Consider the following 72,089-nt stretch of genomic DNA (forward strand, 5'->3'; position numbering starts at 1 on the left):
GTTAGAGAGATGCAGTCCTAATGGCTTAGTTATATGGGGGCGCATCTCGGGAGTTCTCAATGGTTTGGGCAACGACTTGAGTCGGCTGGTTGCTATGGGCATAAGGAATATGTTGTACATTGTGGATTTCTCCAGAATATGTATCAGAAATTAATAGGGTGTTGGCATTGTTGGCTTTCATATGTGAAGAGTGTGCATTTTTTGAAAGGACCTTTAGTTTTGGCTTGCGGGTGGCTAGTAGCATGGTGACTACTGGGTTTTAAGACTTTCGAGGTTCATGTTTTGTTACACGGCCAGAAACTCTATATGAGTGCTTCAGCAGAATGATTGGGTGCGAGTAATGTATCAGTCATTTGATTTGCGTAGTTGAGTTTGGGTATGAAAATTTTAGTATTCTCGAGGTTTTAGGGTTGGATGCCCTCATATGTGGACTTTTCCAGTTTGCGGATTGTGAAGAAATGTTGAGGATGGGGTAATTAATAGCACGCATTATCGATAGGTTGTTGTGGATTTTTTGAAGGATATTTACCTAATCGGGAAGGATCGGGATTTGGTTGGGGGCTATTTGGAAGCTCAATGAGAATATGTATTTTGTATCAGGTCAAGTTTGTGTGCTCCTGTGAGATTGTCATCATGGTTATGTTACCGGGCAGAATGGACATTATTTGTGCCTGTGGACTATGTTATGTTCTACTCTTTTATGTTGTGTTACATGGTGGGGTTTTATGATTATTCCCCACGCATGTTGTAATTCTGTTCAGGCCTTATGGCAATGCGGGCGAGATAGCCCTCATGATGTTGATATTCTCGTTGCACCTTAGTCGTGCTTTCTTTCTTCCAAGTCTATTTATGTATTTCTATTCATTTTCTCACAGTTATAATTGTGCACTCTGCTATGCTTGATATCAGTATTCATATGATCGGTGAACCCGAACATTTTTGGATTGATGAGTAGTTGGGAGCGGGTTGCACACCGCAACAGATGTTATGTGGGATACCCTTTCCTTGTGTTTATTTGGTGTTGTGTTTTCTCTCTGTGGGACGATTTGATGGAAACTATACCTTTGTTGTTACATATGTTGTACTTGTTAGATAATTCTTATACTTTGCTTTCCTTTATTTGTGCTGCATAATTAAGTTATTGTTGGTTTGGTGTACGAGCTGTGTGGTGTGAGAATCTGTATGGTTCCGTGAGGAGTTGTTAGTTTGGGTTGCTTGTATTGGCTGAGATGAAGTTCTTAGACCTTAGATTAGTACTACGGTATAGAGTGTGAGAGGTGTTTTGGGAGTATGAGGATGTTTCTGCTAAGATATGGGTAATGTCCCTTGGCGGACGGGAGAGCTTCTTGACTTGTTGACTTCATGGGCGGCTATGAGTTTCCTCATGTTTCTTCATTATGGGAAGTATTGTGGAGGTCCGAAATAAGGTTATATTCTATGTGAAGTGCATTGCCAGCATCCAGGATGTTATTTGAGCAGCTATGGTGGTTAGAGATTATTGTTTCGGGCATTTGAGTGGTGTGGAGAAGCATGTGATTATATTCTGGATTGGGATTTTGGCTCGATTCATCTTGTTAAGGTTCATTTAGTGTGATGATGTGGGATTCGGGTCCTATGATGGATTTCAGATATTGAGGTTTGGGTTCCGTTCTAAGGGTATGGACTAAGGATGAGATGAGACCATCAGTTAAGTTGCATTATCAGTCCTACCTAGGTTTGGGTGATGGGAAATCACCCCCGAGTGTATGTATGAGGAGCTTATGTAGTGGTTCGATGGCTTTGGAATGACTCCGGGCACGTTCGAGGACGAACGTATGTTTAAGAGGGGGAGGATATAACGACCTGACTGGTCGTTTTGAGAAATTGTGTCGGGTTCGACACTTTAAGGTCACGAGCAGCTTCATATTATGTGTATTGACTTGCGTGCATGGTTGGATTCTATTTTCGAATGAATCAGAGTCGAATTGGAATAAGGAATTTAGTTTTGGAAGCTCAAGCGGTGAGAATTTGACCACAAAGTGACTTTTGAGTAAACAGCTCTGGAATGAGTTTTGGATGATCTCAGTAGCTTCGTATAGTGATTTTGGGCTTAGGCGTGCGTTCGGATTTGGATTTGGAGGCCCGTGAGGTAATTTGAGGCATTTCAGCGAAAGTTAGAAAAGTTGAAGTTTGGAAAATGGAGAGGTTTGACCAATGGTTGACTTTTGTGTTATCGAGGTCGGAATGTGATTCCGAAATGTCATTTGGGACTTGCCTGCAAAATTTGGCATCGATTGGATTTGATTTGATATGGTTCGGACGCTTGGTTGCAATTCTAGAAGTTCTTGAAGTTCATGGTGGTTTTCATGTGTTTTGGCATCCGATTCGTGGTTCTAGAGGTTATTTTGATGTTCCCATCGTGCAAGCGAGTTCGCGTTATGTGTTCAGACTTGAGTGGGTGTTTGGTTTGGAGCCTCCGGGGCTCGGGTGAGTTTCGAATAAGCTTCATATTGTTTTGTTAATCTGTATGTGTTCTGGTTCTGGTTTTCTCGCATTTGCAAGGTTTTGGTCGCAATTGAGACTACCGCAATTGCGAGGTAGTCATTGCAATTGCGAACCTGGGATGCTGGGGACTGGGTCGCATTTGCAAAGAAAATACCGCATTTGCGAAGCCTTCAGAGTTCGCATTTGCGAACTCCCTATCGCATTTGCGATGAAGACAGTGATGTTCCAGGCTCACATTTGCGAAGGTTTCTTCAGTTTTGCAAGCTCGCATTTGCAAACCCAGTGTCTTAAATGCGACATCTGCAGCTTGCTAAATGCTGGGTATTCCGAGTTTTTGCTTCATTTTTCATATTTTTGAACCCTAGAGTCGAGGTGAGGCGATTTTGTGACGAGATTTTCATAACAAGTCATTGGGTAAGTACCTTTAATCAATTCCCAACTATATTTTGTGATTATATCTTAGATTTAATATCAAATTCATGAGAATCTAAAGGAAAATTTGGGGAAAATTGTAAAATCTTTCAAAAATGTAAAATGATGATTTGAAGGACCAAATGGTATCACAATTTGATAAATTTTGTATGGGTGAACTCGTATCGGAATGGGTATTCGATTTTGGTAAATTTTGCCGGGTTTCGAGGTGTGGGCCCGGGGAGTTGACTTTTGTTGACTTTTTGCAAATTGAATAAGAATCATAGCTTTGTTAATTGAAATTATTTTATCTTGCATTGTTTGATGTATTCAAGTTGTTTTTGGCTAGATTGAGTCGAGCGTTGATGAATTGGTAAAGGAAAAGCTAAATTGAGTATTGAATTGGCCGGATTGAGGTAAGTATCTTGCCTAACCTTGTGTGGGGGACTCCCCCTTAGGATTTGAGTCTTCTATACTAATTGTAGTTCGTGCACGCGAGGTGACGAGTGTGTGCTCGGACTTATTTGTGGGGAATTTGCCTTTAGGGTTCTTAGGTCTTTACGTTAATTAATTGGGAAGTATTCCTGTTAGTTTATATGAGTCCACCAAACTATAGAGTACCTGGTCCTCTATGAGTTTTTACTGAGAATGCTAATGAAACAGTAAGTAAATAAGACACTGGATTTTTACGTGGAAAAATCTCAACTCAAGGGGACAAAAACCACGACCTACACTTGTAGGCTTTCAACTTCACTAACTTGTAAACACACTATTACAAGCCACTTTGTAATGACTCCATTACAAAGATTTCAACTCAACTAACGTGTGATACTCTTACCACAAGCTATTTTGTCACTCACTAGTTACAAAGACTTTAACTTATGACTAACTCTAGTCATAACACAAACTCAGAAAGTTTACGGTTTTACAAAGGGGTTCCTAATCAACGCTTCTAGCTAAGAAATTTAGGAATTACAATAAGAACAATCACAAAGTTACAACTCAACTAAGGACAATAAAATACTAGATTTAGGAACTGGTCTGTAGTAGCATTTAACTTTGTTTTTCAAGCTCTTGAGAATTAAGTTCACTATTTTGCAGAAATCTTGAATGCTTGAAGTAAAAATTTCAAGTGTTCAAGTGATCTTTTAGTATAATGCTTTTGTTAATACACCTTGATGACATCACTTGAATGATGTAAGTACTTGGTTGGTCAAAGGACAAGTGACCGCTAGAAACAGTGCAGTGCAGGCAAAAACAGTGCAGGCAGTTGCATCGCTTTCCAACTGTGCCCAATTGACTTTGTACTGTTGTAAGGGAACCACAAGGGTATCAGGTCCTTTGTTTGGTTCTCTATCTCCTGAAGCTATAGCAGTTCACATTTAGCTAGAGTCCATTGATTTGCAATGTAGAACAAGTGTGTCAGGTTCCTATCTGGTTCTTGAGAGTAAGTTTGTTAGATCATCAAAACATAAGACTAAAACATTGAAAACCCATCAATTTCACCCTTTTTGATGATGACAAACTTAGACACTTATAACACAATTTTTAGAACAAAAATAACCAGTTGAAGCAATAGGAACTTTACAAGTTCCCCCTTGACTTTATGCTTCCCCCTTAATCAGATCCCTAATTCAATTAAACTTCCTCCTTTTGGTATTATTGAAAAGGTACAAGCAGGCAATCAGCATAAAGAAGTCTAGCCTAGCTAACTCATGCCACATATGTGCATACAACATGATAGAGAAGAGAAACAGAAAATACAAGCAATAAGATAATAAAAGAGATGAGATTATATATATATATATATATATATATATATATATATATATATATATATATATAACATATACCTTTGCTTAAAAAGCAAATGCATAATTGGACTGTTGAAAATAGGAGCAGTACTAATGCATTCCAACCACATTAAAAAAAGAAACAAAAAACATCTGCCAAGTCATAAAAACTAAAAGAGACAATCCAAAAACTGGTCACTGAAGGGTTACTTAGGGGGCACTAGGAGTAGAGGGCTTGGAAGCTGCAGCAAGAGTTTGGAGAATTGGGTCTATTCGGGCATTGGCCAATTTTTGCTCATTGAGCAGTTCTATTTTTAGGTTCTCCACTTGTGCCTTGAGATCATCATTCTCTTTATGTACTACCTAACCCCCCCCCCCAATTCTTCTCTATGCACTCACATTCTTCCAACGTTGTCTATAAGAAAGTCTACTTCTTAGTTCCTACCTTGCTTTGTCCTAGTGGCATATTGAAAAATTTGAACACTTGAGTAAGTAGAAACCCGTATGGAAGACCATGATTGCCATATTTGAAGGTTGCTACCTTCTGCATATGTTCGATCATGCTAGCAGGCAAGTTCACAGGGTTAAAGCCATCCAGTTGCTCCATTAGAAACATATCAGATTTAGAAGTCATGGACCTCCTCTCAACACGAGGCAACAAAACTTTGTTCACAATCTCGAAGAGCAACTGATAAACAGGGAGCAATGCCTTCTTGTGAATCCGGTTCCCTTTTTGGTTTGCATTATCCTTTACCACAACATTCCTGAAGTTAGATTCACATACATCTTTCACACTAGACACACCAACTGTAGGGACTTTAAGAATATCCTCAAGCAGACTCACATCGAACACGATATCTACTCCATTTACCAAGGAACAAACATGGTCGGTATCAACAGGAAAGAGGCTGGCAAAGAACTTTTGAACCTTATCCTCATACACCTTAGGTGCATCCATTTGGAATAGATGCCCCCATCGTTGAAACTCAACCATCTCCAGAACTTGCCACATACCAGCCATATCAGAGATTGTTGGGTCAAAAGTACGACCCAGCAGAACCTTTTGGTGCTTTAGGCGTTCTGAAGCAGAACTACTTTCACTCCTCAGCTTTTTCACAGAACCAGGTTCCTGAACAGTTTCAGAATTTCGTTTGCCAGACTTCACACTACTTGATTTTGCTTTTCCCTTAGACTTGACTAACACATCCTCATCAGAAATTAAGGGCTCACTCACAACATCCTTCAACTTTGAACTTGGGGTTGAAACTTTCTCCATTGAAGTAGGGTGCTTCTTTTTCTAGGACTGTCTCACCAAGGAACTAGGTTCCTCTGGTGTTTCCTCTTCCACTTCTACCACAGGTACATCTTTGTCACACACTACAACATTGTTTTTCACAAGTCTCCTCCTTTTCTTTTGACTACTCATCATAAGCTACCTTCGCATGTAACCTTGTAGTTGGTCGCTTAGTAGAAGACTCAGGGGTGATCACATCCCTTCGCTTGACTAGGAAATCCTCCTCTTCACTAGACCTTGTCTCAGGCTCTAGGATGTCCAAGGGCTCACCAACAAATGCAGGAGACAAACTGGCCTGGGAGTGAGAACCCTGACCAGTTTACTCCGGAGAGGGAACAGGTTCCTCACGAGAGGGCCTAGTAGTTTCTGCTAGTGCAGAGCCTTCAACAGCCACCATGGCTCCTTCTTCTCCCATACCCTGCGTCTCGTTCCTTTAAGACATGGAAGCGCCAGAAATTACCTCATGTAAGACTCCATCAACAGATACCACAAAGATGGTCACGATATTTTCTTCCTCAATAAGCTCCATAGCCACCACATAATCTGAAACAACAATGGCGGAAGCCTCTGCGACCTCAGGAGTTTTACCCTGTTCTCCACTTTTCCCTTGATCAATGGAAACTTCAGAGGATAGAGAAGAGGGATCAACAATTTTAGGGGTTTTTGAGATAGTCGGCTTAGAACTAGAGGGAGATGAGAAGGCTGGTTAGGAGTGATTTCAGTGATGATAAAAGGAATGGTTACAGAAAACTCATTGGGGATGGAGGACTCACTAGGTTTTTCAGTGTTAGGGACGATTGAGCCAGGAATTGTGGAGTTTGTGTCAGTCATTGGAGAGATAGAGAAAAAATTCTTTGGAGAGGTGCTAGTGGAGGACTATAGTCTGTGAAGAAAGAGGAGGGTTTTTAATGTGAGAGGATAATTATGGAGAGAGATATAGGAACCAGTTGTGAAATGGCGGTTGTGCTTGGAGAGTTGCAACATTTCATAGGGAAAGGAACAATTTGAAGTGAAAAGACGTGACAACAGGGTCTGAAAAGGTGGATGACAGGGTAGTTAATATTTGTACCTTTTCAAGACGTGTATTAAAGAATGCACAGAACTACTAACCTTTGGTACAAGAACCAGGTTCTTGACCCATCATTGAAAATTTCAATCCTCATTTATCATCCATGCAATGTATCTACAGCTTCTATAATCATCATGCGTGTTTACCTGCAACAGTATTGAAGTAAGTTAGACTTGGATAGAAAACACTTCAGCTAAATTTACCTGAAGGTGATTTTCATAGCCAACTGATGAGGAATCAAGTGCTCAATTGGGCTTCAAAAGCCCCAGCTTCACCCTGTTTCTTTCAAAATGTTCCATACTCAATGCCTTGGTGAAGATATTTGCAATTTGGTCTTCTGTGCTACAGAACTTCATATAGATCAACCTTTTCTCCACATTGTCCCTCAGAAAATGATGTCTCACATCAATGTGCTTGGTCTTTTTAGGTTGAACTGGATTCTTGGCCATATTGAGTGCACTGGTGTTATCACATAGAAGAGGCACACACTCAGTAAATACCCCCAAAATCCTCCAATTGTTGCTTAATCCATACGAGTTGAGCACAGCAGGATGCTACAGCTACATATTCTGCTTCAGCTGTTGAAAGAGCCACTAAGTTTTGCTTCCTTATGGTGTTTCCATGTTCATCAAGCTTGTTCCTGAATACCCACTTTGTTCCTATAATTGTTCGATCTGAGGGTCTAGGTACCAGGTGCCAGACATTGTTCCTTTCAAGCTGATGCAGCTCATCTTGCATTGTTGTAATCCAATCTGCATCTTTCAGAGCTTCCTTGATATTTTTGGGTTCTATTTGGGAGAGAAAGGTTGAGAAGGCAAGTGAATTTCTGGTTTTTGATCAGGTTTGTACTCCATAATCTAGGGGAGTAATTATGTTGTCAAGAGGATGAGAACTTTTGTGTTTCCAGTTAGACAGCTGAGGTTCATTTGTAGAGGAGGTGGGTATATTTAACTGGTTCTCTTGTGTTCTTCTCTCAGGTACTAGTGGAGTACCCTGGACAACATCAACCACTCTTTCTTCAGATTCAGTGGTTGTAATTGAGGTACCTGGTTCTATTGAAGAAGAGGCATCATTTTCTTCACTCGGCTCTTTCACTTAGCTCATCATATCTGCCTTTCCATTTGTCATGTCAATAACTTCACCAGGAACTAGTAAGGGTTCTCCATCTTGATCCTCTTCAGCACTCTTCTCATATGAGGGATAGGACTAATCAAAAATAATATGAACACTTTCTTCAATACATTGATTCCACTTGTTGTATATCTTATAAGCTTTGCTTTGATAAGAGTAGCCCAAAAATATTTCTTCATCACTCTTGGCATCAAATTTACCAAGCTGCTCTTTTCTATTGTTGAGAACATAGCATTTGCACCCAAATGTTCTTAGGTGAGTCAGTTTGGGTTTCCTTTCATTCAGCAACTCATAGGGGGTTTTGTTCAAGAGCGATCTGATCATGCACCTATTCACCAAGTAGCAGGCAGTGTTGGCCGCTTTAGCCCAGAAGTTCTTTGCAATTCCACTGTCGATCAGCATTATTCTTGCCATTTCTTCAAGAGTTCTATTCTTCCTTTCCAGTACTTCATTTTGCTGGGGGGGTTCTTGGAGCTGAGAAGTTGTGAGTAATGCCATTTTTATTACAAAACTCATCAAATTTGGCGTTGTCAAATTCTGTTCCAAGATCTAATCTAATACATGCGACTCTAGACTCCATCTTCACTTGGATTTTCTTCACAAAAGCCACAAACACCTCAAAGGTTTCATCTTTAGTTCTAAGAAATAGAGTCTATGTGAATATGGAGTAGTCATCCACTATTACAAAAATGTATCTTTTTTCTCCCCTACTTTGCACTCTCATAGGGCTACATAAATCCATATGCAGAAGATCAAGTGGATTTGAGGTGCTTACTTCCTTTTTAGACTTAAAAGAGGACTTCTCATGCTTTCCTCTAGCACATGCATCACAAACTTTCTATACTTTGAACATTGACATTGGCAGACCATGGACCAGGTCCTTCTGAATTAGTTTGTTCAGAAGAGAGAAGCTTGCGTGCCCCAATTTTCTGTGCCAAACTTCAACATCATCATCAACAGCTTTCAGACAACTCAGATCACCACTTTGTAAGGACCCAAAATCAGCAACATAAATGTTCTTGTATCTCTTAGCCACAAGTATCACTTCACCAGTTACCAGATTAGTAATTGTACATATCTTGGACAAGAACTCCACTTTGTTTCCTTTATCACAGATCTGAGAGACACTCAAGAGATTATATTTAAGGCCATTGACATAGTACACATTCTCAATAGAGTAAGTGAGTGATTTCCCGACTTTTCCAACTCCAATAATGTACACTTTTTCCAATTGCCAAAGGATACACTCCCTCCTTGCAGGGCTTTTAGTGAAAGAAAGTTCATGGTGTTCCCAGTCATGTTCTTTGAACATCCACTATCCATGAATCATTGTTGCCTGCTTCCTTTTATTGTTCCCTGTACAAGGAGATCAAGAGTTAGTTTTAGGAACCCAAGCAAGTTTGGGTCCCTTGTAGTAGGCAAGAAGATGAATAAGAGCTCTCTTAGTCCATGCAGGTAATATGCATTTTTTGTGGGTGGAACCTGTTCCCTTTTTAGTAGTTACATTTTCAGCAAACACTTTGTTTTTCTGAATGGACTGGACCCTGGCTTGGCAATTTTCCTTAAAATGTCCATTGTTCCCATAGTGGGTACACAGCCAGTTGTCTGGTAGAGTCACATACTTGCTATGTGGGTTGTATGGGATTTTCTCCCTTTGGAACCCTATTCCATGCATGTTTCCACCATTATTTGCGTACATGGCAGTGATAGCTTCTGAGGACCAGGTCCACTTTAGGGACTTTTCAAGATCATTTTTTACTCTTTTCAGTTCAGTTTGGAGGTGCTTGTTTTTCTCAGTTTCAACACACAACCTAGTTCTCACAGCTTTCAACTCGTTTTCAAGCCTAATGTGTTCCTCACTGGCTACCTCTTTTCCTTTTCCAGTTTTTTCGGGTTTAGACTTAGTTCCTAGTCCGTCTATTGTTTCCTTCAGGTCTGCAACTACTACTAAGAGATCACCTCTTTCTTCCTCAATCTCAGTCACTCTTTTCACTAATGCCTCATTTTCTTTACTGAAGTTCTCAATAGTTTCCTTATGGTCAACAACTACAACCACTAAGTCATCTCTTTCGTGCTCTATGTTGGCAATTTGTTCGGTTAAGATACGTTTTTCTTTCTCCAACTCACAAATGATTTCCTTCAGATCAACTACACACACTACCAAATCATCTCTAGTTTGTTCAGCTTCCCCTAGTTCTAAAGTCAAGGCATCCTTATCCTTCACAAGACTATGATAGGCATCAATCAATACATTAGCTAAAGACATAAGTTTCTTAGGAGAGTAGGATTTCATATTTCTCTGAACATCCCTGAAATTTACCTCACTGTTGTTAGCGTCTGCATCATCATCTGATTGGACCATCAAAGCAAAAATTGAATCATATTCATTTTACTCGCTTTCAACTGCCATCATCGAGTTGTCACCAGCATTAGTTTCATCTTCAGACTCACTAGAGGAGTCTCCTCATGCTGCAAGAGCCTGTTTCCTTTTGAAGTCCTTATTAGGAACCGGGTTCCTCTTAGCTGATTTCTCAGGGTTGTGCTTGGAGAACTCTTGCTTCAGGAGAGGATAGTCTTTGATGAAGTGCCCAAGCTTTCCACACTTATGGCAGAGATCATAGTTCTTTGGTTTGCTAGAGCTGCCCCTTTTCAGCATTCCTCCATTTCTTCTAACCATTTTCTGAAATCTTTTGGTTAAGTAAGTCATGTCACTGTCCTCCTCACTTGAGTCATTGCTATCAGCTTTGAGTACCAGGTTCTTTTCTTTCTTTGGTTCTCTTCTTTCACTGTCTATCTTCCTCTTCATCTCGTAGGTCTTCAGATTTCCAACTAGCTCATCTATGGTCAGCTCCTACAGGTCCTTAGTTTCAGTAATAGTATTCACCTTGCTTTCCCAAGAACTAGGCAGGATACTAAGGATTTTTCTCACTAGCTTGTTCCTAGTAATGGTTTCACCAAGTAAGTGTAACTCATTTATGATGAAGGTGAATCTTGTGTGCTTATCTTGAATAGATTCATCGTAATTCATCCTAAAGAGTTCATACTCGGTAGTAAGCATATCAATCTTAGATTGTGTTACTTGAGTAGTTCCCTCATGAGCCATTTGCAAAGCTTCCCATATCTCCTTAGCAGTTTCACAAGCAGAGATTCTATTGTATTCATCATGTCCCATTCCACAAACCAAAATCTTCTTGGCACAAAAATTCTTCTCTACAGTTTTCCTGTCTGCGCCGGTGTATTCTTTTCTGGTTTTTGGCATTGAGAATGGAAGTTCTTCAAGTACCTTTGTTGGGACTTAAGGACCATCACATATGACATCCCATAACTCAGAATCCTCAGCCATGATAAAATCATGCATTCTTGTCTTCCACTACCCATAGTATTGCACATTGAACCTGAGTGGTCTATATGCAGATTGTCCTTCTTCAAAATTTGGTGGAGCAGTCATACGGATCCTTCCTAGGTGTTAGCCTGATAGGAGGAACCTGCTTTGATACCAAATATTAGTTTATATGAGTCCACCAAACTATAGAGTACGTGGTCCTCTATGAGTTTTTACTGAGAATGCTAATGAAATTATAAGTAAATAAGACACGGGATTTTAACGTGGAAAAATCCCAATTCAAGGGGACAAAAACCACTACCTACACTTGTAGGCTTTCAATAATCACTAACTTGTAAACATACTATTACAAGCCACTTTGTAATGACTCAATTACAAAGATTTCAACTCAACTAACTTGTGATACTCTTACCACAAGCCACTTTGTCACTCACTAATTACAAAGACTTTAACTTATGATTAACTCTAGTCACAACACAAACTCAGAAAGTTTATGGTTTTACAAAGGGGTTCCTAATCAACGCTTCTAGCTAAGAAATTTAGGAATTACAATAAGAACAATCACAAAGTTACAACTCAACTAAGGACAACAAAATACTAGATTTAGGAATTGGTCTGTAGTAGCGTTTAACTTTGTTCTTCAAGCTCTTGAGAATTAAGTTCACTGTTTTGCAAAAAGCTTGAATGCTTGAAGTAAAAATTTCAAGTGTTCAAGTGATTTTTTGTTATAATGATTTTGTTAATACACCTTGATGACATCACTTGAATGATGTAAGCACTTGGATGGTCAAAGGACAAGTGATCGCTGGAAACAGTGCAGTGCAGGCAAAAATAGTGCAGGCAGTCGCATCGCTTTCCAGTTGTGCCCAATTGACTTTGTACTGTTGTGAGGAAACCACAAGGGTATCAGGTCCTTTGTTTGGTACTCTATCTCCTGAAACTATAGTAGTTCACATTTAGCTGGAGTCCGTTGATTTGTAATGTAGACCAAGTGTGTCAGGTTCCTTATCTGGTTCTTGAGAGTAAGTTTGTTGAATCATCAAAACATAAGACTAAGACATTGAAAATCCATCAATTCCGATATGATTGGGTTTTCTAATTGCTTGATATATACCTCTATATGCTTCATACGACGTTGTTAGCTTTCCTCTAACTCTTACTTGTTACTTGGCCCTTATTTGCCTTAATTGAAGTGATTGTCCTCCTTATTGTTTTGTTATTTCTTAATTGTAAATTCCTCTATGACTACGTGCATATATGCTATGTGTACAAATTGTTGTGGTTGCCAGTGTAGTTATCACGTACCTTATATGTCTTGTTATTTTTCCAAAGGTTATTGTGCTTATTGGTTTTTCTGTGATTCTCTTGTTGTCGTATACTCATACTCTGGGTGGTAGAAATCTTTGTGATTGGATTGTTAAATTGTTGTTGTTATTGATTTTAAACTATGTCTGGTTGTTGATATGTTGCAGAGGAATAAGGGAGAATCGATGTTGCCTGGTGGGATCGGGTTGCACGCCGCAACAAGGAGTAATAAGGATAGACAGGTGGGATCGGGTTGCACGCAGCAACAGGAGGAATGATGGTGATATATATTGAGAAGTAATAAAGGTGGACAGGTGGGATTGGGTTGCACGCCAGAACAAGGAGTAATAAGGGTGAATGATCATGTTGTTACTGATATGGTGATATATATACTATTTACTTTTATTGTAATTATTACGGAGGAATAGGGGAGGATTGATGGGATCAGGATGCGCGCCGCATCAATATGCTTATGTATTCCTCTTTGACTGTACAAGTTATTCTGTGGTTTTACATTTCATTTAGGATTCGGTTATAGCTGAATACTGAGAAGACCCTGGTTCATTAATTTAAGACTTGACAATTTGTATTTCGGGTTTCACTGCGTTGTGAGGATCGGGTTATTGGCATTGAGTTGTTGACTTGCCGTTGTTCCTTGAATTCTTCCCTTGAAACTATTATTCTAGTGAATTAATTTTTAAAGTAAATTTACTACGTTGAATCATTTCCTCTTATCCTGTTAAGTTATTAGTAATATCGTGATTTAAAATAAAGGAAATAGTACTATGCTGCTATATATGACTTTTAAATTTAAACTCGCCATGTATATATACACCTTCCAATAATTCAAATTTCTATAAATGTTATGTTTTATTTCCATTAGTTTCTCAATTAAATTTTCTTAACCCGGAGATACTGAATCTTACTTAAAAAGGAATTTCTACTAAGTTTTAATTTATTTAATCCTATATTAAAGGTAATAATTCATTTGATGTTGGATTTTATTTGAAAAGGGTATTTTCTTTTTTAAAATAATTTCTAAAAATAACTTCATCTTTTCTTGTTGATTTCCAAATTAGTTTAGAAGTTGTAATCTACTTGATGTGATATAAATGAGACATTTTGAACATCTTAATTGAGTAGCATGAGGATGACGTTGTGCAAAGTGAGATAGAAATATGTGGGCACACGATGTCGTGTGTGCTAAAGGCTTGGAAATTGAGGTTATGATATGAGACATCGAGTTTTCAGATGGTTGGAATTGTGCATCAGAATGGATGTGATTGATTGAGTTAACATCGCCTTCCTTATTTGAGTACATTTTAATTGTATGTGTCCCAGCTGTGTTGGTGTTAATTTACTTGGCTATCTTACATTACCATTCGTGTTCCCTTTTATTGTCTCTGCTATTTGTAGTTTGATTTCTCCGTGTTATCGGTATTATTTTGTTGCATTTACCATTGTCAGTTTATTACTATATCATATTTAATTTATTAGACCAGTAGGTGTCTTGATTGTCCCTCGTCACTACCCCACCGAGGTTAGTCTTGATACTTACTAGGCACCACTGTGGTATGCTCATTCTACACTTCTGTATATTTTTTGTACAGGTATTTGATCGGTAGTAGCTGTGCGGATCGTCGCGGTGGAGACTCAAGGTAAACCTGTTGCTGTGTTCGCAGGCCTCGGAGTCACCTTCGTTTGTACTTATTTCCATTTGTTCCTTTTGTTCTGGAATAGTGACGTATTTATTTTGTATAACTACTCCTAGAAAGGATTATGACTTGTACTACCGGTTTTGGGAATTGTAATTTGTTCAAAGTTATCTAATTTGAAGTTAGAGAATATCCATATTATTTTTGTAAATGCTAGGTTTACCTAGTTTAGAGACTAAGTGCCATCACGACACCTTCGGAGGGATTTTGGGTCGTGACACTGAAATAAACCCATAATTAAAATATGTAGTACCAAAAATTTCCTCCAAAAAATAGACTATTTTGACTTTTTATATTCTTCCGGTGAGTTCTTTGAGTTAAAGGGGTTATCGTTATCATTCAAAAGATGAACGTAGTATTGTTTCCCAACCCTTAAGGGTCGTTTGGTTGAATACAAGTTATATTGCGATTAGTTATATCAGGGTTAGTTATAAAGAAATTAGTTATCTTGATATTATTTCATATTTGATTGTTTAGTATGTTGTATAAATTTTAAGATTGTCAATTTTACTGCTTTATCTTGTGATAACTTATTACATGATTAATAACCAAACAAAGGAGAAGAAGACACTAAATTTTTATCCTAAGATTATTTTTACTTATCCATCATACCATGACGTCTCTTGGAGGTCAAGAGGGTAAAGTGTATTTAACATTTTTTGTAAAACTAACAATTTTTTCCTTGTTGTTGATATTTACTCGTTCCTATACTTCCTCTCGGGGCGAGGGTCTTTCGGCTTCTCGACCTCCCCTGGGTTCTATAGTTCTGCATATACATTACTCTCCTCAGACCTCACTTGTGGGATTCCGTTGGATTGTTGTTATAAACCTAACAATTTTGCAAATATTAAAACTAATGTATTTTGCCATTTTACTTAAAATTAAATCCTAAAATAAATGTAGCATCATGCGGTGATAAGCTTGACGTCACGATTGACAGATTACAAAAGTGGAAAAAAGCTACAGTAAACGTCGTTATTAATAATTGGATTGTAATTGACAAAGACTAAAGTAAGTCGACACGTCACTGTTCTGCTAAAAGACACTCATTTTAGTCATAGGTCAACAACGCCCAACACTTCATATTTAAGACTTAAATTCAAGATTTTTAATTAAGGGTTAAGAAGTATTTATCACTTTACAACAACATTCCCTCTCATTTATTTTCCAAGTAAAAGTCTGTTTTATTTCAAATTTCATTAATAACACTAGTGCTTTCTATTTTACGTTATTAAATTTTATTACATATGAAGTTTGGGATATTAAATTTATTTATGTCATATATGAGGCAAAAGAAGCACCTAATGCTATTTATTTTCCTTAAAATAGAAATATGCAAATGTAAGTATCTAAAGTCTCTTTAAAAATGTGTCAGCAGCACTTCATGCCTATGTCACTTATATTTATAAATTGCATTTATTGGTATTAATAATATTTCTTGGTGCGACTTCAGAGAATATGCTCTATGACCAAGTCTAACAGTTCTAGACAATATACTCGAATTTCAAGTGAAAATAATAATATATAAAACAATTAAATATTAATCTAATAAAAGATTAAAGATACAGTAACACAAAGCAAAGACCAAAGTCAGCCGCAGAGACCTAACATATTAACATGTCAGAGTATTATTTCTTCTCAATTTGCAGTAACCTTTTGACTTGGGTAAGTAAGAATTTTCACCAATATTTCTTTCTTAATTATTAAGATTAATGTTTAATACCACCAAATGATATAGTGCAGCGGATGGGATTATTCTTCTCTTAACAAGAAATCTCAAGCTCGAGCCCTAAGTATGTAAAATCTTTGGTAGGGAGCGCTTCTCCCCAATGAGGCCCTATGTAGCGCGAATCCGGATATAATCGTGCTTCAATGCGAGTTTCGAACATCGGATGGGAAACCAAAAAAAAGATTAAAATTTAATCATTAAACTATTCTAGAGCTGATAATTTAAAATGAAATTTACTAAGACTCCAGTCTATTTCTGAAAAAAGTATAATCTAGTGGTAATAGTTATTTGATAATATCATAAGATTATACTATGGGAAATTATTTTCAAGATCAGATCATCAGATGGGGCTAACGCGTTTTGTTGTCTGCATCTAAATTGAACTTTATTATGGATTACACCACAAGTTGGGCAGCTTTAGTGGGTCCTCTTGAACCTTTACATTACAATAAATAGGGTTTTGATTTTCAAGAATTTGAATTTTTGTAATTGTACATAGCTTTCTACTCCGTCAATTTTACTTTATATGATAATTTTCTAATCGGTTAAGAAAAATGACATTCTCATATTTAAAAGCTCTTATAAGTTTGAATTTATTCATTTTACCTATAAAATGTGCTCTTATAATCATAAAGACTAGTACATCATGCAACAACAACGACCCAGTATAATCCTACAAGTGGGGTCTGGGGAGGGTAATATGTACGCAGACCTTACCCCTACCCGAAGGATAGAGAGACAGGGGCATATACAAAAGCTTTTTTTCTCACCAAAAAGAAAATACTCCCTCCGTTTCAATTTATGTAAACTCATTTGACTGGACACGGAATTTAAGAAAAGAGAGAAGACCAAAAAGGAAATAGGTTCACATAAATTGAAATGGGAGTATATGTGAAGATGAACAAGCTACCCATCAGACCTGTCTATATAAGTGTCAAAAAACTTAATTTTAATTCCATGTGTAGTTAATTGTGTCATTTGAATTGGCTTAGATTGTGTCATTTTACATTTAAGATATCGACATTGAACCATGAAAATGGAAGGATGTGACATTATGATGGGAACATCATACATGAAAATAATTCCTTCATCTCCTTAAATCAAAAAGATTTCAAAAAAGAAAAAAAAGGAGATTAGCTTAAACTATGAACAAGATGTTTCCCATTTTACCCTTCCCTTACTTCTCCTAATCTAAACCCTTGGGTGAAATTACAAAAAAGGGCCTGGTACATCACACTACATTGCTTTCCATGAAAGACTCAAGGGTTGGAAACCCAGAAAAAGAGCCAAAATCAAAGCCACATGAACCACCGTCAACCACCACATCAGACGGCGGAGTAGGGGCGGCGACTGACCCGATTGCTGAAGTGGGGTCCACTATCTGCTGTTGTTGAGTGACGTGGTCCAATAAGAAAGCTGACGTGTCAAGAGTTGGCAAAAAACAGCTACCATGTTGTAGCCGGTTAACAACACGCTGAGGTTCAGGTTTCAGAACATGAGCGACCGCCAGCTGCCCGTTCCCGCCGAACTGAACACCAGTCACCTGCTGCACCATATCCCGGAAATTATCCACGTCAGCAGTTATATACGTCGTCGTATTGCGCCTTGAAGCACGTGACTTCCTCTTTGATATCTTCCCGCTTACCCCAACTTTACTCCGCCGGTTCGAACCGGTTGTCTCGTTTTCAGACCCGCCCGAAACGGTCCGTCCTGATCCGGTCGAAGTCTGAACCGGGGCCGTCTCCGGCGTTTGGGTGGACAGAGATTTTTGGAGCAATTTGGTTAACGTACTTTCAGTTTCTCTGGAAAATACGTCGGAAAACCAAGAATCAGCAAAAGCTGAACGAAAAGCCCATGGCTCCATAGTCATTAAATTATCAGATGCGGCCATTTTTCAAGATTTTCAGTACAGAAAATTTCCAAAATTAACTAAAACTAGTAGGGCTAAAGCTATAAAGATTCCAACTTTGAGTAATAAAACTTGTTCTAAAGCATTTTCTTTAGGGTAGATCGACTGGGTTAGGAGTTGCAGAGTGAAGTCAAAAAAAGCAGAAGATATGAACAAGTATGAAAGGAGGAGGTAGTAATGGTTGAAGAGAGGGTATATATAACGGGGAGCTTAGAGCAGGAAGGAAGAAACCGCGTTTTTTGGGGACACGTGTCAGCTTATGTGTACGGACAGTAATGACTCGAAAGAGTACAGACAAACTTGGGTTATCATTTTATTTTGACGGTCGAGGAGAAAAAAGGTCCATTTTTCTAATACTAGTAGTATGATTTAAAATTGAAAAACTGTCTTAACTTACTTTGTTACCGGGAAAAAGTTTTAATTTTTTCTAAATATTAATAGAGGTCCAACTTAAAAATAGTTTTAAACTTCAATCATAAGTTAAGGAGTAAATATAAACTTTTTTCTTTGAAAATTTTTGACACGTAGATCTTACACATTTCACGTTGGAGTTACATTAATAGTAAGGATAAAAAAAAAAGGAATTTGCTTATGAACTGGTTGGAGTCTAACATATAATAAAATTAAGCAATTTTGAATAATAAAAAGATAAATTTTGACATTTTTTCCTAAATAAATTTAGAGAATGAAAGTTTAGTCACTTAATTTTATTTCCTTTTGTTCTAGTACCTTTACTTAGGTCTTATTTGAGTCTTTAATTTAATTTACAAAAGAACTTCAATCCATTAACATACGTAAGATGTTGCAGCAGGGGAGGCAATCGTATAGTGGTGCTTTGATTTTGATTAATGGTAGGATTAAAGTCTTTTTGGGATGGATAAGTACTAACTTTTTCTCAATTAAATCTTTTTATTTTAATCTTAGTAGTGCTTGGATTAGTCAGTTTTATCAATTAAGTCAGTAATAATAAGTATCTTCCACTTAAAAGCCACATAAATTGGCTTTTCTATTAATGGCCATTGATGACTGCTTAAGAATTACTACAATTGTTGAAGGAAAAGGGGCAGCCAAAAAAGTCATAAAATGTCAAAAAAGAATAGGAAAGAAAAGCTTATATTAAAATGACATAAGACACAAGTTTTTTCATGGAGTGTCTAACATGTAATTAGATTTTTAGTATGTAGTGATTATTTTATTATCAGTTTATCGAGGACATGATCCTTGATTGGACAGTGTGAAGATCAAGAATTACGATAGGAGGGTAGTGGATAGTCAAGCATTCTTATTTTCCATACCAGGCCAGTAGTGCTAATATGCATTCTCTTATTTTCCTATTCTTAGTTTTTGGTACTACGTGTTATTTTTTTCTCTTCGGTCATCTTACTATTTGGTTTTCGTATTTCTTTTTCATTAATATTGTGATTATGCTTTTCTTGAGTCAGGAATCTATTGAAAACATCTCTATCTTGACAAGGATAGAAGTAAGGTCTGTCTACATACTACCATCTCTGGACCCACTATATAAGATTAGTTATTGTTGTAGTGACGTGACATTTTGACAAGTTAATGAACCTGATAGAGCAATTGATGTTCAATTTATTATATTCATCATATATTATTGTTCCATTTATAATTAATTCGATAAAATGTTTTATGTGCACACCTGTTAATGAGTTGTACTCTATAAATATAGATATGCATTTAAGTTAGACTATGACGTATTAAATATGTATATATTTTTTTTTGCCCAATGAAACACTTTCATATAAATTGAAAGGAATGACAAATTGACTTATTAAAATAAAAATAGCATGGAAATATGTTGTAGTGGTCACAATTGAGGGAACACACAAGAGAATTAGGTAAGGAAGTCAAATAATCAAATATATAAAGTACAGCCCTCAAGCTGTTGAAAATGACAACTAAAACCAATGAGCTAAAAAAGTAAAAAGGGCAAAAGATAAAAAAGCAATCCTACCATAGATTAGATAGATATAAATTGAATTACTATAATAGGGCCAAAGACACATCTCTAGAAGGTTAAAATTCAAATATATAAACATAAAAACTTTAAAAATTAAAGACTAACTTAGAGGGTCCCACTTATGACGCCATGCAGACGAGATCATTGCGTTTGGATTATGTCACTTAAAATATTTTGTAGCTCGGCATAATTGAGCGGTTTTTATACCGTTGCCGCCCAATAAATGCATTTTAATTTGGTCCGCTTTGTGTTTGTGTTGCCAAGTGGACAAAACAAAAATAAAAATGATTTTGAGATTATTAGTTTTTAAGACATTTGGTAAATGAAATATTAATTTCAACTAGTAATATATTCCTGTTAAATTTCAATTATAACATAAAACTAACTAATCAAATGCAATCGTACATTACTAGTGTATTATAAACTGCTGCTACTCGACTATACAAGGGCCCAAACCTAGGAAGCCAAAAGTACTTTTTTCCCTCAAAAAAGTAATTTTTTAAAAATTTAAGCTGTTTGACCAAGATAAAGAAGTACTTTTGGCCATCAGCAAAAGCAGTTTTTCTGCTTTTGGGAAGAAGCAGAAAATTCTAGCTTCTTCCAAGAAGCAGAAGCAAAAAATTAATTTATTTAAGACAAAATTATCCTCACCCTAAAATTTATACTTTTCAAATTATTCCTTACTAATTTAAGTTTTTTTTCATATTTGTTTCTGATTTTTATCATTCTCTTAAATTTAAAGATATCATATACATGAATCATATTGCAACTTTCCAAATTCTTTATTGAATTTTTTTTTTTTGGTATAATGTCTTGTAACTTTTTAAATTATCTTCTTCTTTCTTCACACTAAAGCAAATTATCCACCTTCTTCTTTGGATTATCAATTTTCTTCCAACAAATAATCATTTATAATTTTTTCTGTTATAGGCTATTAGTTCTCGAATCTTTAAAACAGTTATCAAATCTAATTTGTGCAAATTACCTACAAATAGGTAATAAATTTACAATTTCATCGAATAATCTATCTATATATTATTAAAAGATGAAGAAAAATATTCACATTAAGCCAAGTGGCAGTTTCACAATAGGCCGCTAGGCAATTTACGACAAAGTTGGTTATGTTAGGTAATAATTAGTTTCTAATTTAAATTCAAAAAAAAATTAAATTATACATTATGTGTTGCTAATAATTAGTTACTCTTTAAAATTATTTTTATTTTACACTCAATGCCACATTTCAAGTTTGTCACTCAGAATCATCTACTTACAACTTACAACTACCATGACTATATATAATTTTATCCGACAATATTCTTCTACCAATAAGGAATTCAACTATTATGCTAATGAAGACATTACTACAAAGACTGAGAAAGGAGATGGGTCTTCTGTGTAGCACCCCGGAAAATTTCGAAGTACTTAAGTGCTATTAAGAAAGTTGATGTGTGCTAATTACATTATTTGCTTGCGGATGAGGACTATTAATATGATGGATATTAATTGAATATAATAATAAGTGTACGAGGTATATTATAAGTGATGTGGGGTCTAAGGATAGCCCTAAGTCCAAGTCAAATTAGAAATTACATAGTAGACTAAAGTTCCAAATAAGTACGCACAAGACCTAATTTTGGACGAGCATATCTACATATATATAAAGAGTTATGTGATTGACAGCCTATCAAATGAAAGGTCTTTGAGTCTAGTCTAACGCTTCAAACCGTTTGTCATTTAGATATTCCTACAAGAAGTTATGACCAAATTACCAAAGGCTGGCATAGGAGCCTGCGGATGCGACGCGTCCGAAAGAAAGGCTGGCAATGAAGTGCTGCCATAGCATCCAGATCGCTTCCGAAGCCCAGAAATCTGGGCCTATAAATACCAAGTCGGGGGAGAGAGTATTTTAAGTGTTGGGGGTTAGGGTTCTTGAGGTGAAGGGACGATTTTGAGCTCAAATCAAGTCCAAATCAACCGAGGTAAGTTTTTAATGATGTTTTGAGTTGATATTACTCAATATACATGAGTTCTAATATCCAAATTCTAAATTTCATTATCAAATCTTCAAGAACATAAAAATCACCAAAGTTGTAATTTTTCAAGATTGATCTACTAGAGGTAATTCCAATGCTTCAAACTCGTTTATTATGGGTAGTTAGAAGTATTTGAAGTATTTGTTACAAGTTTTATTGGTTGAAAGATTGGATTGTAAAAATCTAGTTCATGACATGAATAGTACTTTTAAGAAAATAAGAGAGAAGATGAATGGTGAATCTTGGGGATGAAATTGATTGAATACAATGAACCTATGGAATTATTGTTAGCAAAATATGGAAGTGATCAACTAAACAATCATCCGAATTATATATGGTGCAAGTTTTGATTATGGAAGATAATGAATAGTAACTTGGTGGCACTGGACAATAAATGTAGTAACATTAATGACTTCGAATGCGTATTAGAATATAAGGATGAAGTTGAATGGTATAGCTTACAAATTTTTTTGGCGATTTGAGTTGTTGGAGGCTTGTAGCCACTTTATGAGACATATATGGATATTGCTTAATATCTTAGGTCATATTTTGATGTAATTAGGATATCGACTTGTTGGTGATGTTGAGCTTTTTAATCAACATTGGAATGATGGAAGAGGATTGAAAGCTTGTGAATATTAATAAAGAGAAAGCGGAGTAAGTTGATTAAAACTTACTCTTCTTGAGAGACTTTCTCTAAAAGCATGTTTCAAGTTAATACTTAAGTTGTGTGCAAATGTGCTTTCGTGCTTGTTGGGACAAAAAAGTACGGATGTCTCCATATACTAATACTATGTTGCATATGTAGTGTCATGTCGTTTTGTAAAATTTTATTTTAAATCTTGTTGGCAAGATGACACTCAAGGTAAATGTTATAAGTTTTTATCAAAACTTACGTATTGACAAGAATATACATATTTGAGTGCCAGAGATAAGATTTCATGGAAAGTGTTTCTTTTGGAGTTTGATGTTAAATTGCTAAAGGCTTTAGCATGAAAAAGGTTGTTTATTAAAGTTTTGTTCAAATGATTTGGAGTTTCTATAAATGCTTGATTTGATTAAAAAATAGATCATTTGAAGCTACTATGCTATGAATTTATTTTTGAAGTATCAAATATTTTGGGAGTTACTTGTGTTCATCGAGATTGATTTCGGATATATTGTGTTCGTCGTCATGAAACTACACGTGTCGGTGTAGGCGTAGATGGTCATTTTGTGGTATAGACTACGGCAGAGTGCTCTCCCTCGAGAGAGTACTATTTTGTGCTATTATTAGCATGGTTGAGTCGATTCGTATGGCACGACGATGAGACGACCTGAGCAAGTAGGGTATATGATACTTGCCGCTATGTACATAACCTAGTTGACTTTATTATGTCGGTAATGGTATGGTACTCCCAGTTAAAGGTAAGGATGATTTTCTTATGTTTAGGCCTAAGGAGCCGAAAGCGATTTCGATGACTTAAAGCATATGAAATGATTTTGTACGATTTATCCAAAATCTTGGATTGATGTAAATGATTTAAAAGTTTATATTGCGAGTTATATTTCACTTGATTGTTGTTTAAAATAACAAGGGTCATGAATTGATAAAATTTCTTATCGTTTTATATCAAATATTGCATTAATTTTTTATAAAGTTTGTCCCAAGAACTTAAGTAGAGAAAGTTTATGACACTTATTTAGTATCGTTGTGGTGTACTCAGCTCTTAGGGGCTCCTCTCCAAAGCCCTGCTCACTTTACATGTTTCAGGATTATGTATGATGCATGACATGCGGTCAGGCCAGGATGACTCTCTTTCCAAGGTATTATGAAACACCACCTTTATTTCGTGGTAGCTATCATGTTCTTCCTTATTTTATTTTGTTGGAATTTCTCCAACTATTGGTTCTATTCTTTGTTATAGAGGCTCCATAAATGGTTGTGAAAGGTTGTAGTAACGGGGTTGTACATGACATTCATGAAAGTATATTTATTTTACTTACTCTTATTGTTATTATCATGAAAGGGCGTCATTTGTGATTTTGAATTGGAAAATATTTTATCATTTAACTTGAAAATATATATGGTTTTCGAGGAGCTTCCACAGTTAAATTGGTTTTCATGCATATGATTTGGGTGCATCATATGGGTTGGTTCGCTCGGGTCTGGTAGTGTACCGGGTGTCGGTCACATAGATTTGGGTTGTGACATTCTGATATTCCTTTAGAAATGCAAGGCAAGTCGACTACTAATATGGAGGCATTATGTGATAGAAACAGAGATAGAATTGTTGGAAAATATTATCATGTGTGAGTGATTTTACTTATTATTTCATGGTAGATTATAAGTATATAGTAATTTGTGGAATAGACTACTAATTCATGCGAAATGATATATTTGATTATTCAAATCATTGTGTAATAATAAGTAATTATACTAGATAATATTATATACTTTGGTATAACTATATATGAAAAAAATGAGTTAAATCTTTATTATGTTTGTTTACTTTATATTTTATATTTTAGTTAAGTAAAATAAAAAATAATAAAAGTCTCTTACAATAAATATTTAAGTTCATTTTTCTCTTTAAAATAATTATAAGACCTTGATACTATCCTTTTTGGTAATTTGATACTCAAAGGCACTTTTTAGAAAGATTTGCCAAACACAATTTGTTTACTAAATGTTGCAAAAAGTACTTCTTAAGTGAATTGGCCAAACACAAAATGTTTTTTTTTCAAAAGTACTTCTGGAAAAAAATACTTTTTAAAATAAGCAGATTTTGGCAGTTTGGCCAAACGGGCTCTAGGTATTAGAAATTTTGATTTGGCTTCAGGTATTACTTCATTTCACTAAGCTTCAAATATACTCATCTTTTTTTTTTTCTTTTTTTCTTTTTTTTTTTTTGTAATTTGAAGACTCTATAATCTAGTCTACTTATGCAGCTTTGTGCTGCATAGGTCAATATATTAACTATTTTTTTTTTTTTTTGAAATTCTGGATTTGCTAAGTCAAGTTTTTGAAGTCCCTATTTTGCATTTGTTGCAAATTATAGAATCAACTTCAAAGGTCAAGCTTGCATAAGAACAATGCAAATTTGTGATGCATTTGTTGATGAAAGGATGTACAATAACATCTTATATTCAAATATGTTTTTTATTACCACCGGAGCGTATAGACACAGTACAACTTTTAGTATATGATTGTTCAAATGTGTTTTTGTTTAGGATTTTGAGCATATTGACTCAATAATTTCAGTGATGTATTCATTGGCTTTAAAGAAATACAAAAACGCAGTTAACCAACGCGATTTATTGAACTTACAAATTCACAACGCTTTATCGGATAGAAAATGGATAAGCCGGGTTATGATGTGAGAAGGTCCAGCAAAGGGGTGGAGCATAAACCGCATTTGTTGGATTCGATTTATAAGTCGCAGATGATTAGTACGATTGTAAGTCGTACTTGACAAACATGATTAAAATTCATATTTGATGAACGTGATTTACAGGTAGCATTTAGAAAATGCCTTTTGAGGGGAATACGTTCATGCAATAAATACATTTGATGAATATAAACCGCACTTGAAGAACGCTGGACTTGTAAATTGCTATAGATGGAAAGCGACCCTTTCAAAGCGAAATAATAGCTCTTCTAGTTTATTGTGCTTGATCTACATCTTACCTAACTCGATGTTCATAAATGGGAATCACTAAATGCGACTCACAAATTACTCTTTGAATGCGACTTATAAATTGCATTTAAAAATTAAATTTATAAAACGCAATAATTAAATGCTATTTATAATTACAGTTGTGAAACCGGGTTTATAAATCGAGCATGAATGCATTGTATAAATCGCAATTGCTGAATAAGTAGCAATTGGTAAATGCAATTTATAAATAGCATTTAAATGAGATTTATAACGTGATTTATAAGTCAGCAATTATGAATGTGTGCCGAAACGGGGTAAAAATTGCACGGGGCGCCCTATTTGGTCGCCCTCATTTAACCTATACCTATTGTTTTTTAAACTTTTAACTTGTACCCACTTTTTAAATAACTTCAACCCCCTTTCTCCTCCTCCTTCTCCTCCTTCGTTTTCTTCTTCTTTCTTCTGCTGCTGTTGGTGCAGATTATTTTTTAGGTAAAATTTCTTTTAAACTATTGGTGCATAGAAGTTAAACGTTCTTTTGTACCTTTATATGATTAAAAAAGAAATTATTTTCCATAGTTCCTTTTGTGAGTGGAAACTATCAAGATACCATTGTTAAGTGACGACGTCTTTGCATTTTAATCGTATTACGGAGTTTATTATTTGTTCTTGCAATCAGGGATGATTAATTTGCATTTATTTACTTCTTCTTTTTTGGGTTGTTTTGATAAATATTATTAAGGTGAAAGCTGTTTCTTATAAAGCTAAATTGAGTATGTTAGCACATAAAAATTCCTGAGCCCAGTACTAAGATTTTACCCTAAAGATTTTAACAAACTGGCAAGTTGTTTGATGGATGGATCCCCAGCTTATTTGAGCAGATCCTATTCTAAAGCTAGCTTCCAAATAAAGTTCGACAGTTACAAACAAGAACTTCAGCTCGCCAGTTACAAAAACAAAAACTTCAGCTCTAGAGCTGAAGTTCGCTAGTCACAAACAAAAACTTTAGCTCTAGAGCTGAAGTTCGACAGTTACAAAACAAAAACTTCAGTTGTAAAGCTGAAGCTTACAAACAAAAAGCCAGTTACAAACAAAAACTTCAGCTCTAGAGCTGAAGTTCGACAGTTACAAAACAAAAACTTCAGCTCTAGAGCTGAACTTCAGGCCCGGCTACTAGAATGCTTAAGTTTTGCGTGATTGTCTTTGCTACTTCAGCCTCGTATGCTGAAGTTATGCGAAAAAGCAGGTACGCTTGCAATTTTTTTTGCAAAGTGGGCACAAGTTAAAACGTGACACAAAAAGCGGGTATAGATGCAAATGCGGGTTCCTACTTATTCCAGCAAAGGGCGCTTTTGCTCCAATAAGGTTATTAAGAAAAGAAAGTTCCAACGCGAGAGAGATGGCTCTCCATATTGTGTATATACTGTTAAGGGCTAGAATATTTTTCCTTGGTAAAATAGTTGCTGTGACTCGAAAACGTAATTACTGAAGAAACGTGATATTGGCTTTACTAGTACTATTGCACTGTGGCGCATTATAGGTTGGAAGAGTTAGTAGCAATCTATGCGAAGAGCTAACCAAATGTCTAGGTAAAACGTCCCATAAACGTTTTTTGAGAAATGAATTACATTCTCCATTTCCTTTTATAAAAGATATGTTACACTTCTGCTTTTCCTTTCATAACGAATGAACATATTTTTGCAACAGAAAGCTCCTTCAGTTTTAACGTCCCCATTTAGTCACTTCTATAGAAATTGACATATCGTGTTAATTACCATTAGCTTCTAAAAGTATTTTGGGTACAATTAGATTTATTTATATCAACAGTTTTTATCAACCTTCATGTTTAATCAAACACCCAGATCAAATGAAACAAAGAGAATGGAAGATTTGCGCAAGAGTAAAAAATTAAGATAATACTTATCCATTAGATTATAGAACAAGCATTGTGCTAAATTTAACTTATGGACAGCATATACTTTTTTCTAGTAAAAACTTATCGACAGCATATACATTAGCTATCTGCTAAGAAACTGTCCAGGAGACGCTCAGAGTTCATCCTCTGATTCTACTGAGAGTAACCATGAGATTTCTGGCCCATGATTTAACGCGCATCTGGCCAAAGAAACAGACTCATAGCTCTTCATCTGATTCTGCTGAGAGTAACCATGAGAGATATTCTGATCCTTGATAGAACACGGGATCTGTACCACAGGGTGGTGTAATCCTTTTCCGCATAATTGCCTCGAAAACAGGAAGCTTCCTCTTCCTACCACCTCTTGGTCTAGAACGGAATTGCTCGTCAGCCTCTACAAAATCACCCTACACAAGACAATCAAAACGCCTCAAGTCACTCTCGTGAATATTAGAAGCAAACTGGCCTGAGTGACAGTGTTGTGCTTTCAAGCAACAAATGCACTCTACTTACTGGAGTATAAACATGGCAGCCTGATTTCTCATGTCTATCTCTCACATGCTTGAAGGCAAATCTCATACCACAACCAGCAATGCCACATGAGAATGGTTTATCCCCCAGGTGCACAGCTTTGACATGCTGAATAAGATTGGATTTCTGTTTTTCAAGCAACAAATATTTCAGTGAGAAGACTATCACTCTGATGCACTTAACTTGACGCAGTGCAGGCTTGGTTGAGGTTAAAAAGTTGTTGGTTTTCTGTATATGACTTTTTGCCTCACAGGAGTTATAAGTCACTGCTATTGCTTTCTAAATTCATCACTACTGTTCCTTTTGACAGAAAGGAGCTTTATTTACATATAAGAAAATGCAGCAGTCTTACAGTGGAGAAAGTGTGCTGACAATCCTGGAATTCACATTTTATTCTCTCCGATGTAGACTCTTCTTCATGCGTCCGGAGATGCCGCTTAATATTCTTCTTCAATTGCTTGGTTCCACATATTTCACACACAATATGCTGGTGGCAACTCTCTATGTGTTCCTTGAGGCATTTCTCATTAGTGAAATGTTTCATACAGCCTGGCTCTAAACAAAGTGCCTCCATCGTCTCCAACTTAACTGCATGGATACATGGCAGATTATGGTGTCATTATTGGAAGTTTTCAAAACCAGAAACATATAAAATATTAGTACTCTACAGATAATTAGAATGTTGAAGTTTGACTTGCCATGAGAATCTTCATGCTTCTTCAATTTGGATGCAAATTTAAACCCCTTCCCACAACGAGGTTCTGAACAGACATACTGCTTTGGAAGATTGGCCTCAGGGGAGGCACGCTGGTCATGCATCTCTTTGACATGCCGAGTCATATTGCCTTGAATACTAAATGCGCGTTTGCAACCATCAACGGGACACTCAAACAACTTCCCTTGGTGCTGCAAGAGATGTCTCGTCAAGTGATCCTTTCTGCGGTAGCTGGACTGGCAGTTATCTATATGGCATACAAATGGCCTCTGTTCATGCAAAAGATGAAGAAAACATTTTAAGAATGTTTCAGTCTGTGGAGGTCCTTGACCAACGTCCACATATGCTAATGGAGAAAAAAGATAAGCTTTTTATATTTGGGAGGAGGGGGGACTGGGATGAGTCTCTAACCACCAAGATTATAAGGCGTGATTGAGGCTCACTTGATGGAGCTTCTCAGGAGGTCCCCCTTCCTGATACTGATCCAGTCAAGGAAAGATACCTGCCTCTTGCATTTTGGAGTTCTTTTTTTTTTTGGGATCCAATGCTTCACACCTTCACATAATTCCACAGTGTTTCTCAAATTACCTCAATCTGCAAAGTCGTTAAATATCAAATGTATACAAAGACAATATATCAGAAAATATGAAGGCATATTATAACCTCAAAACTGAACTCCCAGTAAATAAATAAGAGCTCATCAACATCACAAACGAAGAAAACACACAAAAGATACCTCGAGTGAATGACTCTGCATATGCTGCTTCAAATGAGCAGGCTTCTGAAAGCTCGCACCACATTCTTCACAAATATTCATTTTTGGGCCTTCCTTTCTCTTTACATCTTCATTTGCCTCATCTTTCCGCCTCTCCATTTCATCCTATTTAAAAAAAACAAGACCCATTTCAATTTCCCTTCCTCTGACCAACCACATCAGCATCTTTCTAAATACACAACTAAAGTTAAGCTCAATCACAAGAAAATCTTCAATTTTGAGTTCACCTATGATTCCGCTGTCCCAATTTATATTACACAACACGCATTAAGGACTCGTTTTGTTTGATGAATAGGTAAAATCAATACACAAAAAACTCTGCTACTAAAATAGCACTTGGTTTCCGATAAAACGAAAAAGAGCACCTAAAAAGACAATAATACTAGTATAACAGTATTGAAATCCAAACATAATTATTTAATGTATTATTATTTGACGCATAACAATCTACGAAATTATAATAATCCTTACATAAGTAGTCAGTGAACCAGAACGACCCTTATTGCATTTCACATTTTATTTCTGGCTATCGAAGCTTCTAATAATTACTGATTGTTAACTTTAGAATACAAGAGAGCTCAAAAAAAATAACCATAACAGTAGATCTATTTGTTGCATTTATGAACAAGTAATACTAGATGGATGCAAAGCAAAACATAAATCCAAAATTAAAAAGAGGAAAGGAAAACAAACGTACATGATGATTGGAGAGGATATGAGAGGAGATGAGGGACTTTTTGGAGCGGCAAATCCCACAAAATTCACAATAATATCGTCTTATGTCTCTGAATATTACTTCTCTCTTCTCTTCTCCCATTTCGCCCAATATCTTCACTGCCATAAAACCCTAGTTCAGGTTGACTGCAACTTCTCCTTCTTTTATAGTTACCGAAAACTTGAAAATTGTTTAAATTCCCCTCCAACTTCTGAAATGTGATACTTCCCCCCACCTCAAGTTTCACCGCTAATCAATATTATTAAGGGAACTTATATAAGGAAAAATATTCACATTTTTGGTAATGAAACAAAAAAAGTTTAAAAATTAAAAGAAATACAATCTTCCTAACCACATCTTTTTTTCTCAATAAACGATATTTGGATACTTTTTTTCCTTCAAAATTTGGACAATTTCTTGATTTGTGTGTCATTCTTGCGCAGAGGTCATACTAATCTTCTCTGTATCATTCCAATTTTATCGGATGTCCTTGAAGGGACATTTTTTGAACACTTAAAAAAATTATTCAGTTTTGGAAAAATCTTTTTTTTTATTAAAGAATATTTTATAAAATAAATTTAAAAAAAGAAACGCATTCGAGACACATCTCTTGTTTTTCTTTAATCAAAAAATAAATAAACTCTTAGCGAACAATTTTTCAATTGAATCATGTGGTGTAAAACTTATAACTTTCAGGCCTTGATCTTTTTAATTGAAGCAGTGAATTCTTTATTTTTTTAATGGTTAGAGCTAATCTAAATATATATTTTTTACATGCTTTGTTATAATAATAATTGTGTGAAGCTTTGAGGTTTCCGGTGAAACCAAAAATGGGGTGGATGGCTAGGAAATAGTTCGCAATGCCATCTTATAACTCTATTGAATAGAGTATTAGAACGAGACCATTAGAAAGTCAACTATAGTCAAACTTTTAATTTCGACCGCTATAATAAAGTGATATTATAGAAAATATATATTATAACATAACACAAAAAATTAATTCCAAAAGAAACTTGACTGTTATATTGAAATGTTATTATACAGGATGACACCCCTTCTGTCTGCTTTATGTCACCATTCTATGGAGTGTACGAAAATGTTCGATGCTTATTTTTGTTGTGTAACATCATCTTACATTAGAAGAAGCTTGTGTTATTCTACAAGTCTTCTCTTAAAAAACAACCATAGATGCATAGTATTTATACCCGTTTAATTTGGTTTAGAAATTTACTTTCGTAAACGTTCTTTAAAAATTGAAAACAACTGTATTCGCATTTAAAAAAGTAGACTTTGTTCTTTGAAAATCAAACCGAAATGCTTTCTAATGACTCAAAACAATCCAAAGAGTTTTAACGAAAAACTAACATGACTTTCCAAAAGTATTTTCTCGAAAGATAATTCAACCAAACAACTCTTTTCAGAAGATCGAGGAACAGATGCAACGACATCAATATCAATGTCATCGTCTTTGTTTTATGAGAAAGGTACATCAACAGCAACGCCTTAGCTCCAAACTAGTTGGGACTGGCCACAATTGTTTCAACCAATGCACTCTTCTTGAATTTTTGGATGCACTCTCGCTTTAAGTAGCCGATACCTCTTTGGGAAAAAGTTTGCAATAAACATTTGATTTTGTCTTTCTTCTTTGTATGGTGTGAGTTACATTTCTGATGACATGACCCTGAAATTTCTTCTTTTGCTTTTTGGTCTGAAACTACTACCCTGCTCGTCTCTATATGAGTCTCACTATCCATGTCGCTCTATCTAAACCAAAACTATATGAATCCAGTAACAGATGCAAGATATGAAAATATATCAAGTCAAGATTTCGTTTGTATATATTTTGCATGGTCAAAGTAACAAATGTTACCTCTAGCAGATAATGCGCCTCCTGTTACACACCCTGCTACTGCTGTATTTGTCATGTCATGCTTTGCTCGTGCCTTTTAACATAATACAAGAAAATGATTACTTATAGCATTTGAGTGTTAGATGAAAAGTACCCGACTCTAATTGTGAGAATGATTTCCAACTTCTTTTCGTTTTTACCAAAATTTAACAGGAAAATTGTAAAAGGGGCACATAGAACCCCATATGGTTATCATCTTCAAGGTCAAATTTACCTTCTCAACGACACATTCAGCAGCAGAGAAAACCATACCCATACAGCAAAAGTTTTGCAGGAACTCCAACTCCTTCGACCCATCTGCTTTGCTTGGTATACAAGTTGTTGCCTCGTAGTCATTTCCTCTTGCATTATTGGTTTATCCAGCGCCCCTAGAACAGACCCATGAACAACCCTAATCCCCCTCCTACAAAACGGAAACCATGCCTCAACAAATGAGCCTAAGAAGTAACCTCACAGCAAAGTCCAAAGCATACACAGAGATATTCCATTTAAGTTACCAGAAAGAATTACCAAATTAGATACAAAGAGAAGCTTTGGAACCAGATTTTGTTCACAAACAACAACAGTTGATAGAGCTTGTAAGCTAACTGGAATGAAGCTCACTTATCCTCTACTACAGGACTACAAGAGAATAACAGTCATTGCAACACGATTAAGATTAAAGACTCTTGTATTACTTTGGCACTTGCAACATAATTATGACATAAAACATAGAAATAGTGTCATCCAATTTTTTCGACATAGACAAGAATTGTCATCCATTATGTTAAGGTATTGCAAGAATGACAATTTGGTCTATCCATTTAAAATAACAATGAACAATAAACAAAAATACCAGCTAATACGTCTCAATCCCAAACAAGTTGAGTCTATATGAATCCTTGTCGACTATGTTATTCCATTTAAACTCATCTCGCTCCAATATTATACAAATATTCTAAATGTATAATCTCTAAAAGGCTAAACCACTCCTAGAACATATTCTCAACTAATATGTATGCATGGGCGGAGCTAGAACCCTAGAAGCCACATGGTTTTAGCCGAACCTAGTAGCTTTAGTCCAAACTTTGTATTTATATTAAAAAAATCACTAAATATATACAAAATTAAATTCAGAATCCAGTTACTAACACGTTATGCTGCTATCCTAGAATTTAAACACCATAAAGTTTAAATCTTAGCTCCACCGCTGTATTTCTTCTAGTGTGCCCTATGTTTTGCTAAGTCTGCATGTATCCTAGAAATTGTAGGTCAGACAACTTCATTCCATGTGATTTTAATTCTATGTCGTCCTCTTTTAACACCATCACTAGCCATGATTTACACCTACCCACTAGGTGCATCTGGTGGTCGATGCAGGACATGACCAAAAAACTGAACAATATGACACAAAAATTAAATCAAACTAGGAGTGTAATTAAAACATACCCATGACTCCACTAACAACACTACGAACAGCACAGTTGTTCCAAATGTCTTGTCCTCTTATTTCCTCCACCGTAGGCATCGAATTGGCTCAATCCGAGGCTTCTGAGCTTGATTGTGCCTCATTTGATTCAATTGCTCGATCACTCATTGCAGCTCTGATAAAATGAAACTGCAATTAATTTAAGACAAATAGATTGAAAAAAGAAAATGTTGCATTGAAAAATTTGAATTTCAAATGATCTTAGGTAAAGAGGAGGCTTGTGGTTGGGCGGCAACCGGCGGCTTTTGTAGGTTTAGTTTCATCATTTATGGCGGGTTACTTTACACAGGTCAGATTCAAAATGGGTTCCCGGGTTTGGAGTCATAACCCGAATATAAATGGGCTTTAAGAGCATATTGGACCGGTGTTGGATCACAGTTTTGATCAGCAATTAAAACCAGAAGTGGAGCCTTAAATTTTCCTTTTCTGTTATTTTCCCATACTTTTAAAGCTTCCCCGGCTAAGGGAAAATACTCTTGGTCCACCATGACAACAGCAGCTGCACTATGGCTCAAAAGAAAAGTAATTGTTTGCGCATTTAGTTGGACATTAACAGCATTTAAAACAGCGCCAGCCATTGGAATTCCAAAATGAGCTTCATACAAAGCGGGGATGTTTGGGGCAATAACTGCAACCTGCCAATGAAGCGGAAAAAATAAGGATGAATAGGGGCATCCACAGGGATACAAGAAATGCATTTCATCAAGAGGATAACAATATTGATGTCCACAACTAACTAATTAAAAGTTTGGGCATTTTTGTTCACTTAATATGGAGAGAAAAAGTGCAACAGGCAACAGAACAAATAAAAGTTGGTGTACATATTACTTAATCGCCTCTTCTTAAATTGATGATCCATCATACCCATATATATGTATATATATATATATATATATATATATATATATATATATATATTAGCTTTTCTTCATCGAATTCTTCTTTATTCATCTTTTTTTAATTTTAAAAGCCATTAAATAGATTAAAACATGTAGGTTGAGAAGCAGAACCATGCATTATTATATCCTAACATGACGCCATAAATGAAATTGGCAAGCGCATTACAAGAGGAAAAATATGGGAAAGGTACTGCAAAGAATGAAACTCTCGGGATTGTTAGGCAGAAAACTAATTAACATTCCACATACTTATATCGAGAAAACAAAGATCCTCTAGTAAACTCAAAGTTAATATCATTTCTGCTGTCTGATTTGTCACCAGATAGCAGGAATGTTTTCGATGTATACATAGTTTATGCTGTATAATACCAGTAGATGAAAAGCTGTGAACCTATCCTTGCTAGCTTAGTTTATTATAGTATATAACATACTAATTTTTAATTGCCACTTCCTACTTATATGGAGCCCAATTACGTTCTCTCTTCTTCTACCTCTCATGTTCACTCTCTCTCTCAGGCTCACACACATGCAAGCATGCATGCACACCATGTTTCACACTTTCAACCAAGAATCAGACTGAGCCTATTATATATTAGATTCATCTTTCTTTATTCCTTGTTATTGCAGAATCTGCTTGTGGATGACAGCGTAATGGATTGCCTCATGAGAATAGCACAGATCTTACCTATCTATACAAAATCTACTACTTTGATGGTTAGTTCAAGTTATCTTTTGCAGGAAAAGCAAAGAGATTTATAACTGAAGATTTTCATGGGACAGAATGCATAAAACCACTCTGGTTAAGCAGTTCACTGAAATACCAAAATGACATGCAGTGGATAACTCTAACACAATGTTCTAAGGCTAACCGAACAACAATTGCACCAGTAAAAGAGCTAAAGAGCAGATGAAGCCAAAACTAGTTTGAAGAAAACACAGATAATGTAGTGGTACAGTGAGATCAACTGATCAAGTGCCGCGATGCTCTCTCTAATACCAATGCATAATCACTTTAAGGCGCATATTGCATCTCTGAGACACTAAGACTCGCATCAAAGAAAGATAATTTCTTCAGCTAGATTTCGGCTAAAATATAGGGTTCCAAGCACTACTCTTTTAAAATAGATCTCATTAAATGCAGCAGTAGCCTAGAAATGCAATAACACTTGGAAACAGGACAGTGAGATTAAATAAAGTTGGATTATTTCTAAAAGGAAATGACTTCCACCTGTGACAAAAGTCAATTTCCCCATTTCGGTGAAAACATTTTTCTGGAGAAAAAGATTATCCAATATTCAAGGTAACCAGAAAACATTTGCCGACATACCAAACACACTAAGGGAAAAAACAGCCGATGGCTTTACAAGGATCAGATAGTTGACATCAGTTATACGAAAGATCATACTGGTCACATGACAACAACTTTACCAGTTACACAATGGTTCCCCTTCACTGACTATCTTACTAGACAAAAATGTCTTAAACGTGTCTAAATTAATGCTAGATTTTCCCAGTTCTGGGATCAGATTCGCAAACTCAAGGAAGTGAGCAGAGGGCAAATATGAGGTATGAAGTGAGCTGCATGTTTACAACATTGCCCAATATCATTATATCGATATCTTACAGTTGGGGTAAAAAGAATGTGACTATATATATGTAGGTTGGTGTAACTTCCAACTTTCAGGCTGAGAAAAGATCCGAATTGTCTAATTACTCACTAGGATTAGTGATATCTATCCAAGAACTTCTCAATCAGGACCGAAAATGTAGCAAAGCCAGCACAACCTGCACATGCAGCTTTTGGTCCACCTGAAACGAATGCGATTGTATTATAAATTAAAAGAAACTATTAATAGAAAGTATAAGAGAACTAGCACAGTCCAATTACTCGCTTCATCAGGCGCAGAAAAGCTGTAATTCAAACTAACCGACATAGGCTTAATTCTACAAGCAAACTTAGCATCTACTATCATCAAAAGTCAAAAGACAAGCCATAACCAAAGGAGAGAGAGAGAGAGAGAGAGAGAGAGAGAGAGAGAGAGAGAGACGACTCCAATTAGAACCCGGGTAGGATAAATTGTCAACTATCTATGCCCCATCTGGGTTAGTATACTTCATATTCCCGGCTAGATTAAGAGAATGCATTAATCTGCAATAAACCCCTCACTCTGGGAACTTGGGTTATGCTGGGAGTCATAAGAGACGAAAAAGGTAGTTATGTGGGTCTCGACATCAAGGTACACCCCAGAAAAGCCCATTTCATGAATGGGATCTCCCAAACTTGAAATCTGGGTAGATAGTATCTTGATAGTTGAAGGATGAAGTTTCTGTTGGACGTTACCTGATGCTCCGGATCAAATGGAATATAAAATACTTGAACTATGATTCTCACTTCGACTATAGGTTATCCTCTAAGAAAACTAAAGTAATCAGAACTCTTTTCCTTAACATCCTTTGAAAGCAGTCCCAATAACCCCCCCCCCCCCCTTTCTTCACCACATATAAATAATGAATTAAGACAAGAATAAGAAACTGGTAGCAGCACTACTACACATAAGAATATGTGTCGCTCCATCTGTATTTGATGTTAAATATCTGTCTCCCACTAAGTAAGATTACTTCATCAAAAATATCCTCACTTTATGTAGCTCCATGTTCTAAGTTAGTTGCTACTTTGAAGAATTACATAGTCATCCAACATATCGCCGGTCCATTCCTCACCATGGACCACTCATGCTTCACTGAAAATGCCATATGTCAACGAGCCTTAGCAGGGCCAAAACTTCAACCTTTCCTTTCTGGTTCAGAAATCAACAGGCACAAAGGTTCATTTGAGTACTAGAGTAGTCTTTTGTAGGACAGATTCAATTCTACAGACAATAATACACTAGTAATGACAAATTTCAATGTCCTCCACTGGAACAAGGGAAAGAAACATGCATTACTGCAAATATATCAAACCTGACACCTTTCTATGCTGCGACACTGTTTCTCCACACTTACCTTTTGAATATGATCTTCAATTATCCCTTAATTATACAAGTCACGAGCATCAAAAAAGTAGTTACAATCTAGTAAACACTGAGCAGCTGGAAATTTATTAAATTGACTTTGGTTCAGTTCTCTAGTTGGCAATCAATAATCAAGCTACCAAAACAAACATATTCCTAAGACAGCTCTACAGAACTAAGTGCCTTACCACAAGGACTATCCTATCTTTCCTTTTTCATAATCGAATAGTCTGAATTGGAAGGAGAAAATTCAAATAACTAAATCTGGTAGATACGGAACTGCAATATGCAATTATCAGATTGAACAGAGTGAGGAAACTGAGTCATAATGCTAGAGATGGAAGAATAATGTTTTGAGCACAAAGCACACCAACAGAAACAACAAAGGTTCCGGGCAAGTCATACTGAGGCTCTGTACAACGGAATAAACTTTCTGAACAATGACAGCAGGAAGCACAAATATGACCGTGTATCCATTTTTTTATAACTCAACTGCCCTTTCATTAATTGTCAGTTTGCAGAAAAATCCAGATTAGAAGACTCACCGAGATCATTATTACTGATTTCCATCTCAGAAAGCCCAATCAGCTCTGCCTCAGATAAGTAACCATTCTAGTTCAAATTGTCATCGCTGTCATGATCAGAAAAACTCTCGAGAATTGGAATAACAAAGTCACCCTCTCTGCTTTCCCATCCATTTTCATCATCTGTCACGTCTCTAATATCATCCGTCAGTTCCCTTTCCGTTCTCAACTCTCCCGTATGACGGTTCCCCAACAAGAGAAGCTCCAATACCTTTCTTCTCAAATCATAAATTGGGTTCAACTCAATCAAACACCCTTTATTATATGCTTCTCTAAGGAAAACAATTTCAGTATTCCCTTTAGTGGATATGTAAAATATCCCAGGATGCTTCAACAACAACTCACGAATATTAACTTCAATGCCGAGGTCCTTCTTATAATGTGCCAACCTTTCGAGGGGCACCAACTTCTCAACAGTCAAGCTCAAAATTTCATGAATAATCGCCACAACTCGCTTCTCATACCGCTCAACCCCTCCAAAACTATGCTTTCCAACTCCCTTTGACCTCGATATCAACTCATCACATCCTAAAGATTGTCCCAAGGGTTCAGATTTTAGTCCATTCAAGTGATACGTGAGTTCTCTTTCGTAAGGCTTAACATAAGGAAGCCTTTGCCAATTTTTCAATTTTTCTCTATAACCTGGTTCTATCTTAAACCCGGTTGGGAAATGAATAGGAAATGCATATTTGACCTCAAATTCACTCAACCATTTCTCAGTATACTCCTTTTGCCTCCAAGATTCAACCTTTGCCACCCCAAAACTCTCATCTGCTCCATTTCTATTAATTAATTCAACAATTTCCAAATCCACCATCCTAAAAACTTCATCATACTTTATTACAACTGAGTCCCTGAAGTTTTCAGGCAAACCCAATTCAGTCCTCATTAGTCTAAGTGCATGCAAATGTATAGTACCATTAACAGACATCATTAAAATCTTCTTTATTCTCATCACATTTTCATGTTCATTTTGTGATATGAAATCTTCTTCTTGCTTAAGCAAAATGACAAATTTCTCCCTAAACCTGCAGCATAAATTACGCTTAATATGATGTGTAAACACCTCAAAAATATGGGGGTATTTCCGGAGAAGATCACCGGCGGTGATGGTGTTAATGCCGGCATGTGGGGCCCACTTGGAAAGTGACTGAACTGAGACATAACGACCGCGTTTTTTAGCAGATACGACGTCGTAGAGGTTGAGGATGAGTTTAAGTCTCCGGTATTGAGCTGTGAGTTTATCGAGATTCGGGTCTCGGGTCCGGTTTTCCAGTCGGGTTTGGGCTGTGTTTGCTGGTTTCTTCCACCGGGTTTGGGTTGTGGAATTGAAAGGGCCGAATGAAAGTGGAGTTTTTGATGATATCTTCGCCGGATTCTTCCACCTGAGTTGTAGAATTCTCATTTCTCAGTCAGACGACGGTGGCCAGTGCTGGGGCGGGGATGGCCGTGAAGGGTGGTGACTTTTAAATCGGAATTTGGTTTGGGAATATTATGAAGAAGGGAAATTGAAATTTCGAAAGAGAAAAAATTGGGGCATAACACTTCCGAAATTTGTTTATAGGGGTGTTACATTAGGGAGTTTGTAGATTTTATACAACAACAACAACAACCACGGTTGAGAGGCTAATATGTACGCAGACTTTATCCCTACCCCTCCCCGAGAGGCAGAAAGGCTGTTTCCATGAGACCCTCGGCTCAAAAAGGTAACAAGAGACCATATATTAGTATCATCAATATAACCATAATAAAATAAATCCAATATAAGAAATATGAAATAAATGAAAAATACAATAATAACTAGCAGATAAAGCTCTACATCAGTAGATAACCACTAGCATCCTAGAATTAAATCCTAACTGGCTAGTCTCACTTCGGTGCACCGTATAAATATTCACAATTTCCCCCTAACCTACAACTTTAATGTTCGACCTCCACAATTTCCTGACAAGGGCAATGTCCTCAGTAATCCTAATAATAGTATAGACTCACAAATACATTGTTTTAGTTATATGTATATATTCAACTGCAACCAAATAGTAAATTTAAACATAGTCGACCTCCTCACTTAAAATAAAATTTATATAAAGATCATTTTTCCTTCCTACTCTTAATAGTAAACTAAAGTGAATTTTAGATTATAAAAATAAATATATTATGAAACATATCATTTTGTTGGTCAAGTTTTCTAACGTATATTATTATAGAAAAGTGTGTGAATAATAGAAGCATGTCATTATTTATTAGCTTATTTTTGTAGCTTAGTTTTAGATTTTAGAAACTTTTTTTCCAGAATATACACATTTTAGCTCAACAATTTCAATGTTAGTATTGTTTAAGGGAATATCCAAAATATGAAAACGTATTTGTACAACTTAAGCATCAACCATGATGAAAGAATAAACCCGTTAGTAATACATACCATCAATCGCATTTACTCTATGCAATTTATTAAACTTACAATTTACCAATTATATGGTACTAATATATCGGCTCATGTTGTTTTTTTTGAGCCGAGGGTCTCCTGGAAACAGTCTCTCTACCCTTCGGGGTAGGGGTAAGGTCTGCGTACATATTACCCTCCCAGACCCCACTTGTGAGATTATACTGGATCGTTGTTTGTTGTTGTTGTTGTTGAACTCTACAACACCCGAGCTTTTTAAAATAAAATAAAATAAACTATGGAAGGAAGGAAGGGTCGGGTTATTGGGTTGATGTGGATCTAGAAAGGGAATGGTTTATAAGTTGCATTGTCGGGAGGCGATGAGAGCATTTATCAATTTATAAATTGAATTAGCTGGAGCGAACTCCTAAACGCGTTGAATGCTTCTTATAAATTGCGTTTAGTCAATACGACTTATAAATCACAATTAGTCAATGTGAATTATAAACCACAGTTACTCATTGAGACTTATAAATCGTGATTCGTGAATGTGACTTCCACCTTCTTTGTATTGATTTTTGTGGGAAATCAGGTCGAAAGGAGCGAAGGGAAAGTGGCCGTCTTGACCGACCTACTTCCGAAATGTCCTTGCTTGGGTCAGTTCTTCGGGGGCACGTCTTTTGATAACTTGATCTAGGGTTACCTTTGTTAGAACTCATTTGGATATGTTTGTTTTAAGTGACTTTTAAGCCAAAATAACTTTTAAGCCATAAGTTAGAAATTCTAATTTTTGGCTTTTGATTTTTTTTGTCATTAAACGAGTGTTTAAAAGCACTTTTGTACTTTATCCAAACATTACAAAATAACTTAAAAGTTATTTTAGCTTAAAAGCACTTAAAACAAGCTAATCCAAACGTGCTCTTTGTCTTTTTGCTTTTTGATGGGTTATAATTTGGAGTTAACACTAAGCAGTCGTTTGGTAGGAGGTATTAGAAAAAATAATGCAAGCATTAGCTCTATGCATTACTAATACCTTGTTTGGTACCTTTTTTCAACTTGTGTATAACTAATACTTGTATTAGTTATATATCATACTTGACATTATCCTATGCATAAGTAATGCATAGAAAATGATGGCATTAGTAATAGCAAGGCTTTAATGCATGCATTAGCATGGTTAAAGACAAAATTGTCCTTAAAGTCCTTTAAAACTAGAGAATATGGAGGGCATTTTTGTAAGCAACTATTTTTAAAAAAAATTATGCAATGCATTATAATTTTAATATATCATACCAAACAATAGATAAGAAATAATATTTGCATAATTAATACTTGCATTACTAATACACATTATTCAGCACTATTATTATACATCCTACCAACGACCCCTAACAATTAAGACTGCCACTTATAAATCCCCAATCATTGAATGTGTCTTATAATTCTCAATGTTGAACGCGACTTATAAATTGCAATTATTGAACGTTGCTTATAAATAATGGTAGGTGTAAACTGTAAAACAAGTGAATGCGACTTATAAGTCGTAATCACTGCATGCGATTATCTGGGAGGAACGTTTTTCTTCTTATTCCAGCAAAAGCCCATTTTGCTCCAATGGTTATTCAGAAAAGAAATTCCAAAGCGGAAGAGATGGCCCTACTGTTCAATACCCCGCCTACTACTACTCCCTCCTCTCATGCATCCTCTAATTCTTCAACTTTTGCTGCTACTTCTTACCCATGTATGTTTCTATCAATCTTTAATTTCTCTGTGTGGTGATTTTTAGTTCTCAGTTGGTTCTAGAGAAAGTATTGTGAGATTCTAAATTCTAGGTGTTTTCTTCTGCTTGTGTTTTATTGAGTTCGCTACTACTCCCTTTCTTGAGCTTTTGAATTGAGTGTAGAAGAGGAGTTATTATGTTATTTTGCTCTTCTTTCTCTGAAATTTAGTTGTTTCCTAGCAAAGTTTGTAACTTTTGGATGAGTTACTGTATTTCGAGTCTTTACCTAAAGTATTCGTATTGTGTTTTTCTTTTTGTTGGGGGTTTGGGGGTTTGGGGGGGGGGGGGTGTTAGCTGATCAAGACCTATCCTTGGGTGGGGTGGGGTGGGTGGTGTGGGGTGAGGGGTAGCTGATCAAGACCTATCCTTTGTGAATGCTGCCACGCCCATGTCGGAGGATCCGACATACACCCGCAATATTTTCGGAGAGTCCGAGCAATATAGTGTTAATGTATCTTTTTTGTGATTGTAGTTGCTGTTTGTTCATCATTTATTAACATGAAATATTTGATCTTCATTATAATGCTTATGCAACTGTATTTTGCTCCTCCACGAATTAGTAGTTATATTTGATAATATGAATTTGGTAACTGGGGCTTTGGCTAAGTAGCTTAAGAACATTAGAGCAATGTTAAAATAAGGGCGTGATATTGAGGAGCTTGTTTTCTAGTAGTAATATATACTGGATCCACAAATATGAGAGAATGACATAAAGTTAAAGCCTGTTCACTATCTTCCTCTTTGCTGTTCATGTTATAAGCCATAAGAAGTTCTAACATTGTAATCCGTTCTGCATTAGTCTTCAGGTTTTGCAACGATCCCATTGCTTTGCAACCAAAGTCATATGTCAATTACTATATTCAAGCACCCTTTATTCTCAAAGGAAGAAGTGCCTTGATTGCTAAGGCAGCTACTGATATTGATAGCGCGGGTTCTGATAATACAGAGAGTGATGAAGAAAGCAAGCTTGTTGGTAACCTGCCATTGGAGTCTAAGCTTCAGCTGAAGCTTGAGCAGAAGATGAAGATGAAGTTGGCAAAGAATATCCGATTAAGAAGGAAGAAACTTGTTAGGAAGCGACGCTTAAGGAAGAAAGGGCGATGGCCACCTTCAAAGTTGAAAAAGAACAAGAATGTTTAGTCTTTACCTCAAGATGTTTGCAGGTTTCTGCTCTCTAGATTTCCTTCTATTATCGCAATTCACCTTTTTGTAGCCTTAAAATCATTTCAATTTGTTGATAGAGTTTTAAGGATTAAACCTTTTGTTCCAGATTAATTTCTTAATTTTTACAGTCTAGATGGTATTTATAGGGAAGGCTCTTTTATTCCTTTCGATGTTGATACCGGTGGTTCTCCATGGAAAGAATGCCTTGACATCTGGACAGTCACAACAATTAGTTGTTGCATTCTGTGCTATCTGAACTTTTCTTTGTTTGCGTTTGCTCACTTTCTTGAGTTCTTCTGGAGGCCAAGGCAGGGGATATAGATGTTTGCTTTAGAGGTTATCAAAGTGAAAACAATTCCCTTTGATATCATTGGTTTTGACATCAATTGGGTTGTTGCCTCTTGTTCGTATTTTTCCAGTGTTTAGGTTCTTGAATAAGAAATGCTAGCTGTAAACTTGTATCTCTGCTCTTTTATAAGTGATCCAATTTCACTCTTATCGCTAAATTAGAGGACAAAATTATATAGCTGTCCTTCAGTATCGCAAAGACCCTACTGACTCTACAGCATCGAAGTCATTTTGTACACCTCACAGGCCAGGAGATTGGTGCTAATTGACACCTTTAATGAACGAATGGAAAAATGGACTGGATTTGTATGATACATTTCAGTAGTTTGTGTATGTTTTGAGGAAGCTCTATGTTCTTTAAGTGGAGTTGGGAACTGAAACTACCATTTTGACAAGAGTCCCTAGACTGATGATAGGCTTGCTTGGTGGATTGACTCCAGAGTTCCAAATACAGTAGTTTGATATCTTACTTTAGGATATATCTTTACCTACATGTATTTGTTTGAAAGGAAAGTGGCATAGCGGTGTATTCTTGTATAGGTTAAGCTAAAAGTTGAGTTGCATAAGTTATCAACTAATCAAAGAATAATCAGAAAACAAACTTGTTTTTGGTAAGTAGTGATAAATACTGATATTGAAAATGAGGTCAGCTACTCATATATATACCAAGGCAAGCTAGGAGGGGAGAGAGGTATATCAAAGGTTTGGTTGTAATGACAAGATACCAAGGATTTTTTTTTTTTTTTTTTTTTGCAATCCGCTAGGCAAGCGCCTAGGGCTAGTTTTTTTTTATTTATTAATAAATGAAAATAAAAGTACAACAATTAGGAACAGTACAAATAAGGGGGACAATAGCACCGGTATTGTTACCTATATGCCTTGGCTATATAATCACTCCTCTGCGCCTCACATTGCGTTAAGATGACAGCCTAATGTAGAGGATTCATGGTGTAGCTGCCGGCAATGTCTCACGAGGGCATATAATCTCATAGCCGTGTGGATATTTTTCCAAAGGCATAGGACCAAGGCAACTCAAACCGGGTTAAACCTTACCTTACTAATCCTATTGACATACATCAGAATTTGCCAATTTTACTGTACATTTTGCCAGCAGATATAGCTAAGCAATTAAGAAACTATGTTTCCCCCTTATAACTTTCAACAACTCTTCATCCTGAAAAACAGCACTCGTGATCATTTATGCAGATAGGCTGCCAATATCACACCCTTTTGGGGTGCGGCCCTTCCCCGGACCCTGCATGAATGCGGGATACTTTGTGCACCAGGCTGCCTTTTTTGCCTGACAAAAGGGCACGAGTTGATAGAAAACAAAGATGCTCAGACGATCTTTTCTTATCAATCATTCATCTAGAAGTAGCAGAGACAGAATTGCACAATTGCTTCGTTTTATCTGAAAAGGATAGAGGTGCCAACTGTTTCAAAGAAGTTCTACAACAAACGCCTTAAAAGTGTAACAGAAAAGCGACTAAATGGAAACATCAAGAACTAAAGATACATGAAAATTAGATGAAAATGATATTATTCATTACTGACATTTTCAATGATGCATAGTTTTAGAATGAAGATTCAAGGCCAGAAGCAGTTGTTGTTGTCCTAATGCTGATGGATTTTCTTAACAAATCAAACGAAGTGAAAGAATACGGTGAAAGTACAACATCCATGTTCTCGCTAACTTGTTTGACCAAAGTTTCAACTGGTGACACCTGTAGATAATAAGATTATAAGATTTCAAGGAAAGCAGTCACCAAACTAAAGGGAATAAAACTCTGTTTTGATCAAGTCAAGTATGAAATGGAACATGTTTGTACCTTCTTAGGATCTTCAAAAGAATTCTCATCCATCACATTGGTAGATGTTAATGTAGTTTTTGTTGCCCCAAAGGACTGCAACGAGTTCTGCTCCAATCCACTGATAGAGATTTTAAGAGCAACTGTGCTGCTCCCAAAGTTCACAACCTGGAAATATTATCTTTGACAAATGAGTCGTGTGAAAAAAACGACAAATGAATCATGAAATAACAAATTTAGACTAGGTTGTGTAGCTGCAAAATGAACAACTTTTGATTGTAGCAAGTATGAATGAACTCAGACTGAACACCATATAAATCTATCCTCACTAAAGCAAACCAATGTATGATATTAGAATTCCAAGTACTTATAACCTATGAAATAAGAGTGGTCTTAGTTTGTTTGACACATATAGTTTGTTCACAGCAGAGTCGGATCCAGGATTTAATGTTTATAGGTTCCTGCAACGACTTTGAGTAAATTTTTAATAGTGACTAGGTTCACATTCAAATATTTAAAGATAATTAGTAAATTTTTCGAACACATTGACACTGTTGGGACAAAAGCTATGAGTTCACGTGAACCCGTAGGTTGCAAGGTGGATCCGCCCCTGGTTCACAGAGTGATACATGAAGTTTGAATATAGATAATGTAAGTCTTTAGAGGCGCTAATGATAACAGTCTATATGAAATTATACAACACTAGCTTACTTTTAGCAGTTCAAGAGAAGAAATTATCCAAACCCTTAAATAATCATCAATCAGATCGATAAATTCTCCACCTTTATTCTTAAGTACTCGTTGTCATCAATCTCATTTCGCCAGGTTATGGCAGATGCTATTAGTGAATCTGAAGAATTAGCTTGAAGTGTTGAACTTAGAAGAGTTGCGCCGTTTGACTCTTTGAAAAGGTGTTGCATCCAATAACTAGGGGTTCCATATGCCTGTGAAGAAGTGAAAACAATCGCATCTGCTTTCCACCTAAGTAAAAGAGCATTATTTTACAGAGATGATCCAATTTTGAAGAAAATGAGAAGAAGAAGAGTAAGAGCAGAAGAAATCAAACATACATCCAGTCATTGTTATTAGCGAATAGGGGTGCATAGCTTGCCATTTCAACTGCATCACTGCATGAGAATAAATAATAGGTTATCATCGAGCTAGTGGCAGAGGCAGGATCTCCACGAAGGGGGTTCAAAATTTTTTTTTTGTAACTAGTGGGAATTGAACCCATGACCTTATGTAGATTTTAAACCCCCTTGACCACTAAACTACACTTTTGGATTGTGTTAAGGGTGTTCAAAACTTAATATATAGAGATAAAAAACAGATTTTGCCTTATATATACAGTGTAATTTTTCGGCGAAGGGTGTTCGCCCCCCTAAATCCGCCCCTCGAGCATAGAAATCAGTAGTTGATATATATTCCCAAAAATGGCAGGTACCTGTTCTTTTCTACCCCAATGAGGAAACCAGCTTCAGCCAATGCTGCTAAAAGACTACCTTTTCCAGCATCATTTCCGTGCACAGCATACTCACTTATAAAAGCCTATAGAAATAAACACTATACATAAGCACCACTAACAACAACAGCAGCAACAAACCCAGTATAGCCCCACAAGTGGAGTTTTGGGAAGGGTAGTGTGTACGCAGACCTTACCCCTACCTAGAAGGTAGAAAGGTTGTTTCCTATAGACCAAGGAAAGATGAAGAGAAAGCAGTAGTAGAACTATACATAAGCACCATTTAAAACAAAATGCAGTAATCATCAAAGGAACACTTAACCCTACCTTCGGTCCATTGCGTGGTGCGTCATCGAAATGGTTGGCAAGAGAGAACACAGTACTTGCATTGTCATAAATCTAACCACAGAAACAACACAACATTAAAAGCTAGACATAAGGTAAACAAAGTTAGCTCCCACTGTACCTGCTTTGCGAAATATGGACTTAAACGACATCAAAATCTTACGTGAAAATCATATAAATCAGCTGGATGATCCAATGCTTTGGCAGAAGCATCACAGTTAGAGATTATCTTAATATCTGGGTAGGCTTCTTTGATTGCTGAATAGAACTTGAGGTAATTTCCTGAATCATATTACAAGGATTTCAGGTCTTGACTCAATCGTCAAAATTCTTGGGAGGCCATGAAACATGCGCGACTATAAAGTGATGTCCCAGCTACAAAGTTATAGGGCATACTATTCTTTATGTATATCATGAAAATGTGATCTGCTAAATACAGTAAGGTCTGCATACCTCGGTACTGTGTCTTATCACAATCCTCGTTTCCAATAGCAACATATCTCAAATCAAAGGGCTCTGGATGTCCCATTGCAGCTCGAATCGAACCCCATTTTGAGTCAGAACCACCTCTTGCAAATTCAAGACCATCTAAGATTTCCTGAACATCGACAACATATGCTTATAAAACATAAAAGAGTGCTCAATATGCAATATCCACATACTTTTTTCACATATGTGGGTCATGAGAAATTGAGTTTAAAGTCCATGAGTTGCTTCTAGACCTCTTTATGGTTTACAGTTGCTTCTGTTACAACCATTAAAACCCTTAAAGTTTGACTTTCACCTGTTACATAAATTGTTCAACTTAATGAAACACAGGCTGAGTAGCGCAACATTTCAATTCCAAGGATTATAGTCATCAAAAATGTGGTGAGATTTGGTAAAAAATAGAGATTTCAACAACAACAAAAAACCCAGTGAAATCTCACAAGTGGGGTCCGGGGAGGGTAATGTGTACGCTGACCTTACCCTACCTTATGAAGGTAGAGAGGTTCTTTCCGATAGACCCTTGGCTCAAGAGATTTCATGGCTGACAAAAGAGGAAACTAAAATGGAAAAAGAAAGATCATATTTAATTTAAAAAGTCTCATACCAATATGCCTCTATCTTTTAGTAAATCTTTGGGAGTCTTGATAAGTTGTATGTCTAGAACTTTTAGCATCAAATTGAACTTTATTATAGAATACATGCCTTTTAAGTTTTAAATCAGATTTTAGCAAGTAATGTCCATATCATTTGTATAAGAAAATTCGGAAACCTACTTGCACGAGAGGTAAGACATGGAAAGTGTCAACTTGATCATTGTGGCTGATTCCTGAGAATAATACACGTATAGAGAAGAAGAAAAAAAGCTAATTAATTGCATGAAGAAAACACAGAATAAAAGAAAAGAGTAGTGCATCTTAGAATGTGGAGGTGATACCGTTGTTGAAAACCCAGATTGGCAATGCATCCAAATCCTCTGCAAGCTGCAGAAAAAAAGGACTCGAGTTATCACATGCATAAGCATACCATATTCATGTTAAGAGTGTTCGTGTGTACTTGGCCAGGTTTTTAAGTCCATTTGAATCAAATTCAGGAGAGCACAGAACGTTACCTGAAGAAACTCGAAATGACCAAGCCCATCATCAGTCCAGTAATTCCACACATCACCTAAATGCCCAGGCCTCTCTTCCCATGGTCCAATAGTTTCTTTCCACCGGAATGCATTTCTTAACCAGCCGCCTTCAACAAAACAGCCTCCTGCAGACATATATGGTGATAAGTTTATCCACACTGAACAACATCATCAAATACCTCAACCTTGTAAATTAAGACACAGATGGAGTTAAAACACTTATACGATCACTAAATATTTTTGGGAAGTATGAAGTCGGAAGCATGAACTGTCCCAAATGACTGCACTACCAAATGACAGATAGACTCCTCAACTTCTCATAATTGTTTCATCATAGCATAGAAGATTTCTTTTATCGATAAGAAGAATTAGATTACTTGATCTCCAGTTGGCTTGAGCATAATCAACGGAAAGTATCCTTAGGGCATTGTAGATTTCTTATTTTCACGCATGTTAGCATAAGTTTTTTCATTAATGAATACATTTAACTTCATTATAGGAACACTGTGAGCATAATTTCCAGTTACATTCAATTACTTTAAGGAGTAACTGATCACTCGTGGCTTTTAAGGCATCCCTTTGAGTATCATTCCTTTTTATGATAATGTGTATAACAATATTCTTTCTCATCAAGAGGGAAGTGAGTACAGAAGCCTAAATAACTAAGAGGTAGAAAATACTAACTCTGAGTTAATTGCAAATAAACCATATAACGCCTTGCTCCATCAGCTGGTAATGTTACCTGGAAATCTGATGAATGCTGGTTTCAAGGCTTTAAGCATTCCAAAAAGGTCTTTCCGGAAGCCATGCCCCTGCACCAAGAAAATTGCCAAAATTACATTTATGACACGATTTGGGGAGCTTTGGCGTAACTGGTAAAGTTGCCACCATGTGACCAGGAGATCACGGGTTCGAGCTGTGAAAACAGCTTCTTGCAAAAATGTAGGGTAAGGCTGCGTACGATCGCCCCTTGTGGTCGGGCCTTTCCCTGGATCCTGCGCATAGCAGGAGCTTAGTGCACTGGGCTGCCTACATTTATGACACGAATACAACAACAAGAAAGCAAATAATTGAACCACAACATGCTCACTGACATAGAAGGATCAATTAAGTAATGGTATTTATAGCGAAAAACAAGGGCAACTAATAGTTGCAATAATTTGTAAATTTATTCAGGTTAAGTTGACAACTACTGGATGTTCTTGGTTAAATGGTTAGCACGCCTTCTAATTTTCTTAATTTAAACCTAATAAAATTCAACTCCTTAAAAGTTAAATCCTTCTCCGAAAAGTTAGCAATAAGTTCCTAAATATACATTACCTTGTACGTGTCCATAGGCATCAATGATACTTGATCAAACCATATAACACCCTTTGTAGCTGATCTCAGTTCGAGTCTTGAATTGGGATCTGTTCCTTCCGCTTCCAACAAAACCTCCACCTTTGTCCAATTTGATACATTTGCAGCTCTGCAAGAACATTAAAGAATGAACTGTAAGCAAGATCTGAACTTTGTTGAAACATTGGTATGAAAAATTGGAAAACATAGACAACTATATATGTGGCATATGATACTTACACTACGACAACAGTAGCCAGCTTCTTTAATCCATTTGAACCGGTTAAACCTACTGATAAATTAATAGACTCTTGTGAACGCACATAAAACACCAGTTTGTATCTCTTTCCCTGTTCAATATTCTGCATAAAAGCATAAAAATAAGAAAAACAAGCAACAAGGACACAACAAACTCATGAGTATATAAATATAGAACCGCTAAACTCTAATGGTCGTTACTTGGTTTTGTTTTATGGATCATAATCTGAATAAACCACCAAATCACAAAAAGCAAAGTAGCAATAGCACACCGAAAATCTAATTTACCATATAATTTTAGTGGAAATTAACATGAGAGACTTGAAAATACATATGAAGCAAGTTTGTTGTGCTTTTGCTATTTGCCAGAATAGTGAACATTTTTATGGTGAATATCTGCGAGAGGAACTTAGAGACCTGTAAAGAACATTAAGCCAAGATAAAGAAAAGATGGTAAAGTACCATGCCCCAGAATCCCGGGTTGTAGACACCAACTCCTCCATCTGGACAGAGTTTGGCACCTTTACTGTCACAAAGCACCTGTACTCGAAGTGCAACTTTATTCCGATCAAAGCATGATGAAAGCTCAGTTGATACGATCACAGAAGACTCATCGCCAATGATAGACCAAGGTTCAATGCTAGATGGAAAATTATGGTCTCCCGATTCAAAACCTGAAAGTGGTTTTTCAAGAAAACTAAAATTAAAATCAAAGATAAAAAGATTTAAGAGGCATTGCATATGAATATACATGGTAATACTCACAATTTTAAGGGCCTTATTGTTATACCCAACAAAGTCTTGTTATCAATCAAAAAGCAGAACTGTTGAACCATAGTACCATACTGGAACATATAAACTCTCCAATTTAACATTTCATGTACAAATATACTTCAAAGAAAAAGTAATTATGACGATGGAAGAGAGAAAAAATCATATATTAATGTGTCTGAGTTTCTATTTGACCAAGAGTAAATGTCATTGTCTTCATATTTTCCACCTATAAATCCTGCTCCTTTTTGTTTTAAAATGAAAGATAGGTATAAGCATTCACTCCAAGTGAAAACATGTCTTTATTCAATTTACAGGCTTTTCCTTTTCTAGATCAACCAAAAAACTGAAGCTCACCTCTGTTGCTGATAAGTTCAGCCCACAATCCACCAGCACCAGCATGATTGATCTCCTGAAACAAAATACCTAAGGTGTCATATATTATTCAATTGAAAGTATCTAATCATCACGGTAAATGCATCCCATTTGATTTTCCAAGAGTCTGGTAATAGTTTCCAACTTATGCCAATAAAATAAAGTAGGAAGGACTTCCAGCCAGATAGTTGGAGAAATGTGAATAGGTATTTCAGTTTATATTACTTTTTTGCCTTTTTTTCTTTCCGTAGTTCAAGAACTCTGAACCCTGAACCTTAAAAGTTAAAACAGGAGTAGCTTAATGCAATGCATGAAATAATTTTATTCCAAGGTACAATTTCATTAAGCGGAATGTTATAATTCCATAAACTCACCTCAAAGAATATTCCAAACAGAGTATCCGGCATTTTCCTCGCTGATGCTTCAGATGCATTTACTAACAGTAGCGCTGTTTCGTTTGCATCAATCCCACTTGCAGAGCATTGGTATTGGACGGATATTCCAAATAGAACTAAAAGGAGAATACAACAAAGGGAGCGGCTTGAATCCATATCCTTCTCACACCATTCAATGTTCCTGGAGCCTATTTAAGCTTTAACAAAGATGCTAATTCAGTTAGATTGTGATCAATCAAAAGAACAAAACTAGTAAGGTCATTAAATTTTGCAACGATCTGATGTTGTCGAGAGATAGGGCCACTAAGATGATAGTTCAAACAAATAACAATAAGTGTCAGCCTGTCACACTTTTCTGCTTGTTACGAACAGTATTAGTGGAAAAGAAAGAATACAACTGAAAAAACTCATAAATACAGATAAGAAAAAGATAGATTGTTTCAGTGTGGACAGAGTGGTAAGGCTAATTCACCAACTTACATAGCATCTTAAGTTACTAGTCAAGCGTTGACAGAAGGGCAGCTCGGTGCACTAAGCTACAGCTATGAGAGGGGTCCGGGGAAGGGCCGGACCACAAAGGTCTATTGGACGCAGCCTTACCCAGCATTTCTGAAGAGGCTGTTTCCACGGCTCGAACCCGTGACCTCCCGATCACATGGCAGCAGCTTTACCAATTACGCCAAGGCTCCCCTTCATAAAACCAGTAAGCTGTATTCATCAGGATGTCACTCCAGTAAGCTGTATTCATCAGGAGATATAAATCTATAATAGCTCAAAATCCAAAGAATCGGTAGCATATTCAAGTATCCAACTTACAAAGAGAGTTGTATTGGACAGATAACTAGTTAAATGTCTTGCTCTTTTAAGTAATTATTAGTATATCTTTTTACTAACTCTCACTTGTCCCTTTCCCAAAATCTCAAAAATCATAAGTGAGGACCAGTATGGCCTCGGACCATATTTAAAACTAGATAAAGGAAGAAAAGAATGGAAAAAAAAGAATAAAATAAGTCTTTCCCTTTTGACTCAAGTATCGACTCATCCAGTCAATGAAGATAGAAAAGCTTTAAATTTTCTTTACTTCTCACTTTTCCAGTAAAATCAACCAAATGAACGATGTGGTGCAGCGGATGGGCTGCTCTATCAGAGGTGTTGGATTCTAGCCCTGGGTATGGAAAAATCCTTGGTAGGGAGCGCTTTACCCCGAATGGAGCCCTACGGGGTGCGAATCCGGATATAGTCGGCCTCCAATGCGGGTACCGGTCACCGGGGGTGGGAAACCAAAAAAAAAAAAAAGACAAAGGAAAACTACTTTTCTTTCCCTTTCTCCTCCATTTCTCCTTTCTTCTCTTTATTTAAGTAAAATTTACAAGCTGAATTACAAGGAGAGACACAGGCAAAACACAAAACAAGCATTTGACTAGCCACAATTTGATAAAACAACTAAGTAGATGTCTGCTTGAGTAAAAGAAGGGGGTGAGGATTCGGGGCAACTACAAGATACCGACAAATTAATCAGTTAAGCAATATATTAAGCTAGAAAAACATCAAAAGACTGCGATATTACAATCAATTGACAAGAATTGCTGAATCCATGTGAGAAAGCAGCAAATATAATAATTTAAGTACTATTAATTGCAAGAAAACAATTACTGTATGTAATAAACACAAAAGGCAAAAACAACATTTGTTTCAAGCTCACTCATTTTTCACCTGGAAATGCCACAAACCCCACAATGCAGTCTTCTTGATTTAGTAATTTAGTGGGAAGAACACTCTTCTGGGGGGGGGGGGGATTTTTAGTTAGTTATGCAGTGATCTCACTCTTGTGCATGTGTGATTAAGTGTTATATGTACAGATTCAAGATTTCTGTATACATGCATTGTGTGTGTGTATATATATATATATAGATTGAAGTGGGGCATAACATATAAGAATTGTTGCTTGAAGTATGTAAACTATGGAGAGGCAGAAGAAACAAAGCAAGTCGTGACATCATTACCTTTGCTTTCACGTAAACAAGCATCTTTGTTCCCTTGTAGTGGCAAATGTTTTTTCAGGACTGACTAATGTCACCATTCCCTTGAGAGTACCTTTTCCATTGACCCCACAAGGGCCCCACACTCTGCAAATTGCTGATTATTTGATTATCTGTTTGCTAAAAATTTCTTGTTACACCCTCTCCGCCCTTATACATTTGTCTCGTACACTTCCTCGATTCACTTTTACTTGTCCATTATTGCTCACCCCTTAAGAAATACTACTTTCGTTTCAATTTAGATAAAGTAGTTTGGATTTGAACCGATGACCTTACAAAGGTTTTGAACCTTCTTGACCACTAAGCTATGCTTTTGTTTTGAACCTCCTTGACCACTAAGTTATGCTTTTGGGCTGTATCAAGGTTATTCAAAACATAATATATAGAGGTAAAAAATAGATTTTGCCTCGTATATACAATGTAATTTTTCGGTGAAGGGGGTTCGGGTGAATCCCCTTCCGCCCCCTAAATCCGCTCCTGAAAAATGGGTAAAATAAAGAGTTTAAAGTTGAATTATTTCCAATTGTAGAAATGTGTCATTCTTTTTGCAACGGGCTAATAAGGAAAGTGTATCATCTAAATTGAAATATAGGTAGTAATAAATTGCATAATTTACCGTGATACCCATATTAATTGGTACATAGTCGTAATGGATTTGAAAAATAATTTGGAATGAGTAACTAATGCTAAGGGCAAAACAGGAAAAATAAATTATTTTTCTTTTGATATGCGAAAAGTGACAAGTAAAAAAATAAAAATTTATTTTTAGAATACTTGACAGTAGTATTTATCTAAACTTTATGTTTTCCAAAAAATATTTTCTAAAAAAAACTCAATCAAGCTCCCTTTTTTTCAATAGGCATAGGCATTTACAAACAAATTTAGCTCGTCGGATTAACAGGAACATAATTTAAATATTGGCCTCAAAAACTATCATACGGTGAATTTTTTATTCGGACTCGCAGCACTGATGCACCGGTGAAGAGGTGTGAGCGACTGGCGGTAGTGGGCACGCGGAGAGGTAGAGGACGACCTAAGAAGTATTGGGGAGAGGTGATCAGACAGGACATGACGCGACTTAGGATTACTGAGGACATGGCCCTTGACAGGGAATTATGGAGGTCGAGTATTAAGGTTGTAGGTTAGGGGAGAGTTGTGAATATTTCTACAGCACAATAGAGTGAGACTAGTCAGTTAGGAGTTAGACTAAGAATGTCATTGGTCGTCTATTGATGCAGGGCTTTACCTGCTAGTTTTACTATACCAGCCATCTTTTTCGTATTTCGTATTCTGTATTTTATATCTCTTGTATTGCTGTTATTTTATTATGCATTTTTATGGTACTAATATATCGGCTCCTGTTGCTTTTTGAGCCGAGGGTCTCCTGGAAACAGCCTCTCTACCCTTCGGGGTAGGGGTAAGGTCTGCGTACATATTACCCTCCCCAGACCCCACTTGTGGGATTATACTGGGTCGTTGTTGTTGTTGTTGTAAAGCTGTGGTTCAGAACAGATTACTATTTTAGAAGTACAACAGGTACAGAAATTAAAATTGGAATTGTCGTGTTTGGTAAAATTAAAAGTGTTTATAAGCCAAAAACTCTTATAAGCACTTTAGGTTTGACCAAAATATTTACTATTCTATCCATAAAATACTTCTTTTTAAAGCAAAACTCTTCGTATACCCAGTTCTTCAACTGCTTATAATTAATTTCACCACTTTTATTCAAACACATAACTGCTTATTTTTTAAACTAGCTTAAACACTTAAAAGTGCTTTTCAGCACTTAATGCTTATCAGCTACTCTAAATCAGCTAAGCTAAACGGGCCCTAATACTTATAATGGATGGAAAAAAATCCTCATCAGTTCTTGACTGCTGCTAAATAAGAAGTTACTGATTGTTAATATGCCCTTCCAGAATGTCAAGTTGATTTTAAATAAGTTAAAATCTGTTAGAAATATAATTTAATTCCAAATTGGTTAAGATTGATCATTTGAATCTTCTTTACTCATTTTGCTTTTTTTAGATCAACAAATTTAAATGACTAAATAAAGAGAAATAAAATCGTAACAAACTTAAATGACTAATGAAGAAAATTGCAATGCATGAGGCAAAATAACTACCGTTTATTAATGGGAAAGGAAATACAAATATGAGAATAGGACCACATGGATATTCTATAATTTGTTATGAGAATATCAGAACTTTAGAGGCAAAACGGGATCGAATAACCAGTATACAAAAATTCATGATAAAGCGTAAAAGTAAGATTGTCAAGCTAAGGGCCATGTCTATTTGTGGGTGTGTTTGGTACGAAGAAAAATATTTTTCAGAAAATATTTTCGATTTTTTCATGTTTTGTTGGTTTAATGATTTTGGAAAATAGATGACAAGACTCAAGAGCGACCAAAAATAATTTCTTATCTACAACGGTTTACTTTTTATGTCCGTTGAACTTCAGAACTTTGATATAGACGAAATAAAAGCGTTAATTCACTCCAAAAATTAGCCTATAAAATTTGAGATTTCATTCGGCATATAAATGCAATAACAATCTATTTGTAATCAACAAGGGACTCAATACTTATCTAACAAATAAAATTTTGACCTTATTAGTTAAATCAAATGTGTAACGGGTTAAATTACAACAATAACAACAACAACAAACTCGGTATAATTTCACAAGTGCGGTCTGGAGACGGTAATGCGTATGCAGACGTTACCCCTACCTTGAAGGCAGAGAGACTATTTTCAAAAGACCCTCAACTAAAGAAAAAATAAAAAGAAAACAATAACAATAGGCAGTAACAACAACAAAATATTAAGAAATAAGCATAATGAACAACAAATAGTAATAGAAATTTGTAACACATTAAATTGAATATGAAATAATTATCAATGTAAAAGTACTTTTCACAATAAAATAGATTACGCTAACTAGGGGATACAATTTTTTAAGAACTTTACAATAAATTACTTCAACACTAATCGATAGATTGGAGGATCAGAGTCTATTTTTTAGGATCACTGCAATTAGCTTATATCTCCACATGGTGTTTATCGATCTAGAGAAAGCGTGCGACAGGGTTTATAGGGAGGTCCTATGAAGATGCCTAGAGGTTAAAGGGGTCCCGGTTGACTACATTAGGTGATTAAAGACATGTATGATGGATCTAAGACTCGGGTTAGGACAGTAGGAGGCGACTCCGGCCATTTTCCGATTGTTAAGGGATTGAACCAAGGGTCTGCGTTCAGCCCTTTCCTATTTGCCCTGGTGATGGATGCCATAACGCATCATATTCAAGGGGAGGTACCATGGTGCATGCTATTTGCGGATGACATAGTCCTAATTGACGAGACATGACACGGAGTCAACGAGAGGCTAGAGGTTTGGAGACATGCCCTTGAGTCTAAAGGTTTCAGGCTGAGCAGGACGAAGACGGAATACCTCGAGTGCAAATTTGGGACCGAGCCGACGGAAGCAGGAGTGGAAGTGAGGCTCGACTCGCAAGTCATCCCTAAGAGGGGTAGTTTCAAGTACCTTGGGTCAGTTATTCAGGGGACCGGGGAGATCGATGAGGATGTCACACATCGTATAGGGGTGGGGTGGATGAAGTGGTGGTTAGCAACGGGAGTCTTGTGTGACAAGAAAGTGCCACCGTTACTAAAAGGTAAGTTTTATAGAGCAGTGGTTAGGCCTGCTATGTTGTATGGGACCGAGTGTTGGCCGGTTAAAAATTCACACATCCAGAAGATGAAAGTAGCAGAGATGAGGATGCTGAGGTGGATGTGCGGGCATACAAGGATGGACAAGATTAGGAATGAAGATATTCGAGAGAAGGTGGGCGTGGCCCCCATGGAGGACAAGATGCGGGAAGCAAGACTCAGATGGTTCGGGCACATTCAGAGGAGGAGCACTGATGCACCAGTGAGGAGGTGTGAGCGACTGGCGGTGGTGGGCACGGGGAGAGGCAGAGGGAGGCCTAAGAAGTATTGGGGGGAGGTGATCAGGCAGGACATGGCACGACTTAGGATTTCCGAGGACATGACCCTTGACAGGGAATTGTGGAGGTCGAGCATTAAGGTTGTAGGTTAGAGGGTAGTTTGTGAATATTAATACAGCGCACTTGAGTGAGACTAACCATTTAGGAGTTAGTCTTAGGATGCTACTGATCAGCTACTGATGCAGCGCTATATCTGTTGGATATTAGTATACCTTACATCCTTTTCTCCATCATTTTCGTACTTTCTATATTTCTTATATTGTTATTATTTTTATTTTATGTTATGTATTATATGTTTTATTATGAGCCTATTGATAGTACTAATATATTGTCTCTTGTTGCTCTCTTGAGCCGAGGGTCTCCTGGAAACAGCCTCTCTGCCCCTTGGGATAGGGGTAAGGTCTGCGTACATATTACTCTCCCCAGACCCCACTTGTGGGATTATACTGGGATGTTGTTGTTGTTGTTGTTGTATTGTTGTTTAGTTTATACTTCTTTATTAGTTGATGGATAAGACTCTTTTACTCCTTTTACTATTGATTTTGAGAGTTTTTCGTGGAAAAAAATATTTTTACATATAGATAGTCAATCAATTATATTAGTAGTTATTTAGTTGTGCAATCTGTGCTATCTGGAACTTCTTTTGGTTCGCTTTTGCACTTTCTTGAGTTCTTTTGGACGCTAAAGCGCATTAAGAAAACCTGCTTTGCTGGAAAAACGTTCTTGTAACACATAAATCGGATTTATCAAAGACTTATAAATCGATTTCATCAAATGCGACTTATAAATCGCATTCATTCTTTTAAATCGGACTTAGAAGCCACAATCATCTTCCAAATCAAATGCGACATATAAATTGCATTTACTAATCGGAACCTATTGTCATTACCCCAAACAAGATCCGGTCGTGATGACGCCTCTCGTGAAGACAAGGCCAGCCGACACAATTCCAAAATTCATTTTTAACAATTTAATTAGTCAATTTAAGTCATTTATAAGAATAAACCCCCAACAAGTATAAATTTAGTGAAATAGAACAAGTGCGGAAATAGATACAGCACGACATCGGGGGTGTCACAAGTCACGAGCAACTACATCTCTGTCTCAATACAATAAAGTCTAAACAAAACTGAAAGACCATACTAACTAAAGCTAGGGAAGATAGGAGGGAGAAGAACAGGGCTGCGAACGCCATGCAGCTGCCTTGTCGACTCCGAAATCCTGCTGAATGGACAATCAATGCTCACTATCGTGACCCGCAACTCCTGGATCTGCACACATGGTACAGGGAGTAATGTGAGTACGCCAACTCAGTAAGTAATAAAAGTAAATGAAAGCTGAGCAGAAAGAAAATACATAATTTCACGTCATAGCACTACAACAAATATTGTATATTTCTAAAAAAAACAGTACAAAAACCATTTTCTCATAAAATAACTCAGTTTCAGTAAAATCATTTCCTTTTAAAACATCTTTCAATAGTTTCAAACGAGTGATGAAAATAGTGAGAAAATGGTAGAAACATAAACAGCTCCTCGGGCAAAACATGTACCATAAACCGCCTTTCGGGCATAATATGAACAAAACCAGCCCCTCGAGCTACCGCACAATCACTCGTAATCAGCCCCTCGGGCATAACATGAATAAAGAACCGCCCCTCGGGCAACAACATGAAACAACAACAGCCCCTCGGACTATATCATATCACTCTCACTGGGTACCCGCGCTCACTGGGGGTGTACAGACTCCTGGAGGGGTCCCTTACGGCCCAAGCGCAATAACAAGCCATCTCGTGGCATAATCAAATAGGCTCTTGGCCTCATATCAACAAGTCACCTCGTGGCGTAACAAATCAGGCCATCAGCCTCAAAATCATGAATCAGTATAACACTGTTGCGGCGCGCAGCCCGATCCCATAATATCATCACAACACAGGCCCTCGGCCTCACTCAGTCAGAAATCTCTCATGCCACTCGGACAACAGTAAAACATGATGCCCATCCCAAAATATCATATAAAATATCAAAACGGAGTAAATATGGCTGAGTTATGAAAACAGTAGAATACAACATGACTGAGTACAAATATGAAGTCAAAACAATGAGGAATAGTAGTAAAAATCCCCTAAGGGTCCAAAACAGTTGGCACAAGGCCCAAATATGGCATTCAACCCAAAACATGATAATACTTTCCAAAACACAATGATATCAAATAGTTTTCAATCAAATACGCGGTTTAACAGTCATACGGGACGGACTAAGTCATAATCCCCAACGGTGCACGACCTCACGTTCATCATCTAGTGTGTGTGTCACCTCAAAGTAGCACAACGATGTAAAATCCGGGGTTTCATACCCTCAGAAAAATATTTACAATCGTTACTTACCTCAATTCGAGCAAAATCCTACTCTGAAATGTCTTTGTCGCTCAAATCGGCCTCCAAATGTCCCGAATCTAGTCACAATTAACTCGATTCATTCAATTCATATTATAGGAATTAATTCCATATGAAAATACTAATTTTCCAACAAAATCCAAAATTAACCCAAAAATCGCCCATGGGACCCACGTCTCGGAATACGACAAAAGTCATGGAATATGAACCCCCATCCAACCATATAAATTTTACCAAAATCCGACATCGGATTGGCTTTCAAGTCTTAAAAATTCATCTTTATGGAATTTTAGAAAATTCCTCCATTTCTCTTCAAATATCAATAATCTAACGCCAAAAATGAAGATTTATTCATGAAATATAATAACAAGGGAGTCAAGAACACTTACCCCAAGTTTTGTGGTGAACTTTGCCTCTGAAAATTGCCCAAACTGAGCTTGGGAGTCCAAAAATGAAAGAAAACTCGGGATGTTCGTTATGCATTGTCCAGAATTTTTTGCAGTACTGTTCACGTGTGTTACTATTCCCGGATACTATTTACAGATACCGTACATGCTACTGTACATGGATATTGTTCACGCAGGTGTGGTCACTGTTCATACGTGCGAAAAATGCAGAAACTGCCCAGTAAATTTCAGTAGATAAATACAAGTCCGAATTGATTCGTTAACCTTCCGAAATCCACTCGAGGCCCTTGGGACCTCAACAAAATATACCAACAAGTCCTAAAATATCATACAAACTTAGTCAAAACCTCAAATCACATCATAAAATGCTAAAACCGTGCATCACACCCCAATTCAAGCCTAATGAATCTAAGAACGTCCAACTTCTATATTCGATGCAAAAACCTATCAAATCAAGTCCGAATGACTTCAGATTTTACATACAAGTCATAAATGACATAACAAAGCTATGAAAATTTTCATAACTGGATTCCAATCCCGATATCAAAAAGTGAACTCTCGGTTAAACTTTTTCAAAAATCTGCTACTTTTCAACTTTCGCCAAAATGTGCTGAATTGTCCTACGGACATCCAAATCCAAATCCGAACACTCTCCTAAGTCCAAAATCACCATATGAAACTATTGGAATCATCAAAATTCCATTCCGGGGTCGTTTGCTCAAAAGTCAAATCTCCGGTCAAACTTAAGAAATCTTTAGCCTTAGATTTCTAGATTTCGTTAAATGGCGATAATTTGATCTAGGGACCTCCGAATTCAATTTCGTGCATATGACCAAGTCCCAAATCACGATACGGAACTACCGAAATGGTCAAAACTTGGATTCGAGTTAGTTCGCTCAAAATGTTGACCGAAGTCAACTAAGTTGAGTTTTAAAGCTCTAATTCACAATTTAATCCATTTTTCACATAAAACCTTCCAGAAAATTATATGGACTGCGCACGCAAGTCGAGGAATTATTGATACCGCTTTTCAAGATCTTAAAATACTGAGATAATTATTTAATTTAAAGATGACATTTTGGGTCATCACATTCTCCACCTCTAAAACAAATGTTCGTCCTCGAACGTACTAAGAATTATTCTCAGGTTGCCAAATTGACGATTTTACTTTTACACAAATATTCGCGGTTGATACCATATTACCGCATTCAACATAAGTCTGACAATACCATTTCAATTGAGATTATTTCCTTTATCCATATTTGTAAACTTGAAGACCAAATTTCTTACACTCTAACCATTTTCAGAAGGTCCGATTTTCATGTCAACACATGATATTAGTCTCGACTGGCTATAGCAACTCGTGCCTACGCACCCATCAAATATGGGGTATTACATTTTCCCCCACTTAGGGTCATTCGTCCTCAAATGAGAATTAGAGTCCGTCCTCATATACATAATGTAACTTATCTCTTTCTTTTCACATCTCAATATCCCAAATTTTTCTAACTCCCAAATTTTTCAGAAATTTTGGCAGAGTCTCCCCTGTATTGGGCCTATCCACCTATCAGAGTAACACCAAAACAACTCCTAACAATATGTCCGCAACCCAACAAAGCACCACAAGGTATATATCAATAACACTAACATCCGCATTACAAGCACGACATTATCACAATGATATCTTGTCATAAAACGCATCATATGTATGACCATAACCATATCTCTAGTCTTAATAGTTGTTCATAATAGATTACAACATTGTCAATTAACCTAATGTTAATAAAATCTTGTTTCAAACCTCCAGTTTACTAACAACGAGGCACGAAGATCTCATAATTACTTATCTGAATTAACGAGTAACAATTTACATCCCCCGGACACTCACCTCGTAGTCTAAAACTCATTAATTACAATACAAACCCGACAAATTATGTACAAAGATATTCATACAAGAATTTTCCCCCCAGATAAGTCTAATAGGCATGACTCCCTATAAGTACTATAGTACAAATTTTAATTTCACAAAGGGAGCATGTAAACACATATTTTTTTTCACCACAAGGACCTCATCCTTATATAACATCCACCGCAGCTTGTAGCCCGATTTAAATATTTCACATTATATAAAACACGAGGATCTTATCCTCAACTCTGTACCACAAGTAATATGCACATCGTGCCAAATTAGAACATTCCATTTTCTTCTTTTGAATAATTTTCCGTTTAACCAAATCACAACACATAATGATAGACATAGCTATCTCCATCGAATCTCCCAACGGGAGTATTCACATAAGTAGATTTCAGAATTACGAAGTTCACTCATAAGTGGAGCACAATAGGAGGACTTGTCTCGATACTCAGAACCAAATCAAGTAAAAAAAATTGTTACTTTATAATAATTCGAGACCGTACTTGTAGCGACACCATCTGATGTTGCGACCTCAGGCATACCATAGAAAAATATATCAAAGGGCTGGGTCTCCACATCTAGGAGTCTCACCTCCACCTCTAACACCCTGACCCCTACCTCTGTCTGGGCATTTAAGTGGAGTAGTAACTGCAATGGGGCGCGTAGCCTGAGTGCTTTTTAAACATTATGTTTCTCCCAAGTCTAGGAAAATCTTCCCATGATGTGCGTAATACTACCACATTCATAACAACTAGTATACGTACCCGCGCGATGCGTGGATTGTTTCAAAGGAAAAAATGATATAGTACAAATATGTCTTTATTTCAGACTAAATTTAGCGAACACATTCTAAAGAATTAAATCAAAAAACAAATATATGAATTTCATAGGATTGTATGCGAGGGACCACCAATATTTATTCACTAAAACATGATTAGTAGAGAAGGTTGGATAACTATAAGAAGCCAAAGCTAAAGTAGATTTTTCAAAATTTACTTCAAGTGCATATACACATCGCCCATATTTGCAGGGATAGTAAACAATGATACAAAATCTCAACCAATATACACATCGGCAGAAACATTTGCCTCAGAAGAATGTTCTTTGCATGTTCATGTAGTAACTACCATAAAAATAAAGCAGAGAATTAGCATATACTCGTCAACCATCACAACAAATGTTAGACAGTACATATAATCGAGAAACCCAGTTCTTACCTCATAGGATAGGTGATGTATGTCCAAACACATATCTCTGTGCTGATCAATGGAGGGATTATTAACTTCAAGGTAGACTGTGATGTATATATATATTATAGATTAAATTTATCCACCGCAATCAAAACAATTAAAACAAAAAACAAAAAGAAAAATTTGATCGGGTAGTCTCTATAACTCTTTTTGGCCAGCCACCAAATCTATTTATTCATGTGACTTTTCATTTTATCCCTTATATGCTATCTATTTATTCAAAGCAAGAAACCCTTAATTAAATAGTGAAATTATATCAATGCCATTCTACCTTGATTATAAGAATAAAAAATAAAAATTAACACCTATTGTTTAATAAACTTTCAAAAGGTTACGATTAGCACGAGATTTTTAACATGGAATTTTCTTATCTGATATGTTCACAACTATTCCATGTTCATGTTGCTTCTACATACTCTGCACCATCATATGCCACTGACAAGATTGTTGCTTCCTCAAACGAAATATGAAAAGTAAATATAAAATATAGCGGTATTTGTTACCCCTTTTGGTTTAGGAGATTAGGGGTAGGGGGGTTAAATCGCTTTCATATTGTTGTTTAAGAATAACTCAAGAAAAGAATATCTGTAAATCTTTTCTAACAGTTGCAATTTTTACAGGTTTTCTGGGAATGTAAACATGAGAGACGGGAGAGGAGCGGAGTCACAAAGCTACCTGTTCTTGAAAATGCACTGGCTAGATTTAGTTGTACTTGGTTTCCACATAAATATACACTGTGAAATTAATTTGACAATACTACTTTATGTTATTCATTATAAGTTAAACTAGCAAAGATTTTATATTTCCAAATTCAAGGAAGCGCAGAGTAACTTTGTCACGACCCAATCCCCGAACTCGGTCGTGATGGCGCCTCTTGTGAAGACAAGGCTAGCCAGACCAAAACGGAACACCTCTTTTAAACAGTTAATCATCATAAACAGTAATAACATATAATATAATACTCATAAATTGCGGAATTTTAACGTTAACAACAGCAGGAACCATCCCGACACAGCCCAAACCGGGGTGTCACAAGTCATGAGCTACTACAGAATCTGCTATAGGTCTACAAAGTACGGAATCCGATACAACAGTCTGAAGAAAACATAAATGATAGAGGATAAGAGAGACAAGGGGCTGCGGACGTCAACAGCTACCTCGTAACTCCAAATCACTGCCTAGCCTGGAAGGAATCAGCGCTCATGTGCGGACTCTGCTATACCTGAATCTGCACACACGGTGCAGGGAGTAATGTGAGTACTCCGACTCAGTGAGTAATAATTACAAATAATGGCTGAAAGTATGAAAACTTTCAGCCACGTAAAGGCACAAAGCAATTCCATATCAAGCAGTAAAATCACTTAAAACAGTAAATCAGTGAAGAAATCAAATGATATTCCTTTTTAAAACAAGTAAAACAGGTAATTTAATAGGTAATTAACAAGTAGAAATCCGCCCCTCGGGCACAGTATCAATCTCTCAGCATAGTATCAGCCCCTCGGGCTCACTCTCAGTACAGTATCAGCCCCTCGGGCTACCTCACAATCACTCAGCATAATGGTCAACCATTGTTACCTGACCAAATTGCATCATACAGTGTCATTGTTACCACTGTTTCAAATCACATGGGTACCCGCGCTCACTGTGGGTGTGCAGACTCCGGAGGGGCCCCTTACGGCCCAAGCACTATATCAAGCCACCTCGTGGCATCATCACTCAGCATATCCTCACATCACTCAAGCCACCGCATGGCATAAATAGTATCTCAGGCCCTCGGCCTCATATCACTCAGCATATCCTCACATATGGCCCTCGGCCTCACTCAGTCCAGAAATCATCATAAGCCCCTTGGGCATTAGTAAAACAGTAGTTCTCAGCCCAAAACATGATGTAGAAATATCATTTAAGTTTCAAATCTGAGTAAAAGTGGCTGAGTTTGTAAAACAGTAGATATCAACAGGACTGAGTTCAAATAATAAGTCAAGCAGTAAGGAAACAGTGATAAAAATCCCCGAAGGGTCCCAAATATGGCAATCAACCCAAATCATGATGATAACAAATGAATTCCAGTCAAATATTCAGTAAAGTCATCAATCGGGATGGACCAAGTCACAATCCCCAGTAGTGAAAGACCCCACGATCATCATCCAACGCGTATCTTGCCTCAATATAGCACTATGATGTGCAAATCCGGGGTTTCAAACCCTCAGGACATCATTTACAACCATTACTCACCTCGAACTGGCTAATCCTCTAGACCGCGACACCTTTGCCCCTCGAATTGGCCTCCACGCGCGTCGAATCTATCCAAAATCAGAACGAATACGTCACAATATGCTAAGGGAACAAAGCCCAAGCGAAAACATTTGAAAAATATCAAAAATCCCGAAATTAGCAAAACCCGAGCCACGGGCCCACATCTCGAAATCGGGTAAAATTTACATTTTCAGAATCCTCATACCCTCACGAGTCTAACCATACCAAAATTATCCAATTCCGATGCCATTTGGTCCTTCAAATCATCATTTTACATTTTTGAAAGGTTTCACAATTTTCTTCCCAAATTCCATCTCAAATCACGAATTAAATGATGAATTCAGTGATAGATTCATGTATTCTAGCCAAATCTGAGTTTAAATCACTTACTCCGATGAATTTCTTGAAAAACCTTCGAAATATCGCCAAAATCCGAGCTCTCTGGGTCAAGATATTAAATAAAACCCAAAACCTCGTATTTATAGGTAACCCTCAGGTTTTAACTACTGCGGGCCGCGCAAGCCAGTGCGGTCCGCGTAAAGGCAATCGCGGCCGCACATGCCTCCCTCTGCAGTGACAGGCTTTAGTATTTTGGCCATAACATTTTCTAAAGATGTTCAAATTGTGATATCTTTACCTTTATGGAAACTAGACACGAAGAACTACAATTTTCGTTTTTGAATCACCTCACAATTCCTTGTAGATCAAACGATATGAGCTTCCGAAGTAGGACCAGCGGGAAGGTTCTTCACCGCGGCCACGCCCACTTTTGTGCGGTCCGCACAGTACTTACCGTGGGAGCACTCATTTTTGTGCGGACCGCATGAGTGAGTTCCGGGGCCTGCAACCCCTGTAGACCTGCTACATCTATGATTTTGCACTAAAACATCCCGGAACCTACTCGAAACTTCAAACCAATTGTACCAACACATCTCATGACATCGTTCAAACTTGCTCAAAACTTCGGAACACTCATAACAACATCAAATCACCAATTTAACATAGGATTCAAGCCTAAGAACTCCAAGAACTCTTAGATGATGATGTCGATCAAAAGGTCTATCAAATCTCATCCGAATGACCTGAAATTTTGCACACACATCCCAAATGACACAATGAAGCTACTGCAACTTTCAGAATTCCATTCCGACCCCTATATCAAAATCTCTCCTATCAACCGGAATTTGCCAAAATATCAATTTCGCCAATTCAAGCCTAAATCTTCTCTACAACTCCAAAACTCATTCCGATCACGCTCCTAAGTCACAAATCACCTCCCGAAGCTATCCGAACCATTGGAACTCACTTCCGAGCCTTCTAACACATAAGTCAACATCCGATTGAATTTTTCCAACTTAAGCCTTCTTAAAAGAGACTAAGTGTCTCATTTCTTACCAAATCCTCTCTGAACTCGAACTAATCAACTCGATCACATAAAACACGGATAACGAAGCGCAAAGAAGCTAAAATGGGGGAAATGGAGCGGTAACTCATGAGACGACTGGCCGGGTCATCACATCCTCCCCAACTTAAACAAACGTTCGTCCTCGAACGAGTTAAGAAACATACCTGAAGCCTCAAATAGATGAGGATATTTGCTCCGTATCTCCCGCTCGGTCTTCCAGGTAGCCTCCTCCACGGGCCGACCTCTCCACTGCACCTTCACTGAAGCTATATCCTTTGACCTCAACTTCCGAACCTGGCGACCCAAAATAGCTACTGGCTCCACATCAAAGGTCAAATCATCATCCAACCGAACCGTGCTGTAGTCCAAAACATGAGACGGATCCCCACTATACTTCCGGAGCATAGAAACATGAAATACTGGATATAAACTCGACAGGCTGGGTGGCAAAGCAAGCTCATAACCACCTCCCCAATCCTCCGAAGCACCCAAAAGGCCCAATGAACCGAGGACTCAACTTGCCTTTCTTCCCAAATCTCATAACACCCTTCATGGGCGAAACCTTCAGCAAGACCTTCTCACCGACCATGTAGGACACATCTCGAACCTTCTGGTCCGCATAACTCTTCTGACGCGACTGCGCTGTACGAAGCCTCTCCTGAATCACCTTCACCTTCTCTAAGGCATCCCGAACCAAATCTATCCCCAATAGTCTAGCCTCGCCGGGCTCGAACAAACCAACTGGAGACCTACACCGCCTCCCGTACAAAGCCTCATATGGAGCCATCTGAATACTCGACTGGTAGCTGTTGTTGTAAGCAAACTCTGCAAGTGGTAGAAACTTATCCCACGAACCTCCAAAGTCAATAACACAAGCACGCAACATGTCCTCCAATATCTGAATAGTACGCTCGGATTGTCCGTCCGTTTGAGGATGAAATGTTGTGCTCAACTCTACCTGAGTACCCAACTCTCTCTGCACGGCTCTCCAAAACTACGAAGTAAACCGAGTACCTCTATCTAAGATGATGGAAACAGGAACGCCATGCAACCGAACAATCTCCCGGATATAAATCCCTACCAACCGCTTTGAAAAATAGGTAGTACACACCAGAATGAAGTGCGCGGACTTGGTCAGCCGATCCACAACCACCCAAATAGCATCGAACTTCTTCAAAGTCCGAGGAAGTCCAACCACAAAGTCCATAGTGATTCTCTCCCACTTCCACTCGGGAATAACCATCTGCTGAAACAAGCCACCCGGTCTCTGATGCTCATATTTCACCTGCTGACAATTGAGACACCGAGATACAAATCCCACGATATCCTTCTTCATTCTTCTCCACCAATAGTGCTGCCTCAAATCCTGATATATCTTCGCGGCACCCGGATGAATGGAATACCGCGAGCTATGGGCCTTCTCCAGAATCAACTCTCTAAGCCCATCCACATTGGGCACACAAATCCGGCCATGCATCCTCAACACACCATCATCACCGACGGTCACATCTCTGGCATCATCATGCTGGAATCTATTCCTAAGGACAAGCAAATACGGATCATCATACTGGCGCTCTTTGATGCGATCATATAAAGAAGACCGAGAAACCACACAAGCCAACACCCGACTGGGCTCCGAAATATCCAACCTCACGAACCGATTGTCCAAGGCCTGAACATCAACCATAAGAGGTCTCTCCCTAACTGGAATATATGCCAAACTCCCCATACTCACTGCCTTTCGGCTCAAAGCATCGGCCACCACATTGGCCTTTCTCGGATGGTACAATATAGTGATATCATAATCCTTAAGCAACTCCAACCATCTTCGCTGCCTCAAATTAAGATCATTTGCTTGAACAAATGCTTAATACTACGATGATCGGTGAACACCTCACAAGATACGCCATACAAGTAGTGCCTCCAAATCTTCATTGCGTGAACTATGGCAGCCAACTCCAAATCATGAACGGGGTAGTTCTTCTCATGAGGCTTCAACTGACGAGAAGCATAAGCAATAACTCTACACTTTTGCATCAATACACAACCAATCCCAACTCTTGAAGCATCACAATACACAGTATATGAACCTGAAGATGATGGCAAAACCAACACTGGAGCTGTGGTCAAGGCTGTCTTGAGCTTCTGGAAGCTCTCCTCACACTCGTCCGACCATACTAATGGAGCACCCTTCTGAGTCAAATTGGTCAAGGGCGATGCAATGGATGAAAATCCCTGAATAAACCGGCGATAATAGCCTGCTAACCCAAGAAAGCTACGAATCTCTGTGGTTGAGGATGGTTTGGGCCAACTCTGAACCGCCTCTATCTTCTTCAGATCAACCTGTATACCCTCACTGGACACCACGTGCCACAAGAAAGCCACTGAACTGAGCCAAAACTCACACTTGGAGAATTTTGCATAGAGCTTCTCCTCCCTCAATCTCTACAACACAACCCTCAAATGCTCTGTGTGCTCCTCCTGACTACGCGAGTACACCAGAATATCGTCAATGAATACAATAACGAACGAATCCAGATTAGGCCAAAATACACTGTTCGTTAAATGCATGAATGCTGCTGGGGCATTGGTTAGCCCGAAGGACATAACAAGAAACTTATAATGACCATATCTGGTCTTGAAAGCAGTCTTAAGAATATCTGAATCCCTGATCTTCAACTGGTGATAACCCGAACGGAGATCAATCTTGGAGAACACCCTCGCTCCCTGAAGCTGATCAAATAAATCATCAATGTGAGGCAAAGGATACTTGTTCTTGATTGTTACTTTGTTCAATTGCCTATAATCAATGCACATTCTCATCGTGCCATCCTTCTTCTTCACAAACAAAACCGGTGCACCCCAAGGGGACACACTAGGCCGAATGAACCCCTTATCTAGGAGTTCCTGAAGCTGCTCTTTCAATTCCTTCAACTCTACTGGTGCCATACGATGCGGCGGAATAGAAATGGGCTGAGTGCCAGGCACCAGGTCAATACCAAAATCAATATCCCTGTCCGGTGGCATGCCTGGCACGTCTGCAGGAAAAACATCAGGAAAATCCCTCACAATTGGGACAGAATCAATACTAGGAGTCTCAGCTCCAACATCCCTCACAAATGCTAGATATGAAAGACAACCCTTCCCAACCATACGCTGGGACTTCAAGAAAGAGATCACTCTACTAGGGATGTAATCAGTCACAACACGCCACTCGATCCGTGGTACACCCGGCATAGCCAAAGTGACTGTCTTAGCATGACAGTCTAGAATAGCACAACACGGAGATAGTCAATCCATGCCCAAAATGACATCAAAATCCACCATGCTCAATAACAATAGATCCACTCGGGTCTCCAGACCCCCAATAGTCACCACACATGACTGGTACACACGGTCTACAACAACAGTATCGCCTACTAGGGTAGATACATGAACAGGTAAAACAAGAAACTCACGGGGCGTACCCAAATAATGAGCAAAGTATGATTGACACATAAGAAAAGGTGGAACCGGGATCAAATAATACAGAGGCATCTCTGTGGCAGACTGAAACAATACCTGTAATGACAGCATCTGAAGCAATAGCATCTGACCTGCCAGGAAGTGCATAGAAACGGGCCTGACCGCCCCCTGATCGACCTCCCCCTCTAGGGCGACCCCTATCCATATGACCTTCACCCCTAGCTGGCTGGGCGGGTGGTGAGGTAACTGGAGTAGTAGTCGAGGGCTGACCCCTCTGCTGAGATGAACTAGCCATACGACGAGGACACTGTCTCCACACATGTCCAAACTCTCCACACTCATAATAACTCCTAGGTGCTGGAGAAGGGAACTGAAGGGAACCCCTCGCACAGGAGTGACCAGCTGATGCACCCGGCATAGAAGAACCCTGAGCTGACGGGGCACAAGATAAACTCTGGGCTGGAAGGGCACTGAGTGATGACTGGCCTCGCTGAGATCCATGATGACCATGACCCGAAGATGCCCTGCGATACTCTGGGCGGG

The 72,089-nt window shown here is 37.3% G+C and overlaps 6 protein-coding genes, 1 non-coding gene and 1 pseudogene across 13 annotated transcripts; 1 reads left to right on the top strand and 7 right to left on the bottom strand.

The window, feature by feature from the left end:
• Positions 1-11,033: 11,033 nt before the first annotated feature.
• LOC142181081 (uncharacterized) lies at positions 11,034-11,441 on the bottom strand. The gene has a single exon (XM_075253214.1). The coding sequence runs from the start codon at positions 11,439-11,441 to the stop codon at positions 11,034-11,036; it is 408 nt and encodes a 135-aa protein (XP_075109315.1).
• Positions 11,442-17,345: 5,904 nt separating this feature from the next.
• On the bottom strand, positions 17,346-18,359 carry LOC107799294 (calmodulin-binding protein 25-like). The gene has a single exon (XM_016622384.2). It carries the CDS (start codon positions 18,163-18,165, stop codon positions 17,506-17,508), a length of 660 nt encoding a protein of 219 aa, XP_016477870.1. The 5' UTR covers positions 18,166-18,359; the 3' UTR covers positions 17,346-17,505.
• Positions 18,360-27,730: 9,371 nt separating this feature from the next.
• On the bottom strand, positions 27,731-30,642 carry LOC107799293 (transcription factor IIIA-like). Its single transcript, XM_016622383.2, has 6 exons — positions 30,475-30,642; positions 29,739-29,882; positions 28,986-29,271; positions 28,640-28,875; positions 28,270-28,413; positions 27,731-28,163 (listed from the first exon to the last, which is right to left on the bottom strand). The coding sequence occupies exons 1-6, from the start codon at positions 30,616-30,618 to the stop codon at positions 27,975-27,977; spliced, it is 1,143 nt and encodes a 380-aa protein (XP_016477869.1). The 5' UTR covers positions 30,619-30,642; the 3' UTR covers positions 27,731-27,974.
• A 249-nt stretch (positions 30,643-30,891) lies between these two features.
• Positions 30,892-30,992, bottom strand: LOC142181413 (U6 spliceosomal RNA). The gene has a single exon (XR_012710067.1). It is a non-coding gene; the product is annotated as a U6 spliceosomal RNA (small nuclear RNA).
• Positions 30,993-32,108: 1,116 nt separating this feature from the next.
• Positions 32,109-39,927, bottom strand: LOC107799292 (mitochondrial import inner membrane translocase subunit TIM22-4-like; annotated as a pseudogene).
• LOC107799291 (protein ROOT PRIMORDIUM DEFECTIVE 1) lies at positions 38,392-39,768 on the bottom strand. The gene has a single exon (XM_075253215.1). The coding sequence runs from the start codon at positions 39,766-39,768 to the stop codon at positions 38,392-38,394; it is 1,377 nt and encodes a 458-aa protein (XP_075109316.1).
• A 2,307-nt stretch (positions 39,928-42,234) lies between the features above and the next one.
• Positions 42,235-43,957, top strand: LOC107799289 (large ribosomal subunit protein cL37 alpha-like). The gene is made up of 2 exons (XM_016622378.2): positions 42,235-42,487; positions 43,326-43,957. The coding sequence occupies exons 1-2, from the start codon at positions 42,274-42,276 to the stop codon at positions 43,664-43,666; spliced, it is 555 nt and encodes a 184-aa protein (XP_016477864.1). The 5' UTR covers positions 42,235-42,273; the 3' UTR covers positions 43,667-43,957.
• Positions 43,958-44,819: 862 nt separating this feature from the next.
• On the bottom strand, positions 44,820-54,457 carry LOC107799295 (alpha-L-arabinofuranosidase 1-like). Of its 7 annotated transcripts, none has more exons than XM_016622387.2 (19): positions 54,122-54,280; positions 52,388-52,605; positions 51,996-52,050; positions 51,330-51,541; positions 50,850-50,971; positions 50,592-50,739; positions 50,014-50,083; positions 49,251-49,396; positions 49,077-49,122; positions 48,916-48,968; positions 48,107-48,251; positions 47,817-47,935; positions 47,636-47,707; positions 47,291-47,394; positions 46,917-46,973; positions 46,629-46,827; positions 45,868-46,014; positions 45,593-45,762; positions 44,820-45,449 (listed from the first exon to the last, which is right to left on the bottom strand). In XM_016622387.2, exons 2-18 carry the CDS (start codon positions 52,562-52,564, stop codon positions 45,613-45,615), a joined length of 2,022 nt encoding a protein of 673 aa, XP_016477873.2. In that variant the 5' UTR covers positions 52,565-52,605; positions 54,122-54,280; the 3' UTR covers positions 44,820-45,449; positions 45,593-45,612. The 7 variants fall into 7 exon arrangements, with proteins under 7 accessions (XP_016477873.2, XP_075110401.1, XP_016477872.2 ...); XM_075254300.1 differs by adding an exon at positions 53,009-53,146 and having other exon boundaries at positions 45,444-45,762; positions 54,122-54,270; XM_016622386.2 differs by adding an exon at positions 52,889-53,146 and having other exon boundaries at positions 45,444-45,762; positions 54,122-54,270.
• Between the last annotated feature and the right edge of the window lie 17,632 nt (positions 54,458-72,089).

Source organism: Nicotiana tabacum, chromosome 5 (genome assembly GCF_000715075.1).
Source record: "Nicotiana tabacum cultivar K326 chromosome 5, ASM71507v2, whole genome shotgun sequence".
In the NCBI taxonomy this organism is placed as follows: domain Eukaryota; kingdom Viridiplantae; phylum Streptophyta; class Magnoliopsida; order Solanales; family Solanaceae; genus Nicotiana; species Nicotiana tabacum.

Coding starts and splice junctions, on each gene's coding strand:
- LOC142181081 (XM_075253214.1), bottom strand. CDS start 11,441: ATGCCAAAAACCAGAAAAGAATACACCGGCGCAGACAGGAAAACTGTA.
- LOC107799294 (XM_016622384.2), bottom strand. CDS start 18,165: ATGGCCGCATCTGATAATTTAATGACTATGGAGCCATGGGCTTTTCGT.
- LOC107799293 (XM_016622383.2), bottom strand. CDS start 30,618: ATGGCAGTGAAGATATTGGGCGAAATGGGAGAAGAGAAGAGAGAAGTA. Junction 29,272..29,738: donor TGCAGAGTCATTCACTCGAG/GTATCTTTTGTG, acceptor TTGCATGAACAG/AGGCCATTTGTATGCCATAT. Junction 28,164..28,269: donor GCTGCCATGTTTATACTCCA/GTAAGTAGAGTG, acceptor TGTCTTGTGTAG/GGTGATTTTGTAGAGGCTGA.
- LOC107799291 (XM_075253215.1), bottom strand. CDS start 39,768: ATGAGAATTCTACAACTCAGGTGGAAGAATCCGGCGAAGATATCATCA.
- LOC107799289 (XM_016622378.2), top strand. CDS start 42,274: ATGCGACTTATAAGTCGTAATCACTGCATGCGATTATCTGGGAGGAAC. Junction 42,488..43,325: donor TGCTGCTACTTCTTACCCAT/GTATGTTTCTAT, acceptor GTTCTGCATTAG/TCTTCAGGTTTTGCAACGAT.
- LOC107799295 (XM_016622387.2), bottom strand. CDS start 52,564: ATGGATTCAAGCCGCTCCCTTTGTTGTATTCTCCTTTTAGTTCTATTT. Junction 48,969..49,076: donor AATCTGGGTTTTCAACAACG/GTATCACCTCCA, acceptor TATTATTCTCAG/GAATCAGCCACAATGATCAA. Junction 47,395..47,635: donor CACCACGCAATGGACCGAAG/GTAGGGTTAAGT, acceptor TTATTTCTATAG/GCTTTTATAAGTGAGTATGC.